The 62,754-nt window shown below is 44.0% G+C and overlaps 1 protein-coding gene across 1 annotated transcript; it reads right to left on the reverse strand.

Moving 5' to 3' along the window:
* Positions 1–32,163: 32,163 nt before the first annotated feature.
* On the reverse strand, positions 32,164–44,081 carry LOC121836469. The gene is made up of 5 exons (XM_042291371.1): positions 43,956–44,081; positions 41,609–41,763; positions 37,353–37,426; positions 37,008–37,085; positions 32,164–32,294 (listed from the first exon to the last, which is right to left on the reverse strand). The coding sequence occupies exons 1-5, from the start codon at positions 44,079–44,081 to the stop codon at positions 32,164–32,166; spliced, it is 564 nt and encodes a 187-aa protein (XP_042147305.1).
* Positions 44,082–62,754: the final 18,673 nt, after the last annotated feature.

Here is a 62,754-nt window from a genome sequence, read left to right on the forward strand (position 1 = left end):
AGTGCGTTTTGTGCAAATTGCGGCGCGGTGGTGGCGCTGTGGGCATTACGGCGCGCGCTTGCCCTACACGTGACACAAATCTAGTTCCTTGGCACGGAAAATATTCACAGCTGATGTGAGTAAAATTACTTGTTTCCCCGGTTTGAGAAGAGCGAATCGGTGATTGCCACGATTCTCTGCCTTTCATTAAACATACTTCCTGCCCATATGCCCGGTTTCATTATACGATCAGCATAGTCAGAAGGCCAGACATGTAGGAAATCACATTACTTTTTTATATTTTTTGAAATCAGGCTCATGTAGGTTTAGGTTTAACTTCGCTTGTTACTGGAGAAGGGGGCGGGGGGGGGGGGGGGGGGTTAAAAGTGGAGTTCAAATATCTTACAATGAGTTTTGAACAAGCAAATATTATGTTGTGTATAACGAAAGTAAACCGGAGCCTACATCCTGTTGTCGTTTCGAATGTTTCGATATCCTGCCCAAACTTTCCAAACGGCAGCAGCTGCTCCACACTAGTTGAGTCGGCCGCGTGTTGTTTCCGCTATTTGAAAACTTAATGTCGCTTTGCTGCAGCTCTCTTACAACCACCGCCACATCCAAGACATAGACCCAGGCAGCACACGGCGTTGGGTCAATATTGTAAGAGCACTGTCAAAAATAGCTCTAATTATGATCCACTTTAGCCAATTTGTTCCCAATATGGTCTATGTCAATATACATAATCTTTTGTGATGGCCGAACTTATACACGGGCAACCAATACTGGAAATGCATTGGCATAAAATGGGCAACCTTGGCCTGTCAGTTCCATTGGCTTGCGAATATTGGATGAACACTGGCATAAAATTGGCAATCTTGGCCTGACAGTTTCATTGGCTTGCGAATATTGGATGAATACTGGCATAAAACAGTTAATGTTTGGCCTTTCGGTATCATTGCTTTCTAAGGTTGGAAGAACACTAGAATACAATTATCAACGTTACTCTGTCAGTACCATCGGCATTCCAATACTTGATGGGTACTGGCATAAATAGACACGGCTGGCAGCTCTGTACCTTTGGCTTTCAAACGTTGGATAAACACGAGCTTATAATAGTCAATGTTGGCCTGTTAGTACCATTGGCTCATCGACAATGCAAGAACACAGTAGCATATAATGATCCATGTTATTCTGATAATAACGTGTGCTTAATATTGGAAGCATGTTGAAATAGGCTGGTTTAGGCGTGTTCGTTTTGTCGCGAGACTTTGAGGTCGCTCGAGTGGTTGTCTCTTTATTTAAGTTTGTCAACGCGCAATTCAGATGTTTTTTTTTTCTTTTTTAAAGTAAGAAATACAAAAAAAAGGTTATGTCGCTTACAGGCGATGTTTTGCTGCTTTGCTGTGCCTATTAAGACGTCGCCAGCGATATAGGCTCATCGGGACCGCCAACTGGGGCCGCCGATGTCCGCGTTTATGCCTCGCCGTTCCGTCGCGGCCAAATGGATGGGACCTTCTGCTTTACATTATTTTATTAACTCTATAATGGCGACAGAAAAGCTTTGTAACCAAACTAAGGGTCTGTGGACTGCCTTTTGTGTCAGGTAAGGAACCTATTTGCAATTCATTAGGACAAGAAAAAATTTTGAAATGTGGTTATTCAAAGACGGCTCTATAACTCTACGGCACTACTGCTGCCACAATAAGACGCCAAATGCCTTCAACATGGCGCCAAGGTACTGATACCAGACGAAAAGTGTCGATTTTTAGTCTAACCGGAAGTGACTTAAAGAGCAAAAAGCGTATACCTAAAAGCGAAAAAAAAAAATATCGAGTACGACGATCATTCCCAAGCTGAAAGTACCGGGGGAGCTATGCGCCCGCCGGAATGTCAATCGCCTCCTTTTCATGGAAGGAAGCGTTGTGACGCGATCAAAGATAGACGTACAATTGGTTCACCGAGCACCTTAGCTACCACTACACTCTCAGCTTCGGAGTTAAAGTTGCTGGTCCTCCCGGTGGTGCGGGAGGCAGGTTCCGCTTCGATGGTCTGGAGCCATCTGTTTCTCGCCGTCTGTTTTTCGAGATGTGAGGAATAACCTCCGGTATTCGTTGGTGGTCATCTTAAGCTCCCTGAGAATTTCTTCTTTCAATTCTGCATACGGCATTATCCGTCCGTCTGACTGATTCGTGCTGAAAGCCCTCATTCTTTCCGTTAGAAACGGAACAATGATGGCCCCCTGTGCTACCGCTGGTATGCTCAGGGATGCAAAAAGCGTGTCTACGTTTTTGAACCACGCTGGGACCATGGTCTCGGCATCTGGCATCTGAGCCAACACCGTGCGCAGCTCCTTTGCGTATGCCGACACCTTGCTTCTTTCACCCGCGTCTTTTTCACCGCAACACGCCTTCTCCTCTGCCTGCTTCGCGTTAATTTGTGCGAGCTGGAGTTGCAGTTTTAGAGCTTCAATTTTTAGCTTAAGCGCGTTCTCGCTCTTACTCCCTCCCCCCTCCGACACGTCGTCCAGCATGGCCGGGCTCTTATCGTCGCTCTCACTCATCGCTTCCTGAGCCCCCTTGGTCATCGACCGAGTCACCACTGACATGCGAAATCCGGAGGAAACAGAAGTGAGCCCCACCTGTGTCAGTGCGCTGCTCCTGAGGCAATGACTCTCCGGTGTCGCTGGACGTCACCCGCCGGAGTTGGTCTTGGGGTCGGGCTTGGCTGGTCCGTTCTTCGGGTCGCAACACCACGCAACCTCTCACGCAGACGATGCCGCGTTGTCGCTGTGCTTTGGACCGCAGCGCACGAAGCTTCTCGCGTAGATGTTGCTCCGTCCGCTCGTTCTCTTCGGGTCGTAACCCACAAGGCCTCTCACGAGGACGTCGCCTTGTTCTCTTCGGGTCGAAACCTATGAGGCCTCTCATGGGGATGTTGCCTCGTCCACGTCGGATCGAAACCCCCCAAGACCTCTCACGGGGATGTCGTCCTGGTCACTTCGGGCCGTAGCCCACGAGGCTTCTCGCGTGGATGTTGCCTCGTCCACCGTTGAAATCGGGTCGAAACCCCCAAGACCTCTCACGGGGATGCCGTCTTGGTCACTCCGGGCCGGAGCCCACGAGGCTTCTCACAGGGATGCTGCCTCGTCCGCCGTTGAGCCGAAGCTCACGTACATGCCCGCAGGTCGCCGCCACGTCGTCTCACCGGAAATCGCGCCACCATCTTGTCGACTGCGCCAGTTAAAGTTGTTGTTGTTGTTCCTCCCGGTGGTGTGGGAGGCAGGTTCCGCTTCGATGGTCTGGAGCCTGGTGGCACGAACGTCGCTGAGTGACGGGTCGACTCACTGCTTCAATAGAACTATGTGCATTTATTTACACTCTAGTTACAAGTCCCAACTTGGGAGACCATCCTGCCTCGTCTAAAAACCCCCGCAGGGGGCACCTGTGAAAGCAGGTGTTTGGAGAGCGGCGTCTCCACGGACCCCGAGCCATGCGGGTTCGCCCGCCCATGTCTGGCTGTGCGTGGCTTTCCCGTGTCTGGGGAAAAGGGCATCCTGGTGGTTGAGCCGAGACCGGGGTAGGTTTGGACCCTTCGGGGCACCCCGGGCGAGGCAATACACCACTTCGGCCCCTGCTTCTCATAGACGGGAGTCCTGGTAAGGCCCGGCCAGGATGATTCAGTCTAGTCGCCACTCCTTCTACTATCCCCTCCCTTCTTTCACCTTTGTCTTCTCCTTCTTTTCACTCTTCTCATTTCTCTTCTTTCCTTTTCAACTCCTTTGGCGGCAAGGGCTAACCTTGGGTGGCAATAGATTCTCTTGTCTTGAACCACACTTGATTATAGAGACTGGGCAGCACTAATAGAGTAACGTCTTCAGCCAAGCCCTTCTTGTTATGGAGCGTTACGTATTCCCTTGTTGGGCTCGGTGGTGGGCGGTGCACCACAGTTTCCGAAAACCCTCCCCCTTCATATGGGTTCCAAGCTTAAACCTTCTGATCGGGCCCCCAAAAGGGTCCGCACCGATGCATATCTACCACCTTTGGACAAGAACAACACTGACTACGTCACTAAGTTTTTCATTATACATTCCGAAGTTGAGACGAAACTGACGTCGAAACTCTCCCCTTTCCTTGTGGCTAAGGTCTTAAAAGACTTGGTAGGGGAAAAGTTTAATGCAAAAAAGACTTCTTCTGGAGACCTTTTGGTAGAAGTATTTGAGAAAAATCAGGCAGCAGCGTTGCTCTGCCTCAACCATATCCTTGACACGAAAGTAAGCGTCTCTGCACACCGTACGCTCAACACCATTCGTGGTGTTATATCTGAGGATGACCTGATGGAGAGTCAGGAGGAAGAGATTCTTGAAGGCATGCGCTGCCAGGGTGTTGTTGCTGTAAAGCGCATCACCATCCGTAGGGATGACAAAGAACTTCCTACGCGACACTTGGTCCTTACCTTTGAGCTCAACAGCCTGCCTTCTTCCGTGAAAGCGGGGTACTTGAATTGTAGGGTCCGGCCTTACATACCTTACCCTGTCCGTTGTTTCCGTTGTCAGTGCTTTGGGCACGGCTCGCGGTCATGCCGTGGCCGTGAGACATGAGCCAGGTGTGGTAGCTCCGAGCACAACGCTGACGACTGTCATGAAGACATGAAATGTGTAAATTGTAAAGGCAAGCACCCTGCGTATTCTAGGTCATGTGAACATTTCAAAAGAGAAAAGGAAATTCTGACGCTGAAGGTGAAGGAAAACATCTCTTATCCCGAAGCAAAACGTCGCCTCTTGGGTTTTCAGAGAGGCTCTTTTGCCGAGGTGGTGCGCCGGGGACCTGCACCGCCTATGGCGTCTGTGGGAACGCAAGTGTCTTATGGGGACCTTGCTCAACCACTTAAGTACTCTGGTCCCAAACTAAAGGTGAAACTCCCAGGGCGCGCTATCTCAGCTGCCCGGGCAGGTGCCCTCTCCAGCCGTGCGAAAGGTTCGGATTTATTATCCGAGCAGACGGAGACCACCCCGTCGCAGAAGAAAGGCACCTCTGAAGCAGTGCACACTGCTCTACCTCGAGATGACAGGGCGGATGCCGGTCCGTCGGGATCCACCCGAGCAAAGGGGTCTGCTTTCCCTGCACAGGGTTCTGCACCCCCTGCTTCTCCGTTCCAGCCACCACGAGATCGGGGACTTGGTCCCTCTGCCCCTGGTGGATCTCGGAAACCGGGGGAGCCGTCGAGGTTACAGGCCTCCAAGGAGGAGCCTCTTTTGGCTCCAGCTGAGCCAATGGACGAGAGTGGGTCAAGGCCCGACGGGGACAGACCCCACTCGACCTCCGAATCTCTACTTCCGGCCTCCGGTGGCACCACGGGCAGGCCGAATGACACCTCCAAAAAGAAAAATGCTCCGCGTGTAAAGATAGATTTTAAGTCGTAAAAAATTTGCTTACTCTTGACAGTTATTTTTAATTTTATTTTTTATTATAAACGTTACAATGGTCCACAATTTTAGCATTATGCAGTGGAATTGTCGCGGCCTTTTTCGTAACATTGATGACATACATTTTTTTCTTGATGAGCTCCGTCCTGTGGCCTTGTGCCTACGGAGACTTATCTGAGTGACACCCACACAAATGTGGTACATCGTCATCAGGTTTTCCGAAAGGACCGCATTTCATCAAACCCTTCGGGTGGTGTAGCAGTGGTAGTGCAGAGTGGAGTTGCCTGTGCTCCAGTCCCTCTACAGACTCCACTTGAGGCAGTTGCAGTTCGAATTCTTCTTGACCGCCTCATTACCCTTGTATCGCTCTACTTGCCACCCAACACTTTGCTGCATTTACAAGAACTTCAGGGACTCGTCGGCCAGCTGCCCGAGCCTTTTTTAATTCTTGGCGATTTTAATTCCCACCACCCCCTGTGGGGCAGTCCTCGACAGGACTCTCGTGGTGGAGTCATTGAGCGACTTTTATTATCGTCCGGGTTATGTCTTTTGAACCAAAAAGAAGCAACATTTTTTAGTGCCGCCCATAACACTTTTACAGCTATTGATTTGTCTTTATCGTCACCATCGTTACTTCCATGTTTTTCATGGCAAGTTTTAAACAATCCTTTTGGCAGCGATCATTTTCCAATTATTTTAGAAAGCGTTAAACCGATTCCATCGATTCCGACTCACCTTCCGAGGTGGAAGTTGGAGAATGCCGACTGGTCTATTTTTGAGTTAGAGGCTGTGATTGATCCATCTTTGCTTCGTACTATGAGCCCGACAATGCGACAGTTTATGTCACTGAACGTATAATTGGTGCGGCTTCGAATTCTATTCCTCAAACATCTGGACATCTTCCTAAGAGGTGCAAACCTTGGTGGACTAAGGAGTGCACAACCACTCGCAAGGACCAAAATAAAGCCTGGGGAGTTTTTCGTCGGTACCCTACCAATCAAAACCTAATTGCATTCAAGAAAGGTAGGGCTAAGGCGAATCGGACACGAAAACAGGCTAAAAGGGTCTCGTGGACCAAATATGCCTCTTCTATAAATAGCCTTGTTCCAGCGAAGGAAGTGTGGGACCGCCTGCGAAAAGTCCGAGGCGACTATCAACCTTTCCGAATCCCTCTTTTTCCCTTGCCTGCCGTATCTCTCAAAAATCAGGCAAATGTTCTTGGTATGCACTTCCAACCCATATCTAGTTCTTCCAACTTTAGTGTAAAGTTTAAGAAGTTTCAGTCTACTGCTGAAAAGCAATCAATCTCGATGTCAGGATATGACCGGGCAGCTTACAATAGACCGTTCAGTATGTGCGAACTGGAAGTGGCGCTGGGTGTAAAAAAGCAGTCTGCACCAGGTCCAGACAGGATTCATTACGAAATGCTGAGGCACTTGTCCCCAGCATCATTAAGACATTTGCTTATGTTTTTTAATCATCTATGGAAAGTAGCTGCTTTCCCTCGATGCTGGAAAAGCGCCCACATTATTCCTCTTCTGAAGCCTGGTAAAGACCCCTTTCTTCCAGCGAGTTACCGTCCCATTGCGCTCACTAGTTGTCTTGGGAAGACTTATGAAAGGCTCATCAACCGGCATCTGGTGTATTTTCTGGAGGAAGAAAATATTTTGGACATTAATCAGTGTGGATTTCGGGAAGGACGATCAACCACAGACCATTTGGTTCGTTTGGAGACTTTTATCCGTGAGGCATTTGTACATCGGCAGCATTGTGTCTCGGTATTCTTCGATCTGCAAAAGGCCTATGATACCACATGGAGGTATGGAATTCTTCGGGATCTGCACAACTATGGGGTACAAGGCCGCATGCTCCAGTGTATACAGACTTTTTTAAGCGACCGGACTTTTCAGGTCCGCTTGGGTTCTGCACTGTCCGATGTGTTCCCCCAGGAAAATGGAGTCCCTCAAGGAGGTGTTTTAAGTGTTACTCTGTTTGCTGTAAAAGTTAAGTCTCGCAAGTGTGATACCACCGTCTGTGTTTTACTCATTGTATGTGGATGATGTGCAGATCTCCGTTTCTTCTTGCAACCTCTCCAGCTGTGAACGACAACTACAACTTACAGCCAATAGGATGAGCAAATGGGCAGATGAAAACGGTTTCACTTTTTCTCCCGAAAAAACTGTCTGCGTCCCCTTTTCGCTCCGCCGGGGATCGTCCCTTGATCCCTCTTTGCATTTAAACCACATTGACATACCTGTTCGCCAGGAACACAAATTTCTGGGCATAATTCTTGACAAGAAGCTCACTTTTGTACCTCATTTGAAGGAATTGAAGCGCAAATGCTTAAAATCATCAAACATTCTCAAGGTGTTGTCCCACAACTCGTGGGGGTCCGACAGGCGCTGCCTCCTGCGACTCTACAATTCGTTAGTTCGGTCTCGCCTCGACTATGGTGCAATTGTGTATGGATCTGCACGTCCATCTACACTAAAGATGCTGGATCCGGTTCATCACCTGGGGCTCCGACTGGCTACAGGTGCTTTTCGCACATCACCTGTGTTGAGTTTGTATGCAGAAACCTTTCAGATGTCTCTCGAGAAGCGTAGACAGCACCTTAGCCTTTCTTATGCTTGCAGGGTCTATTCTGACCCGCAACATCCATCTTACACTACCATCCGTACCTGTCGATTCTCTCAACTTTTTGAAAACAAGCCACGTATCGTGCGTCCTATTAACTTCCGCATTCAAAGCCTTTGTGCCTCCCTCCAGTTTCCACTGAATGATGCTGTCATACTAAAGCACAAAGAAAAAGTTTCTCCGTGGGACGAATTGGCGATTTTCTGCGACTGGTCGCTCACAAAGTATGATAAACGGGCTATTTCCCCTCAAGCCCTGCAGCAGGAGTTTCAGTCGTTGCAGGAGACATATAGAGATTATACTGAATTCTATACTGATGGGTCGAAATCTTCATCTTTTGTTGGTTGTGCCGTATATTCTGGTTCCTTTGAGAAAGCTTTGCGAATGGATGGTATGGCAAGCATTTTCTCTGCAGAGCTTTATGGTGTCTCTCTAGCCGTTGAACATATCATGAGTAACAAAATATTAAAGGCTATCCTTTTTGTTGATTCACAAAGCGTGATACAGGCTGTCTCTTCTAGACTTCCCACAAAGAACCTTCTTGTACTACATATACGGTTCAAAATAAACCGGGCTCTCAAACTCGGACACACCATAATATTCTGCTGGGTGCCCAGTCATGTCGGAATTCCTGGGAATGAGCAAGCAGATAAACTGGCTGCAGGTGCAAAGGACTCGGCAACATCTCTTGGGTTACCCTATCAGGACCTTAGGCCCCTTTGGAAGAAATCACTTTTGAAAGCATGGCAGTCCGAGTGGGACGCGGAGTGTAACAATAAACTTTATGTCATTAGGCCCATCTTGGCTCTGTGGGAGAGCTCATTCCATAAGGAACGTCGACTGGAGGTTCTATTATGCCGCCTGAGGATTGGCCATTCACGTCTGACTCATCTACATCTTCTTTGTGGTGAAGACGAAAAGCTCTGTGCTCATTGTGGAGAAGTAATGACAGTTTTGCACATTTTATGGCATTGTAAATTTCATCACCAACATCGCCGACAAAGTTTTGCTGAACTTCTTAAAGATCACCTTCCATTTCATCCTATGTTTTTGCTTGGTGATCATTCTTTAGTGCCCTTTAACCGTGTTTTTGACTATCTTAAAAAGACCGGATATATACATCAGCTGTAACTTTTACCATGAAAACTTTAATATCTCTTTCATAGTATAGCCGTCTTAAGTAATTTTGTCTGGCGCAATATAGCCAAAGTCGCTCTTGCGCCATTAAACCCCAATCATCATCATCATCGTCTAAAGACTCGATCCCCGTCCCCCATTTCTCTCCATCAAATCCAAAGTCCGAATCTCTCAAAATCCTCTCTGCGCTCTTTTTGTAGGCCCGTAGGGGCCTCCTTTCCCCTCAGGAACCGACCAATCTCTACAAATTCCGCGACTCACACGTGGTACACTCTTCTCCAATGGTCGGCGAGCTGTCATCCTGGCGCTCCAACCGCGCGCTCCAACCGCCAGACCTAAATTCCTTGTAGAGTTGTTCTCTGCAATTTTCCCAGCCTGACTGGCGACGACCGCTAAATTATTGCATCGGGCAAAAAGGACAATTTTACACTAAGCGGCAAAACCCTTTGCATACACGCACATTCGGTTATAAGACACGAGCATCTTCCAGCGCGTGCTCTTTCGGTCCCGGTCTAAGCAGTCTCCCGAAACCCAAGACGCTTCTTAAAGGGGCGGTGCAACGATTTTATGATTAAAAGAATTTGCATCTCGTCATTTTTACGTTGTTTATCGTGTCCCAGAGGATAGAGAAAACACTTCCTTCATTTAAAATGTTGCGATTCCGCTGCATAATCGCAAAGCAAATGTCGAGCTTTTTCCCCCACCTGCAGCCCCAAGTGGCAGCCCAAGGAACTACGGCGGAAAGATTACGTGTCCTCGCTCGGCTCTAAGGCCCGCTTCAGACGGGGCAACTTTTCCAGCAATTTTGAGGTTGCTGGCGGGTTGTTCCCTAGCTTTCCCTAGATCGACGCGAATTGCTGAGATCGGGTCCGGCTCGAACAAGCGAGCAACTCCGAGCAATTCGAAGACGGTTGAAGCGGCTGCAGCCAATCAAAGACGCGATATTTTCACGTGACACCCCTGTGGTGGTGATGATGACAGCTAAAGACTTAGTTCTGGTTTCAAATGGATCGTTTTCGGAAATAAACAGTTTCAGAAAAATTAGTTAGTATTCTCAACGCCGTTCAAAGATATAAGAACGCGTTTTTAGCGTGTAGCTAGGCGTCTAAATAGTGAAAGAAAAATCAAATTTAATGATGGGTGATTCCACGTCAGTTCATGCAATGATGGTCCGGGTCATAATTTAGATATTTTTGTTAAAAATATATATGAAAGCCATGTTCTTGGGAGGAACATTCAGCTAGATATGAACGCCGTAACAATTTTTTTCGCTGAGATATAAAATAGAGAAGCTTGAGGCGTGGAAATTGAGAAGATTTCGCAATGCTACTTTGCACAGTCGTCATTTCCTTATCGAACCTTTCACGGCACCATAACTTTTTTAATAGGTTTTACAAAAGATATAAAACACATACATAAAAAATTAGAAATATCCATAAAATATTTCAATGCAAACAAAAATATCAAACATGGCACAAAAACGCGTTTTAGAGACATATTCACAATTTTTTTGCAAATAAACCATCTTTTATAATACTTCACAAAACATATCAAAATGTGCGTATTTAAATATTCTTTATGAATATATAAAGATAATATGCCCACCCTTAAACATATTTTTGTTATCAACGCGGAAATTCGGCTGATTTCTCAAAATGTGGCAAGATTGGGCGTCGATATTTAAAAAACTCCATCTTTTATTTTCTTTAAACTCCCCTTGGCACTTTGCAGTGACTTGAACTAACCTGCGATGGCAAAAGATTGAGTAACATATGACCTCCAAGCGGGAAAAGCTACGACAAACCTTCACTCGGAGCGAGCCGACGTCTTCGTCATAGCGGCTTTGCCGCACAGCACCAAACGTTTGGGCGTTAGTTATGGCATGTATTTTATATTATTAAAATTATTTTTTTATACGCGGTGAGTTTTAGTGACGTGGAAAGAACCTTTGATCTGGAATACCATTAATTAGCTTACAATTCACAGGAATAAAACGGCCCCACTCTGCAAATTCGCTACCTATGCATCATACATAAGCGCGCGAATGGCCATGTATACATCTGGCCTCTCGGCATATGATGACTTCCACAGATGAGATGCCTGGATTCCTTTGACAGGTTTTACTGTGGTCCACTTTGCTTGCTTCACCGCATGAAACTCTCGAACTCGAAGACAGTTGTGAGCACTGCGCAGAGTGGTTTGACGCGTTTTGCGAAGTGCTTAAGGCATGTAGTTCCCACCAGGAATGCAAGCGATTGTACGTGCTTCTGCCACCAATCATCCTGAAGAAAACAATATTGCGTCTGGTGTCGGGTGCGACTGCTTACATGAGTGATCAAACATGAAAACTGAAGCGCAAAGGTGGTGTTTGGGCAACCCCTGATCCCTACATGGGGAAAAAGGCGAACGCCGAAGACGTGGGGGTTGCAATTGAGTACTACATACGCGACGACCTCGCATGCTCTATTCAAAGCCCCGACAAAAAGGACGTCGTCAAAGCCATGATCAACGACATGTTCAAAGTCGTAAAAAGGTTTATGACCCGCTCTATTAAGGAAGCTTACCAGCTGTTTAGGAAGGACCATCCCCAACCCGAACTAGGCATCTCCAAATTTTATTCCCTACGACCAAAATGGGTAAAAAAAAAAGTCCCGAGCACGAGGTGTGCGCATGCATATATTGCGTCAATTTTCAGTTGCTTTTAACGGCAATAACAAATGCCCCAAAGAAGACATTTACTGAAGACGACCTCAAGCGCATCTACCTCTTCTGCGCTCCACAGCACGATTGCTTTCTGCGCCGTTGCGAAAAGTGCCCAAAAACGCAGAGCATCTCGCTGCAGTCGCTTCATCTCGACGAAGACGAGGAGATCTGTTTCGCGTTATGGGACGCTGGCGAACTCGTCAAAAAGGTTATGGACACTTCTGCCTTCCTGCGGCAATAGGAAAGCGAAAAGTATATGAGGCATTCTTACATCCTTGACCTTGAACGAAGCCTGATACATGACACAAGAACCGCCTTACCACCCAAGGCAGTGATGTTGCACTTCGATTTTGCGGAAAAATGGACAGTACTCTTTCCAACCGAAGTGCAGAGTTTTCATTGAAAAAAAAAACTCAAGTGTCTCTCTCCACAAGTGTGGTTACGTCCACGCAAGGCACGCAAAGCTTTGCCGTTGTCACCGATGGTACACGACACATGACACAGCTCACGCTCTTCTAGCCGCATAGGCCATAAAAGAGTATGTTAATGTTCATTTCCCAGTCTTTTTTTAAATAATTTTTGTATCAGACGGAGCGGCGGCGCATTTCAAGAATCGCTTCCAATTCCACGAATTGTCTCGGAAGCCGTACTCTTCGGCAAGATGGATCTTTTCAGCCACTGGACACGGAGAAAGCGCTTGTGATGAAGTAGGTGGAAGAACCAACGCTCATTAAGTTGAGATCTTCGCTCAACTCAACGATTGCCACCGCTAAAGACTTTGTGGAAGTGCTACGTAAAAAAGTAACAAATGTCTGCATGTTCCACCTGTCTGTGGAACGGGTTCAAAAGTTTCGTGCGGTAAAGCAAGCAGAGTGGACCACCATAAAACCTGTGAGAGGAATCCAGGCTTCTCATCTGTGGAAATCATCATATGCCGAGAGGCCGGATGTATACATGGCCACTCGCATAACTGAGAGTTTTAAACTTATCTCTGCATAGTTAGCGAATTCGCACAGTGGGGCCGTTTTGTTCCTGTGAATTGTAAGCTAATTAATGGTATTCCAGCTCAAAGTCCATTTTCGCGTCACTAATACTCAGCCCTTATGAAAAAAAGAATTTTAATAATATAAAATACATGCCATAACTAACGCTCAAAACGTTTGGTGCTGTGCGGCAAAGCCGCTATGACGAAGACGTCGGCTCGCTCCGAGTGAAGGTTTGTCGTAGCTTTTCCCGCTTGGAGGTCATATGTTACTCAATCTTTTGCCATCACAGGTTAGTTCAAGTCACTGCAAAGTGCCAAGGGGAGTTTAAAAAAAATAAAAGATGGAGTTTTTTTAAATATCGACGCCCAATCTTGCCACATTTTGAGAAATCAGCCGAATTTCCGCGTTGATAACAAAAATATGTTTAAGGGTGGGCATATTATCTTTATATATTCGTAAAGAGTATTTAAATACGCGCATTTTGATATGTTTTGTGAAGTATTATAACGATGGTTTATTTGCAAAAAAATTGTGAATATGTCTCTAAAACGCGTTTTTGTGCCATGTTTGATATTTTTGTTTGCATTGAAATATTTTATGGATATTTTTAATTTTTTATGTATGTGTTGTATAACCTTTGTAAAACCTATTAAAAAGGTTATGGTGCCGTGAAAGGTTCGATAAGGAAATGACGACTGTGCAAAGTAGCATTGTGAAATCTTCTCAAATTCCACGCCTCAAGCTTCTCTATTTTATATCTCAGCGAAAAAACTTGCTACGGCGTTCATATCTAGCTGAATGTTCCTCCCAAAAACATTGCTTTCATATATATTTTTAACAAAAATATCTAAAATATGACCCGGACCATCATTGCATGAATTGACGTGGAATCACTTTGATGATGATGGCAAGTCGGAGCAATTCGGTTGCTGCGTGTAAACGCGGACGGCCCGTGTTGCTGGTGTTGCGACGTCAAGTTGCTGGGTGAAATTGCTCTGTCTGAAGCGGGCCTAAGCTGCAGCATAGCGCCCGCTAATGTACGCAGAGAGACGGAGGGGAAGCGTCCTCCGAGATAGCAGACGGGAAGCTACACGGCACTCCGAATGACGTCACTGGGAGTGCGACCAGGTGTGACCCTGAAGGCTGGGAGTGAGTTGAGGGGTGCCCAAAATGCCAATTTTTATCTTTTTTTTACGCAACAACTAGGACACGCAGGCAAAAGCGGTTTTCTGTTCTTTACTTCAGAAGTGTCAGGGGGCAACTTCCAGAAATCTTTGACCGAAGTCCGAAAATCGTTGCACCACCCCTTTAACGACCGCGGGGGACGGCACCCGCATTGCGGCCGCTCTGGCCCCTCTGACAAAAACCATAGAAAGCTTAGAAAACAAATGCGGACTGAACTCTGGAAAGATAAGATTTCCTAACAAAAGAAAACACCTTAATTAATAAGCATGATTTCTATATACTTAACTCTAGGGGTGACGGAGTCCAGCCCGCGGAACACAGACACACACGCACACACACACACACACACGCACGCACGCACACAAAGTGGGGTCCCGTGAACCTGGGCCACATGACATGGTAGGGACAGGGAGACGGTGGGGACGGTCTCCTCAATAAACCTGTCGCCAAACGTGCTGCGCAACGACGGCAGTGGATTCTGAGAATCCTCGGTACATATCACGCGCTTTCTCGTTGCGCCTCCATGACTGCGGGTGCGTCGCGGCAGCAACTGCCAGCAGCCGTCGCGGCCATCCGCCATCCCGCCACTCCGCCGAAACGCCGTACGTCGTTGGTGGCGTACTGTATCTGCGGCAACGTAAATGCATCGCGGCAGGCGGAGATTCACTTATTTAAATAAGTTATTCGTCGTAACTTACCTTCACGTCTTGCAGTGTCCCCGAATCCACTAATTTTGCACCACCTCCATGGCACGATTTGACTTGGTTCGGCAATGCGTTGGTGCAACAAACGACAGAGCCGGTGCAAAAGAGAGGGATGAGAAGGGGGCAGCTTTGCAAGATAGCCAACATCGTCTTAATGAGCAGAACGTAAGAGCGCAAGTGAGCTGGTGTACATTAAACATTTTAGTGAAAAACCCGAGACTGAGAGGTAAAGACAGACGACGACAAGAAAGAGAAGGAGAACGCCTTGACGTGATCCTTCTCTTCCTTGTCGTCGTCTGTTTTACCTCAGTCTCGGTTTTTTTTTTCCACTAATATGTTTAACATCGTCTTGGCTATCTTGCGAGGCCACACGTGCATCGGGAGAGGGTATCGTACTCTCTCCCCCCTTCCCGTGCGCTCGTCGGTTCGTCGCTTGTCCGACTCGGTTCCTCGAACGTTTTCGCCTTGTTAACCTGCGCCTGCTTCGCATGTGTCACATGGTAACGGGAGGAGAGACGATGAGAGGGGGGGTCGTACCGAGGACTCCCATTATTCGCAGCGCGGCGCGCGCGGCTCATCCACGAACTGCAAACGGAAAGATGTGCTGATCACTTTATGCAAGTTTGTTTTCGACAGAAAGAGCTCTTTTCTGCCAGGGAAAAGTATGCTAATGATCAATATCCGTAATTCAGGACACCGTGCTGTTATCTGTTCTTGAGTTGTTTAAGCGCATTTTATTGCGTAGCGGATTCTTTCATTCCGGCGAAGCGGCTCAGCGTCTCCACCGTCCACGCTACTTCTACTGGAACCGGCAAGAACGGTGGTTCTAGAGTTCCAATCACAAGCAGCGCATGTTGTCTAAATGCCAAGTGCCATCTTCGCATGCCGATTTCCAAGACCAGGGATATTATGTTGGCAGCGCCTAAGCACCGGGGATCTTCCTTTGTTGTGGGCATGCATGTGACCATGACTTCGACGGACCAAAGACACGACGAACTGTCTTCTCTTCCATATGAGAGTGACAAGGAGAGGACCTCGTGACCATCGGAGACATGTGTTCTTGCTACGTAATGTACGTTTTGTCGTGATCTGATCAGTTTGGACCGTGTCGAGCTAAGGACCAGGAATCGCCGACGAGTCCAGCGTGTAATCCACAGAGAGTAGCCCAAAATGCCCCCTTCAGCGCTATTTGAAAGTTATTTTTATTCTCATAAACCGCAATAGACGTTATGATGTTTTGACTTTTTAAGTTATTTTTATTCAATTTTCCTGTTAAAGGGGCGGTGCAGCAATTTACAGACGTTGGCCAATTAACTGCGGAAATTAATCCATGTCACCCACAGAACGAAGAACAGAAAACCGCATGTTCCTGCGAGCGCTTGTTTTTTATGTAAATAATAAAATAAATCGAAGGTCAAAGTGCCTCTCAACACTCTACGTCGTTTTCCAGTGACGTACTCTGGGGGATCACGCAGCTTCTCCTTGGTTTCTCTCTTCAGAGACCCCAGCCTCTTCCTCCGCGATTATCAACTATAAAAGGATTACCATCGTCGAAGGTCAGGGCCAGCGATCGACACAAAAGTCTGTTCGCCACGGGGGTGACGGCGAGTGTAGCAGCGGAGAGGGACAGGTTTTGTTTACTTCCGCGTATCCCCCAAAGTACGTCCCACATCAGTTCCGTTAGCCACCACAAGCGGCGGCAGATCAGAAAATATTTCGTTTTCTTCTTTGAGAATACGCACAGGAATAGCAGTTTTTCGGGGCAAGGTGACGCATTTTCGGTCAATTGTGCTTGGATAAACAATATAAAAAATGCAAAGTGCCAATCCTTTCAACACTAAAAATGTTGCTGCCTGTTTAAAATATGGCTGTCGTCTCGGCGGGACATGTGTGCTGTAGTAAAGTTCTCCCAGTAGGTCCTAAGCCTAATACCAAAGAAGCGTTGAGTACTCGCTATTTGCCAAGATTCGGCTTGTTTGGTGGTAGTAGAATGTCAGTTTTACCACCGTGCTATGTGAGTGTATCTGCCAGTAATCTTTTGTGACCGAGAAGCTTTTTACGTGCGTGATTTATATTAAATTTTTGATTGATTCATGCGCTATGTTCTCTTCAACTGTCATGTTCCTTTTGTATAAAAAGTTATTTATTTGTCTGTAAATTCAGTAGTACATTTGACAATGGTGTGCTAAAAGAGAGGCCAGCTGTTTTATTTACAACCTGTGAATAATATGGAGGCAGTATGGGTTATTTATAACCTCATATTTTTGTGCCGCAAAAAACGCAGATCTGAAAACTTTTTTTTATTTAACGTAAAAATGTTGGTGTTAACGTAAATGCTGAGATTGTTTTTAACAAGTCTTAAAGGTATATTTTTTTATTCTTTTTCATCATTGTCCTGCAGCGCCATCAGGCATTATCGCAGGGGGCGAATAAACTCTGAAAAAAAACATTTCTGAATTCGCGGCACACACAATCGCACTGGGCAAGGCATTCCACTTCTTAATTGTTTCAACAAAAAAATAATTTTTGCCCAATTCCGTCCTGGTGCGGTATTCTCTAATCTTATGAATGAGGTCTTTTCTTTTTGAGATATAATTTGGTGGTAATAAGTAAAATGAGCTATTAATGCCAGTTTTATTGTTATAAATGTTGTATAAAAACTTCAAGCGCAAATGTCTTCGTCTTAATGCCAATGTAGACCATCCCAGTTCTTTTATCATGTCGGTTACACTCTCAAAGCGGCCGTACCGCACCAAAACGAAACGAGCGGCACAACTCTGAATTCTTTCTAAAGCAACAATGTGGTTTTGCTGAGAAGGATCCCAAACGGTGCAGGCGTACTCTAGCACTGGGCGCACATAAGATAGATAGGCGAGCTCTTTGATAGATTTAGTTGATTTTCTTAAATTTCGTTTTAAAAATCCAAGCGCTCTGCCGGCCCTCATAACAACGTCGTTAATGTGTGCGTTCCAGGTGCAGTCAGCTGACAGAGTGACGCCAAGATATTTAACTGTTTGCTGTTTTGTTACGGTTTCATTATTCAGTTGGTAACATGTTTCAACTTTTGTTTTGGTTTTGCGGGTAAAACTAACATGGGCACATTTTTTAACGTTTAACTCCATCTTCCACTTTTTACACCATTGCTCTATTCGATTCAGATCACACTGCAGCCGCGTGGAACTCCCCTCGTCTGTTATGCATGTATAAACAACACAATCATCGGCAAACAATCGTACCTGTGAATTAACACCGTCATTAATATCATTAACAAATATCAGAAACAACAATGGACCCAAAACGGACCCCTGCGGTACACCAGATGTTACCATAACAGTATTTGAAGTTTTACCATTTAAAACAACACGCTGAAGACGTGATGACAAATATGCTTCTATCCAATTTAGGATAGTCGTGTCAAAATTCATGCGCTCTAACTTGTATAATAATAGTTCGTGTGACACCGTATCGAACGCTTTTTTATAATCTAAGAAAACACAATCAATCTGTCCGCCTCCGTCAACCCCCGTCATTAAATCATGATAAAGCTCAGTTATTTGTGTAGTACATGAGTACGCCTTTCGGAACCCATGTTGCGAGTCAAAGAAAAAATTATGACAGTTTAAATGCTTCATAATGTGACAATATAAAACATGCTCCAGTAATTTACAACATATAGATGTCAGTGAGATCGGTCTGTAATTCGTAATTTCTTTTTTGGGCCCTTTTTTGTGCACAGGCACCACGTGTGCCACTTTCCAGTCGTCTGGCAATGAACCATCATTCAACGATTTGTTATATATTACAAAAAGGTATGGAGCGATCGCATCTGCACAACGTTTCAAAATTCTCGGAGATCCCATCTGGGCCTACTGCCTTAGCTTCATCTATATGCTTTAGAAGTTCCAACACACCTCCTATTGCAAGTTCAACTGGTGGCATTGCACTGAACGTGCCCTGGCATCTATCGTAGTCGATGCTCTCAGGAGGCAAGAAAACTGATTGAAAATATTGATTGAAGGCTTCGGCTTTTTGCCAGTCATCGGTAATTATTTCGTTGTTGACCATCACGTCTCCTATCCCAATCTGATCATTACCACAGCGCCTCATGTACTTCCAGAACTGTTTGTTGTTTGCTTTCATCCCGTCCTCCAGCCGTTGCAGATAATTTTCTTTGGCTTCCTTCGCCTTTTTTTTATACAATGACGTAAGTTCTTTTAGCTTATTTAGATTTCGCACCGAGCTCTTTTTTTTTATACCGTGCAAACACACGCTTGCGCCTCTTTATCAGCCGCAGTAGGCCACCGGTAATCCATGGTTTTCCTCTCTTTTAACTTCGACGAGTCTATACTTGGAACGTATTTTTCAGTTCAACTGATAATTCTTTGTTTAAAGACTACCCATATGTCATGAACACTCATCTCCTCAGCAAGGCATTCGAAGGAAAGGAAATTGTTCGAAAGTTCAGAACTGATCCCTTCATAGTCACCTTTTTCATATAACAGCACCTTTCTACCCGTACTCACTTTTTTGCGCGAAACCCGAAAGTCAAGAGTTGAGACAACAGCACTGTGGTCGCTGATACCGGGTATGACATCAGTTTGCTTAACAACGGTAGGGTAGTTGCAGAGAAACAAGTCAAGTGTGTTTTGATTCCGTGTAGGTACAAGAACATGTTGTTTAAGTGCTAAGCTGTCTACCATGCATTTGAGATCGAGATTCAACTGGCCCATGGTTCCACATGCACAAAGTTCCACGCCCCATATCATATCTGGTAGATTAAAATCGCCTCCAAGCACTACACAGTCATTCGAAACACTGGATACTAGGTCGTGAAGTACCTCTATGACAGCTGAGTCAGAGTTAGGGGGTCTATAGAACACTCCAGCAGTGAATTTCTTGTTATCAGGCAGCCCAACACTACACCACACTGATTCGACAGTATTGCCTGGCACGTCTAGTTGGCAGCTTTTCAAGGAATCATGAACCAGTATAAAGACGCCTCCCCCATGTGATGACCTATCTTTTCGATAAGCGTTAAATACGCTAGGGAACACCTCGTGATCTGATATAGAGCTATCTAACCAGGACTCTGTTCCCACGACTATATCGGCTTTTACAGAGCTAATCAATCCATACAAGTCTTCCACTTTATTTTTAACGCTTCTGCAATTCACCAGCAACATTATAACATTCCTTCGCGCAATTTTTCTAACAGCACTTGGACGTCATGCACGCTTCACGGCAACGACTTTTTCTATTTCAGCATTCCAAGTAAACATTTGACCGTTTATTATAAGTTTATCATAGGTTAATCTGACCTTATTGCTTGGATCACTCTTTTGAGCCTTCGCGTATGCCCAGAGATGACGACGCTTTTCCCTTACTTCAAAAGTGTAGTCTTCAGATAACGATAAGACAGAACCCTTAAGCTTGTATGCGTTTCTCATAACCTCAGCTTTTTCATTGCGTGAAGAAAATCTTATCATAACTGGCCGAATTTTCGTTTGATGTTGTTTCCCAAGCCGATGTATTTTTTCTGTAGAAGACACTTTCACCCCAAGTTTGTTTTCAAAAATATCCACTATCACCTTTTCTTTTAGCAGATCGTTTGTTTCTGACGTGTCCTCGTCGAGTCCATACACTATTAAGTCATTTTGTCTATTATAATTTTCCATTCCAGTGATCCTGTCACCTAATGTCAAGACTTGGTTACTGAGGTGATGAACGACCCTCTCGCACGCTTCAAGTTTGGGAACTGAATCCGAGGTAGCTTTAACTTGAGTTTCGATTTTTTCAACTTCTCTTTCAATAGATGAGAGCCTCTCATTAGTTTGCGTTATGTGCTGTTCTAGTCTCTCTTTGATCTAGTTCATACTACTGTTCAGGGCTTTTTGGCCATCAAGAATCGCCTTTAACTGCTCTTCAGTTAGCGGACCCGGGTTCTCCTCTACATCACCGCTGAGTAAAAGGACAAGAACGCAAAGCGAGTCAAAACAAGCAGTGACACATTCACACAACACTCCCGGGCGAGGCAGCACCTCAAGGCAAACATAGTTACTTTTTACTTTCGAGTAGGAAGGTTTTTTACCAACCTGGAATGCGAGCAAGAGCTTGTTAGCCTGTGACCGCATGCCTCGGGTGCTGTCTCGCCCACTAAGCGGGACCGCTGAAGGGGCGGCGCAGGCAGCTTCGGTCAGTGTCGATGACGATGGTATTTCGCGCAAAAGCGCCGGCCAAGCCAACGGGCACAGTCCAGCACTCCTCTTTGTCAGCGGCAGACCGGTGGCTTCAGCGCAGTTGGTGATAGGAACTGCGTTGTGAAGAAACTGCTGAGCCAGACTTGTCGTCACGTTGTCGCTTGCCGGCTGCACAATCCACGATGCAAAGATCTGGAATGCGAGCAAGAGCTTGTTAGCCTGTGACCGCATGCCTCGGGTCCTTATGACCACTCCTTATGACTCCTTATGGGACCTTATGATGTTGCAAGAGTGGGGCTAAGCAATTGGCGCATTAACCTTCCTACCATTTGGTTACTTTCCTTAATCACTATCCATATTTAAACTAGATCCGCTGGGTTCTGAGTTAGGACCACGGTGGAAGAAATACATTTAGGTGATGACTCTGGCCGCTCTTCCGGTGGGGAGCGAGCGACCAGATCGTGTTCGGTGCTAGCCTCGAACCAGGAGTATTTCGTTCCGCGCCGCCGCGGAGGGCGTTGAGCTATCAGCACCGTGGGTATGAGGTCCCTCCTCGGCGGCCGCGGTGTCGGCGGCGTAGCGTGCTCGCCTTTTTCGCGGTGTGGTGGTGGTGTGCGGCCAGTGGCGGGTCTCGTGTTTTGCTTTGGTGCTGTGTCGATCACAGGTGCCACCATCGTGCACGAAGGTCAGCCTTAACCCGAAGAAGAAGAAGCTATGCTATAAGGATGGGAAAGACGTGCTTCGTTCCCAACTGCAATTTGGGGTACCGGAACTGTGCAGAGCGAATGTCCTTTTTTAAAACTCCATTGAATGACGCTCGCCAGGAGCAGTGGCGTTGTGCAGTCCCGAGGGCCGATCGCAGTTATTACCTAGTGATCATGTTTGCGCCAAGCATTTCCCCGGCGAACTGATATCGAAATGGTATCATGCGGAGTTCGGTGGGAGAGTTCTCCTCTGTGCTGCAAGAAAAGGCCGTGCTTTCTGTACACGCTGTTCCAAGCATTTTCCCTGGCTGCCCGAAGTACCTTACACGTTACCTGCAAAACCTGTAAGACCTGTAAGACGGGGTGACATCAGATTGTAAGTGTATAGATGAAAATTGATTTATGTTCTATAACCGCTACTACTGTTTGACTTTCAGTCGCTGTGTCATCATTTCAGTCAGTATGTCATCATACTGTGTCATCATTTCAGTCACGATATCATCATAAATAAAAATGTTTTATGCTCACATGGTCTGTATGTATTACAGTACCAGTTGACATCGTATGTATAAACCATCTGTAATGCTATTTCTGCGCATGTAAAGAATTATTTTTGGCCCCACTATGTAACATAATTAGAATTTTTTTTTAAATAATAAGGCAGGAGCTGCTTGGGAAAGAAATCCCCCAACCTCCTATAAAGCCGCGCAACGTGTGAAAACAATTTACGGAACTGAGACCAAACATATTGTCGGACAAAACATGCGAGCACGACCCAGCTTTTTAACGGGATTATTTTAAATTACTCTAAATTATTGAAAGCCGAGTAGATTGTGTCCAGTTCACACAGAAATAATAAGAACACTGAAAATATACGAGGGACACACACACACCGTTTTTTGAAAGAGCAACTACGTTTAAGTGATGCCCATCACACTATGAAGAATTACTTTGGCCGGGAATTTTTGTATTTATACGAGTATTTTTGTCACATTAAGTCATCATCAGAATGTTCTCGTTTAAAAAACAGCAACCGCACTGGGGAAAAGGCAATCAGTGCCAATGCGCCAACATAAATTTATCATTTCACCACACAGTACGCAGGGACCGAGTAAAGAATGCATAATTGTTTTCACAAGCCCTCTACACAAGCTTTCACAAGCCCTTCTATACTTGGACGCCATCTATCCCCGTGCGAGTGAAGCGCTCGGTACGCCGAACATAATGTGGTCGCGGCGTTGGACAGAGAGTCATCACCTAAATGTATTTCTTCCTCTGTGGTTAGGGAAAATCGAGTGAACAAACCAACAGTAAACACCTGGGCCGGATGGCTAGAAACAGCGTCTCAGCGGAGACTGGGGGAAAAAAATCACTGCCGAAAGCAACCCAAGAGCTGAGCGGGACTCAAACCTCGCCTCTAGACGGTCGCGGCCCCCAGCCTATGCAATGAATTCTATCACTCAACTTCAAGTGAGACGCTGTTCTAAAGTGCTGGCTCAGGGCTGGCTTGCTAGAATGAGCATCTTAGCTTACACTGTCTGAAAGAAGGCCTGCCAAGCCTGGGGTGCGCGAGCGCTTGAGGCTCGGCTTCACGTGCCACTACGCTCGTGCCCTGGCTTCTGCAGTGCTTATTCCTCTACGGTCTCAGCCAAGACGCTGATTCTAGCAAGCCAGCGTTGGTGTCTTACCTGCGTATCTATTTATTTTAAAAGGCAGTACTGTTGACTTTTAGAGTACTCAGGTTCATTATATACTAAATAACGAAAAAAGATTCAGCTGGAAAATAATTTTTTCATTATGGAGAAGTAAACACAAAAACAGTCGGTAGGCATTTCTGAAATGTTATACTTGGAGATTAATTGAACCGAATAGTAGATTAGTTAATTAAGGGGTGACAAATAATATACCTACATTTTATTTTGATAATCATTATTGACAAGCGTAACAGAGGAGGTCTGAGAGTGACTGGAGCTAAAAAGTAAAGGAATATTTTAAGTTACAGTGGTATGAGGTGGTCTTGTGGGAACTCTGAAACTCTTCAACTGGATTTATGCCTTCACTTTTGTCTCTCTCAGAACCCTGTGCACAGCCCCCTGCATGGTATCTCGTGAAGTTTCTCCTCGGTTCATAGCTTGCAGCGATGGATCCTGGCACTCATTTTTTTTTCAAAGTTTTAGTAAGGTGTATTGACGGTACAATTTCCACTGCATTTTTTTATATATTTACCTTTATGTAATATTAACTTATGATTTCCCACAGTGAATGGGGCTTGTCCACTGCAGCTTTATTTTCAGATGTGTATAGTATAAATACATCTGAAATGATAACTGCATCCCCGCTAAATTGCCCGCTAAAATGGCTGCCCAAAATAGTACAGCCCTCGGTTACACCCGAATGCCGAAATCGAAATATCCCAAGAATAAGGTTGGGAGCAAATATTGAATAAGCCGATGATTAAACATGACTGCCAATATTGGTCGTAAGATCCAAAACCAAACAGTTGTCCAATGAGAGCTTGCGTATCGGTTAAATTGTGGCTCGTTGTTGTCTTAAATGCGAGCTAAAATGCAACGATGGCATGAATGTAGGTCCGATATCAGTTTAAATATTGGTTGAAATTGTAGTACAATATTGGCACTAGTGTATGGTCCATAATGGGGTCGAGTTGCGCGTTCGAAAAAAAAAACGATGTTAGGCCAATATTCGAGGCAATGTTTGCCAGTGGCGGGACGATGTTGGTCTAATAATGGTGGGCTTTTCGGGGAGTATTACTTGTGTAAACAAGGTTTATTCTCATTATTGTTATCATTTAATCCGAGTCGCTAATAAACAATAATACTAACGACTCGCTAAGATTAGAAGAGATTACACAAAGTACTGTTATACCGTATTCTGGGTCTGCGCACTAGTAGAAAAGTTTGCTATGTCCCTTTCCCCCTACACATTCAGTGGTAATTCAGCGCTTTGTCCAGCTTTTCTCTTCCTTTGTCTTCGCTTCTACTAACACTGGATTTACCGCAAACACTCACAAACCTGCTCAAATTGTAAATGTTCGTTCTCGTTAGAAATCTATTTATTCACATATGTGCCTTATACATGTCTATAGAATCATCCCTGTTTCCAAGAATGCAACTTATTAGCATTGTGTTATTAGAACGCAGCTCATGGGCGCGCGTTTCCGGCTCGAGCGGTGTCGCCGTCGCCGTCGGCGTAACCGCGCGTCGCATCATGGGAAACGCCCACAAAAACGCGCGGGTCTCACTTGTTACACGCACGTTGCATTATGGGACGTTTCCCATAATGACGCCACATGTGACGTCACGAAGGTCACTCGTGAAGGTCACAACGAAGGTCACGACTTTCACTTGTGAAGGTCACAAGCTTCGCGAGTGACGTCACGAGGGGGAGGGAAAGAGGGAGAGCAAGAGGGGGAGGAGAATGAGAGAAGGAGGAGGGAGGAGAAGGATGGACGAGGGGAGAGGGAGGAGGAGAAGCAGGGAGGAGGGCGAGAGGAGGACAGGGTACGGAGGAGGTGGAGAGGCATACCTCTCCATACCTTCCCCTCCTCCTCCTCAAGAGATGCGATCTAATTAGGCATTACAGGCAGTTGTAAACGTCTTTAATTTCTTTATCAAGCTTTTTCAGCAGCTTTTAATGCTGCCAAGTTTATTAATGTATGCAAGTATGTGACTAGAGGGGGTCTAGGGAATTTCGTTGTAGGGTTTTTTGGTGTAGGACGTTTTGGTGGCGACTGTTCGTTGCATGGACTTTTCAGTTTACGGGCTTTTTGGTGCATGGACTTTTTGGTGTATAGTGCTTTGAAATCCTAGTTATCTTACGATTGTATTGCACACCGCGCATATTGTATTTCTTTTATTTACATTTTATTCACGCACTGCTGTGATGGCCTCTATCTATTTATTTATTTATACATACTGCGACCTCATATGATATCAATGCAGGAGTGGAAAATGCAAATAAATAAACAAAATGACACAAAAAATGTCCATCGTCATCATCATCTTCTCTTTTTTTTTTACCCATAAACGACCAGATGTCTCTAATGTGGCACTGGTATGTAAAAGTTAAGAAAATAATCATGCACAAATTCAACAGTCAAAATATGCAAACATGAATTCACATGAAGAACCGAAATTCATTTGAGCAACTTATATGCATCACTAAAAATAAAATAGCATATTGTGGAAATGCCTTGAGAATTCAACAAAAGTTATTAAAATATCTAAGCTTTCACTTCCAAAATTATTGACAGATGGCTGCATTCTAGGTATAGGCGATCACATTAGATTGTTCTGAGTGCAAAAAGTAAAAGCACTCCTATTAAAACGAGCCGGAACATTAAAACTAATTAAGCTTAAGGAAGAAAACGAGAAAAGACGGACAACCACAAACTTCCAAAGTTTGTGGTTTTCCGTTTTTTCTCGTTTTCTTCCTCAAGTTTAATTATCCCTACCGACCCGGTCGTTCTGTCCTTACTTCATTAAAACTAACTGCGTAGGAAAGCTGGGAGTCTACATTATTATGAATTACTCTGTACAAAAATACTATATCACGTGTCAGCCTTCTGGCGGATGAAACTTGAAGTCCTAATTTAGCCGAGGAGAGGTTCATAATTATAAAAAAGTATTTTGCCAAAATGTCTTTCATAAGCTATGTGTACCAGGCTTCTTTCAGACTCTCTTTGTGCTTCATCATGTGCACTAAGAGAATTCCCCACTATCGAACCAAATTCTAATCTAGACCTGATAAGTGAACAAAAAAAGCGGAGCAAGCAAGCATGACCCACAATATGCCGAGTTATGCGAGTTATCATTCCCAGTTATATTACTGTGGTGCAAAACAATCTGGCTGACGTGGTAGCTGTACGAAAGCGGACTATCAGTATGCACGCCGAGATCACGAATCTAAGCGCAATTCGACGCAATCTAAAACTCAAGCCGTCATCAATAACACAACTAGCTTACACTACACGTGTGAGGTCCCAGCTCGAATACGCGTCATCCATTTGGTCTCCTTGGCAACATTCATTTCTAACTAACATAGTGGCAGCTCAAAATCGCGAAATCAGATTCACATTTTCAGGCTCTTCACGAGACATCGGTATCGCTTCACTAAGGCTAAACTCTAACTTATGTCTACTTTCATCCAGAACATCAACACGCCGGTTCCTTTTTCACAAGATCTACTATAGTAACAGTGTTATCAAAATTTCATTGCTGTTTCCACCCAATAGCACATTTCCTCGCATTGATAACGCGAGTAAGGTACCCCCGAACTTTGCTTCTTCTGTCTTGTTTACGAACTCCACTTTGCCTTTAAAGGGGCACTGACACCCCAAAGGTCGTATTTATTTTTATTGTCTAAAACGATGCAAGTTGCAGTCATAGACACGCAAAAAAACCCGCGTCGCGAAAAAAAATTTTCCCGCGCGCGCGCGCGCCTTTTTATTTTTGGCGTTTGATTTTCCCGCCTCTCGCCTCCTCGCTTCTTTTGATCGGTGACGTCAAAAATCAGGAAATTTAGAAGCTTTGTAGGCGACATCTCTATAACATTTAATTACGGCAATCGTAAAACATGTTTTTTAACGCAATTGCGAACGTACTACGGCCCTTCTTTTTGAAATACCAAAGATCGGGAGTTCGTTGTGGTGCCGTCTCCTGGATTTGTATCCTCCAACGGAAAACAGGCGACACCGCTCAAAACCGGTCCGCCGTAACGCCCCCGCTCACTCCTTTCCTCCTCGCTTTGGGTCGCCATGGCAACAGCACGGAGTGGTGAAAGAAAGTCGACTCTCAGGTCGCCGCGATTTTTGACGTCAAGGCACCGGCGCCGATCGCGCGGGAACTTCGAATTCGGCATTTGGAAATTGTTTTTTTACTTCACAAATACTGAACTCCCAAATTTGAAATTTTGAGGGTAATGTCCCGGCATCGTTTTCAATCGTTTCGGATAATAAAAAAAAATATGATTTTGATGTGTCAGTGCCCCTTTAACAGTAGCGGGCTGGAATGGCCTGCCTAACAGTATTGTGACCCAGACAAACTGTGCCGCATTCATATCGCAGCTAAGTAAGAATTTACAACTGCACTAATAGCTTTTGATTTTATTGTCTATAGGCATCTTTGAGTGTAGATTTCTGTTCACATATGCCTTTATTTAACAATGTTTCAGTGCACCCAACCTATTGTGTAATGCGCGTAAGGGCCCTCAATGTTTAATAATTTATGAGGATGATTTTGTCGATAAAACGTTTTTAACGCTACCCCCAATCCAAACTTTTGTCCGTTCGTTCGTGCGTCCGTTCGTGCATCCGTCCGTGCATTTACCGCTAAATTTTAGGGGTGAAGCGGCGTCACGTGACGTCACCTGTCGCCACATGAGCTAAACACCTTTTGGAAGCTGACGGCACGTGACCTATACATCAACCCAGTCTCCCCGCTGAAATTAGCGCGGAAAATTTATGTCTTGCGGCCAATGCATATATTCTTTTTCCTTAATAAATTGAGCGGGGGAAATCGACTTCACGTGACCTCACGTCTCATGACATATAGAAGCATTTTATTTCTTTGCTGAATTTCACGCGAAATATGTCACGTGACTCACCAATTTCCTCTCCAATCGTCTCGTCTATTCCCTGACCTATTCCTCGTAATGCATTTCATGCGCATTAGAGGACTTTGAAGCTAAACGTCGCTGCCAATTATTTTTATTTGCTATCTTTATTATTCAGATGACAGAGAGATTAGCTACGGTTTTCTTGTTGCTGCTCACCACTATGATGCCTGAATAGTTGATTTTTCTTATTATTATTCCAGCGTTTCGCTTATATATAATCGATAGATTAGCCGCACAGTCGGCCCTAAAACTGATGAACATAAGTGATGCTTGGCCGGCGAGGGGAAACCGCCAGACCCCGAGGGGAAACCGCCAGACGCGGCGCTGAATTTCGCGTTAACACGGGGAGCGAGAGTGACCAGGGCATTCCCACTTTTGGATCGCAGGGGTGCTTAGAGACCGTTATCGTTTGTAGTAATCTTTTTTTTTAATTTTTTTTTTACAAGGTGTTTATTGCTGAAGGTGAGATACAAAAGCGAGAGCACAGGCGACCTTTAGTAGTTGGGCGTGACGGTACATAGTTCAAATAATAGCAAACCGTGCATTTATAAGCACATGGATAAAAAGAAAGACTGACACACCACGCTGACTCCCGGCAAGAAGCAAAAGAAGAGGAATGTCATGCGTGAGACAACGCTTCTTTATTATCTCTCATTCGCCAGCATGTTCAGCGTCAATACATCGTATATGACGGTAAAACACAGATAAAAAAGAAGGCGCTTCTCTCAAAGAGAGAGCGAAAACCGAACACATGTGCACAGTGACGCTGTGTCGTTCGCAAAGCACGCTTTGGGAACGACTTTGGTGTACCGAAGTCCCCCGTGCATCCAAGAGTGGACTAATTCGGTAATTGCGGCCCCAGCCTGCTTAAAGGGATACTGAACCGAAATTCGGATTTCACAAAGTAAGCCTGCAGAAGTGTTGAACGGGGCGCTACGAACCCCAAAACATCACTCGTACATCGATATCTCAAACGAATGACCGTATTTTTGGAAAAGAAGGGCGCGATCAAGCGAATTCTTTGACGTAAGCGTCCTCCGGGAGAATTTGAGAATGAGGAGAAACGGCCTCGGCTTCTCTCCTTTTCGCATCGGTTCACCAGCTTGACGGGACGTAGCAAGGAGGAGAGAGGGAATGGGAATCGTGACGTGCCTTGTCTCGTCGGCCTCGTAGGCCGGGTTCAATCGCGCACTTCTTTTCCAAAAAATACGGCGATCCGTTAGATATATCGCAGTATGAGTGATATTTTTTTGGTTTTGCAGCTTCCCGCCTATCTGCCCGGCCTTGTTTAGTGAGCTCGAAATTTTGGTTCAGTATCTCTTTAAGCAACCGTAGCGCCCCTTGTCGCCTTATCGCCGGCCGGGCCATCGCTCCCTTGTGTTCTTTCTTAGGACAGTCTGTACCTCTTTAAAATGTTAAAGTTTGTCTCCTGATCGATCCACGCCTCTCGCTAAGAACTCACGTGGCATTTCTGCAAATTGTATCAATTGGTCTAACCTGTCATGCGGACTTAATTCGCAACTATTTAGGTATTCGGATGTATATCCGTGCACCAAAACGACGTCGAATTTATTATTGTTGGTTCTGGCGATTTAATTACTTTTATCTGTGGAAGTCTATATTCTTTATCTTTTTTTATAATAAACTAAAGCAGACACAGCTAATTAAGAGCAGTCTGGTATTCAGGTGTTCCTGGGTTACTAATACTGTAGTAAACAAAATACTACAAAACGGCGCAAATAAGCGCCAGGACAATGAGGGCACAGACACGGCACTGATTCACGACATACGTCTTCGTTTGCTTCTTGTCGTGAGTCAGCGTGGTGTGTCTGTCTGTCGTTTTATCCATATGTTTATTGATGGACGGTTTTCTAATATTTGAACAATGCACCGTCACGCCCAGCTACTAACGTTGCCAACTTAAACCAGGTCACCTATGCTCAAGCTTTAATATCTCAACATATCCTGCATCTTTCATGCATGGACATATTAAAATATGCGTCTGTATGTAGTTCCTGCTGCACGGTCAACTTCTCCATTTCCAGACACATATTAACATCGAAATGTCCGTGGGCCAAAAAGTCCGTGCACCGAAAAAGACTTGATCGAACAATCCCACATCAAAACGTCCTAAACCGAAGTGTCCGGATCCCTTACTCGAGACGGGCATCTTTGAAATATATGTTTATTGCACAACGAAAAATGCCCCGACTAGGCGTGGGAACAAAGGCCTTCGAGGGACTCTGCCTGCAGGGGCCGCGCAGACGCACCATGCAAAAGAAAAACGGGAAGAAAGGGGTTCCGATCGCTGAAGATGCGTGAGTTCCCGGGACACCGGCTAAAGGGTCCCGTTAAAGACGCGCTTCATGACTGTGGTGCGGGTGTTTGTTACGTTACCTGTATATCTTGATACCTCTGACGACGTGTCAGGTTTCCCTTCGAGAACTTCTCCTATCTAAGAGTACTACCTCCTCTTGTGAGTGGTACATATACAATTCTTGATGTCGACCTATATGTTGCGCAAAATATCACGTCAGCCCTAGTAAAGTTATACGTATGCTAAAGGCTGCATTATGTGTGGCGCACGTTGAGCTCCTTATTACTGTGATTTGGTGAATAATAAACGTGTGCGCAGTCAAGTCAAAGTCAAAAGTCTTTATTTTCTCTCCGTTTGGAGAGGGGAGGCAGAGAAAAAAGCAACTCAGTGTTGCTTGACGAGCCTCTGCCCCCCTCCCTACAGCAGCAGAGAAAAATATATATACACGTACACAAACTGATACAAATTCACAATCTCTACACCAGTAAAAAGAAAATAAGTGAGCTAAATCCCCTCCCTACCGCAGCAGAGAAAAAAATATATACACGTACACAAACTCATACAAATTCACAATCTCTACACCAATAAAAAGAAAATAAGTGAGCTAAATCGTACAATCGATTCATACTTTAACTATTCCGGAACGTATTTAAGAAAATCATTAACAAATACAGAAAGCACGTCCTTCCGAGTTCCACTTAAAATATTTATATCCAATTCACTGCAACAATTTAAAAGGCGCGGTAGTGCATATCTCAGCATCTGATCGCCGTAATTGGTCCTGGAATGCGGTACTGCCCACGCATCTTCAGAACGAGTGTTGTAGAGCGTTTCCCTGAACTGAAGATTTGAGATCGGTAAAAGTAAACGGTTGGTACAAAGCGACTTTTTATAGGCAAGGGCTAATTTGTAACTATAGTGACTGGTAATTTTCACAATATTAAATGTTTAAACAATGGTTTCATATGACTGTCATAGCTAGTATGACATATCATACGAATCACTCTCTTCTGAAGAATATGCATTTGATTTATATTAGTCAAGGTCGTATTTCCCCATACCAAAAAGGACGATAGGACGATAGGACGTAGGAACGAAATGAGCGTCCAGTAGAAGCACACCCTGGACACCTAGACGCTCAAACAACAAGCAACTATTGCGTAGAAACAGCTCTTAGGGCTAAGACAGGGCCATCGAAAAAATAATTTATATCCAAAGTATGCGAACGTCACGCATCATGTTGTAAATAAACAATAAAGCAGTAGACAGCTCAATTCCATTTGCGTTGCACCGCCTTTACCTTTAGCCTTAAACATCTAAAGTGTGTGTTAAGTAAAGATGTTCAACACATCCTTATCCTCATTTTATATAAAACCAAGTTTAAAGGCATGATATTTTACGGTCATTTAAACGCAATGATTACAAGTACGATTAGGCAGCTAAGAATTCATTTTTTTCTCATTACCGTGACACATTTCCCTAAAACCACATCCATCGCTGTTCTAAATTAGGTATCGGAACTGCCTTCTCGATCTAGCTGGCCTCAGACTGATACTTCAATCTGGGCAACTGTCGTCATAGGTGTAAAACTTCTGCTTTGTGCCGCAGAGGAGATCGAAGATGAAATCGCAGCACGTCGCGTTCTTTTCCAGGCCGCTCGCAGGGAGGAGGAGAGTGCACGCCTCATCTGCAACGTTGATAAAATAATTATTGCTATTTTTTTTACGTATGCAAGGTGAGTCAAATGAACCAATGGCTGTTTGACGGGACCGCATAAACCAGTTTCTGAACGTATCGAGCTAAGATTTTACACAGGTGTGACCAAAACGTGTGCACGAAGGGTATACAAATTTCACTGAACAAACTAACCTCAAAAAAGAAAGTTAGAATTGAAAAACCTAAAATGTCTACCTATTGTGGCCGTCTGCTAATTAAAGGCGCCTGACTGGCACAATAGCCGACTGGTGGTGATACGTATGATCGCAGGCGGCCACGACGGGTAATCTCCTCGACCTAGGCAATAGCAGACAACGTTTCTGAGCTAGAAGCGATGCGCTCTTTTTCTACACGAGTTGTCATCGCATGAATATTTGATTCTAGCGATAAAACACTTAAAAACTTTAAAAAAACCAGAACAAAACAGGTGTGTTACCTTGTTTTGTTCTTTTACGATTATTCTTGGCTACATGTTGTCGCCTGCTTCGCATTCACTGGTTGTTACAGCGTGTCTTCTTTGCTACTTTCATTTGTGCTGTTTTGTTGTGCAAGTCATCTTTATGGTGCGGTTAGCTCCGAACGAGCGAGTGAAGGTTACTCTCTGGTATGGGAAGTGCCGGAGGACGAATCGGTGGCAAACTCTGTGCTGGGTGAGGCGCGTCAACGTGGAGGGAAACATCTAAACTAAGGCCCCTTTATACGGATAAGTCGCGACATTCTTTGAGGATGCGACATCCAGTGCGTCTAGTATGGAGTCTGAGACCTCCTGCTAGTTGTGCGAGCATACGCCCAGCAGCCTCTGGCATCTTCTACTATTTCACCTCCGTCTATCGTCGTCTGAAATGCCTCTAACCCTTTACTTGAAAGCGGCTCGTCGGCGTCCGTTTTCGCCTATGTCAGTCTGCTATTGCGCCCCCGTCTAAAATATTATACAACGTTCGCAAGACTCGACCATGAAAGAGTCGTTCGAACGTTCCGTCATGCGCGAACGACGTTCCAATAAAAGTGTCTGTCACTGCCTGCTCATGTGACGCAAAAAAAAAAAAGCGAACGAGAGGACCAAAAAATGCAACAAGATGAATATGCAGTCATTTCAACTGTTATGTTCTTGTTTTTTTGTTGTTTTTTTCCGCTTGGATCTGCAAACAAGGTGAGTGAGCGTCATGACACACAATTTAAACGTGACCTAAAATATTTGCTTTGGCAGACCAGGTGCACGCAGAACTTGAGATACTTGGCTTTCCAAGCAAAATTATGGGAACAAACCTGGACTAACTTGATGCGAGCCGAACGCCCGATTGCCTCCAGCCAAATGACTCGCGAATGCTTGCTTATGTAGGCATATTCTCGGTATTGAAACCATGATTAAAATCATAATGGTTGCACGATTCACAGAGCAGCGGAGCCGCTTTTGCGGGTACCGACGTCTTTATTCAGCATCAAGACTCGCAAACGAACAAATTAAGCCAGGTTGGGCAACATAGTTGATGTCGAACGCTAGGCTTACGCGAGTCCCGTTACGAAGACAAGCATCTGCGTAACGCTTCCGAAGGCCCGTACTAGGGACAGTTGTTTTTATCACACTACGTCGGTTGAGGGGATCTTCCTCTAAACACTTCAGTGGACGCAAAACCCCATGCACTCGTCAAAATAAAAAAGCTCGACGAGCTGCTCTCTTTAAGCACGCCGGCAGCCATGTTTGTAAATCGTTTCACATCAGTGCGGAAAGGGCAATCTTGGGATACTTATGAAAGCAGAAATTACTCCATCTAGATTCTTTGCTTATTAGTAGGGCTCCATGTTTTCGAATAAATCCGAAAAACTCCGAAAAACACCCGTCGGTAAAATTCTGGTCAATTCGGTTTCATCCGATAAATTCCGAATGTTTATGTGCCAAACCCCCCCCCCCCCCCCCCCCCCAGCAAAAAATAAAAACTAGTTTTTTTTTGTTTTTTTTTTAATTTCATCAGCACGGAGTTAATGGTCCTGGGAAAGTGGCACCATAAGTATCTTTCAAATCTCAGCCCGTTGTCAAAAGGGGTCTTGCCGCTTGTCTCGTCGAAGTTGATTCAGGGCAACAGGTCATTGTACATTCGGGTCACAACAAAAGCCACTCTTTTGGTTTCCAGTCTGAGCCATGCGATTTGTAATATAGAGAAAGGAGAAGGTGTGTTTTTGTAACAGTGAAAGCTATGAACCATAGAGATTGTATTAAATAGAGAAAAGACAGTTGAAACTGTCTATTACATCCTTAAACACTCCACCTCGCGCGGCCGCGGGCTAGATTGATGGAATAGGATGGGATGAGTACGAGCTTCGTAGCTACTGCCCCCGGGAGTTTATTGATTTTAAGGTATCGACGTTTATGGAAGCAAAACTTTTGTGCGACTCTTGTCGTGGGACAAATGAATATTGCAAATGGCAATGGCACGAACGTCAAATTCAACTGAAGAAATTTTAACCGATACAAGCGCGTTTTATTTGTTATCTGGCATATATTTACATCCGGTTATTATTTACATATTTATTTTCAATAGGAAACACTGCGTAATTAAACTCCGAATTTCGGAGAATTGGGAATCAAACAAATATGAACTCCAATGACTCTGAACTGTCGGCAAAAAATAAACTCCGAAAAACACCCTCTGAATTTGACGAAAAATAAACTCCGAAAACACGGAGCCATAGCTATGGACCATAGAGGTTGTATAAATTAGGGAAGAGGGGCAGTTGAAACTTCTCTATTACATCCTTAACCGCTCCACCTCGCGCAGCCGCGGGATAGACTGATGGGATGACTACGAGCTTCCTTGCGGCTACCTACGGCAGTTTTTTTTTTTTTGTTTGAAGGTATCGACGTTTATCGAAGCCGCACTTGTGTGCGACTTTTGCCGTGGGACAAATTAGTATTGCCAATGACACCAACGCCAAATTCAACTGAAGAAATCTTAATTGATACAAGTGGGTTTTATTTTTTATCTGGCATACGTTTGCATCCAGTTATTATTTATTATTTTTAATAGGGAACACTGCGAAATTAATCTTCAATTTTTGAAGAATTGGGGATTTACGAAAAATAAACTCCGGTAAACACCGAATTTTTGCTAAAAAATAAATTTCGAAAAACACCCTCCGAATTGCACGAAAAATGAACTCCGAAAACATGGAGCCCTAGTCATACTCCAGTGCCATATCACTATTTAAGAAATGTTTACCTCTCGTACGTAAAAGTAAGCGTTCGAATATACCGAGGTTAACCAGAATTCTAAATGACAAAGATGCGTAAAACAGCGTAATAAATTCTACCTGAGTGAATCCCCTCACACACACATATATACATTGTAGTAAAGAGATATACCAGGATCACAACGCATAGCACTCAAGCCATCCTATCAGTTATATTAAAATCGCTTTGTTACTACCTTTTTCATATGAGCGTCAAGGCGGAGGGCGACGTGTAATAAGTGCCTTGGTTCTTTGGCTAAGAGACTAACTAACCTGTGGTTTGGTGACGCTTTTTTTAGGTAATGTAAGCCATCAGTTCAAAGATTATATGCGCTATTTTCAAGAATATCGGTAACAGTTCTAACACCCCACCATGGAGCAGTTGGGAAGTCAGTCAACGCTATTATTTGTAGTGGTATGAAAAAGAGGAGCAACTCTATCGCAATAATTGAAGATTTTGTTGGTAACAATAACTGGCAACAGAAAGAATAAAACAAACTCGTCGTTCCTTGTCCCCAGTTTGCTTTATTCTTTTTCTTGCCATTCATATCGCGCCTGCCAATACATTATGTCAACATATTATCTGAAACAAAAACAGTGACTGCTTCGACTACGAACAATTACTGGCTTCCGAACAGAATCTCCGTCACTAGGTAAAACTGTTGGAGCATTATCAAGGAGTGCATAGATTTTTTTTTTTTTAGGCTGACATTTACTAAGCCACGGACTATGATAACTGAGACGAGTGCTCATTGAGGTTATTGGAATGTTGAGGTGTTGATGTAACCCGTAAGAGCGGTCGGAATCACATTTTGATATAACTCCTTCTTACAAAATATTGATCCCACTAATTGCAAATGAACTCGTTTTGACCGTCCAATTGTTCGAACACATTTTCAATATACACTTTTTTTCTGCAAATAACTCTGCAGGTTCCATAGCGCAGGCATTTTCAGATGTAACATATTGCCAATCTCCTTTGTTCACTATGGGGAACCATAAAAGCATATAATGTAAAGGCAATTTTCGCGAAGACCTAATTTTCGCGAATTTCGCGAATCACATACAATTCGCGAAAAACAGGTCCCGCGAACAATTCCGGTAAAATGTAAAGAGATTGGAATCTATACTGAAATCCTAAAACGTCGCGGAAATTAAAACCCGCGAATTATTCCAAAACTTCAGCTTTGACCTAAATCGCAAAAAATAAGATATTTACAGTATATAACATATTGGTTTATTAGAGCAATTTCAATCTCGACTGCGCTTGGGGAGTACTTGTATAGTTTGCGAAAAGAAAAACATGTACGGTATAGTCTAACCGTTAAAAGCAATAAGTTCTAAGGCGTTAAGTAGTCCTCGCAAGAATGTTAGGGGAAATGTTACACTATATCTCAGCAGGTTTTTCAGCAGAAAAATACCACTTTTAGAAGCTTACGACTTCACGCAAAATACTTACCATTGATGTAGCTGTTTCTGAACACAATACACTGCTGACAGTCTACGTAGGCAACGTACACAAGCAGTGAAACATTTTCTGAAAAAACAAAAGCAAAAAGGGTTTTGGTGCCCAGAGCATATGTTCCGAAGTGTGGCTTTAGTGGGTACTGAAATTATATCTTTTAAATTTTATACTTTTGGGTGAAGCCTCAAACCCCAGTGATGCATGTTGGCATTAGCTTCCTATCTCACAAAAGGGGCTGCGAAGACGAGCAAAACGTTACGTATAATATCCATGTAATATCTGAACATTACTTGTCTTGATTTTATCGTGCTGGATACCATTGTATGAGAGCGTGCTCACCGCCAACGGCTTGAAAGTATTTCAGATTTTGCACGTCGTATCCGTCAGATGCCGCTGGGGTTGATAATACTTTGCTGTAAAGATGCAAGACAAAAATATCCTTATTTTGAATATATATTACTCAGTTCGAAAATATATCTGAAGAAATTATATATAGATATATTTCATGAGCTCGTCTTCTAAAAAGCCTACGTGCGACATGGATAGTCGCCGTGTTGGTCTCGCTGCCGTCATGGGGTGGCTCTTAGCCTTGAGCACAAAGCAGTATTTTAAAGGAAATAGTTTGTATTTATCTCTGGGACGACAAGACAAATATGAACGTTTGAATGATGTATTGAATAGGCTGAACATGAGACTGTAAACCTTGTGGAAACTATAGGAGGCGCCACTGTGCCTAGGTGGCGACACTGTACCTACAAGGCACCACTGTGCCTATGGAGCACGGGGCCCTTACCCCGGCCAAGGTGAAACAATAAAGGGCAGTGGCGACACCCACCCCGGGAGAGAAAAGAGGGGCCTGTCGTAGAAGGTACAGGCTGCGGAGGTGTCAGCTGGTGACCTTAGATAAATACACACTTTCGGTTCGCTCCTTAATAATAAATATAATTTCATGTTTTCCGAAATCTTTGGTCCGTGCTGTTCCTCTGCGTTGGGCATCAGCAAGGCGACTTTTCAACAGCCTGAATCAGGCACTTTGCATGATCGGAATCCTATCTTTAGAATTCCGATCTTTAGGCGTTGTTTTAGAGCGCAGCTCTTAGGGGCCCGTTCCCGGCTTGAGCGGCGTCGCCGTCGCCGTCGCCGTCGCCGTCGCCGTCGCCGTCGGCGTCGCCGTCGGCGTAACCGCGCGGTGCATTATGGGTAAATTTCCCCGCTAAATCTAGCGGAAAAAATTTCCCCGCTAAATCTAGCGGAAAAATTTCCCCGCTAAATCTAGCGGAAAAAATTTTCCCGCTAAATCTAGCGGAAAAAATTTCCCCGCTAAATCTAGCGGAAAAATTTCCCCGTCAAATCTAGCGGAAAAAATTTTCCCGCTAAATCTAGCGGAAAACTTTCCCCGCTAAATCTAGCGGAAAAAATTTCCCCGCTAAATCTAGCGGAAAAATTTCCCCGCTAAATCTAGCGGGAAAATTTCCCCGTCAAATCTAGCGGAAAAAATTTTCCCGCTAAATCTAGCGGAAAACTTTCCCCGCTAAATCCTAGCGGAAAAAATTTCCCCGCTAAATGTAGCGGAAAAAATTTCCCCGCTAAATCTAGCGGAAAACTTTCCCCGCTAAATCTGGCGGAAAAAATTTCCCCGCTATATCTAGCGGGAAAATTTCCCCGCTAAATCTAGCGGAAAAAATTTCCCCGCTAAATCTAGCGGAAAAAATTTCCCCGCTAAATCTAGCGGAAAACTTTCCCCGCTAAATCTAGCGGAAAAAATTTACCCGCTAAATCTAGCGGAAAAATTTTGGTCACGTGACCCGGGGGTCACGTGACCTGGGGAGTCACGTGACCCCCTCCCGAGGTCACGTGACCTCTGAGGGGGCACGTGACCCCCGAGGTCACGTGACCCCCCCCCCCCCCCCGAGAACACGTGGCCCTCAGTACCCTCCCCTCCTCCTCCTCAAGAGCTGCGCTCCAATTCGGCGTTACAGGGAGTGGTAAACGGCTTTCACTTTTTTTATCGCTGTACTCACAGAGAGCTTAACAAACGCAGAATGTGGCCAGATCCGTGGACCTTGATATTGGTTCGCAGCCAATGAGAATATGGCACTAGCCGATAACAGAGCTGAAGAACCAATTGCGAAGCAGGACTACTTAAAATATTAAGCCATGCTGTGCGTTTTACTTTCTGCCGGTAACTATATCATTGCTTGTCAGTGTCGTCGGTTCCCCACGTCGCCGTTCGTCCTTGTCGTTCTTTTTTGTCGTCGTCTTTTTTTTTTGACGCGTCTGTCGCCGCCAAATGTCATCGAAGCCTGTCGTTGTAGTCTTTCCTTGCCGTCTGTCGTCGTGCTCGTTATCGCTGTTCGTCGTCGTAGTTTCTCTTCGCAGTTATAAGATAATAAAACTGGGGCTGGCGACGCTCAACACTTCCACCATAATGAAAGCAAAAAATTTATGTTGATTGCTTTAGTGGAATACAAAATATTTTTCTTTTCGGAAAACTACGATCTACGAACTAAATAAAACCTAGAGGTTTTAGTTCGTAGACCGTGTCGGCGCAGGCAGGGCGGCTGACCCGAGCCTTACAGACACTGCTTCCAATAAACGAGTTACACTTTCAAAAAAATTTCGACAACTAAATAAAATTTTCTTAACAAAACAGCCGATAACTTCCGAGATTTTACTAGAAAGTTGTTGAAGAGTGCGTACGTAAAATGAGAAGATCCCCGCGTAGCGCATGAGTGGATGCCGCACTGACAACTCGAATGCCGCACTGACAACTCGGAATTGCACACCGCTTCTGGTTTATTTTCTTTTACAAAAGCCACGCATGCGTGCAGCAACATTACATGCCCATGCCGATATAGGCAATTTGATTGTTTTCCAAGTTTTAAAAATGTTACGCTATAGAATTTGACCGTTTGCTAGCTTTTAAGTTTATCAGCTGATAAATTCGACAATCCTCAAACTTTCGAGTCAGCTAAGTTAAGAAGATCGACGACCACCGAAGATCTGAGCAAACTTCGACAAAGCTCGAACCAAGCTTCCCCCCCCCCCCCCCCCCTCCCTCCCTCTTAGGTTCGAGGGAACGAGTATAAATAACGCAAGATGTCAATGTATGATGTGGAGTGAAAATTTTACTGGACGTTTACTTGGTTGATTCCGCCCGAAACCACTCGCGCTTAGAGCGCTTAATTATCCCTTTCGGGTGGCCTCGGCCTTGAACCTCGCACTTTTCTCTTTCGACTTTCGCACATGGCCTCTCGCGACCACAATTCCGTAGGTTGACCCTTGGTAACCTGCGGGCCAAAATATCTGATATGCAGGCTTGAAATTCAACCGAGGCGCTTCGCTGAAGGCGTCCTTCAGATTTGTTCTTGAACGAAAGTTCCTCGCACGCGGAACGAGTCACCGATGCGCCACAACGAACGCTGGGCCTGCGCTTACTTCATTATCATAAGTAAGCACCCGGTTACTAACGAAGAAGAAAAGTTACAGGCAGCGACAGTGTGGTTAGCCCTATGACAACCAACCGGTTGTGACCAGAGCAGCTGTATTTTTCTGGGGGAAGGAGGGGGACGGGGGGGGGAGGGGGGGGGGGGGGTCCCCTAATTTTGCCTGGTTTCCCTCTAGTCAATGTCGACTTGTGTCGGGTGCTGTGGTTGTTTCCAGAGTTTTCGCCATCCCAGGGGTCATCCAACCGAAAAGAAACGCCCAGACTAATACATGGAAGCCTGGTTGTTTTCATGTGTCTGCGTTGTCCTGTGTATTTAGTTGTCATACGCCAGCATCGCATCTGAACGATGTTTGATCGCATTGATACTTGTTTGCAAGTAGGTAGGAAGTACGTTCATCTGACCGCCTCTGGGCTTTTCAATGAACTGTGCAACCGGTTCAGCCCTTGTTCTATAATTTGCGACAAAAAACAGAAATGCACAACGTTTTCAGTAAAATTCGTAGGTCATTTCGGGATTTCATCTTTATGAATGCATAAAAAAACCTAATTAGAAACTGCGGAATTTGATTTCTGTCCATGAAATTCAGACTTCAAACTCAAAATTGAAGTTTTCGAAGTTTTTGAACCTGTACCTCAAATAAAATTGAAATGTTCGATTTTTGGAACTTGAATCCTAAAGAAATTGAAATGTTCAAATTTTACTAATATTCGTAAACAAGAAAAAAAAGGAAACCATTAAATTTAAATTTTCAGAAACGTTGACATTTTCAATTTTTCGACTCCGAACATCAAGGGGGTTCTGAAGTTGCGAACTTTTCGAGTTCGAACCCTGGCGGGGCTCGAAATTTTCGAAACATTTTAAACTCGACCTTTTCGAGGCTTGCGACATCCGTATGTTTTATCTACCCTTTTGAAATTCTGAAAAGTGAGTTTTTCAAGTTAGTTCCTATCGCAGCTAGTAAACTGCTTATTATTACTTGCAATGCGATGGATCGTGCAACTCCTGAATTTAATTGTTTTTTTGTTTTTTTTTCATTGCATTTGTTTTCTAATTTTTTAGAGCAAAACACTTGTGTAAGTAAAAGAAGCTATCAATGTTTATCCACATTTCGGAAGGCCTATTTGAAGTTGCCTAAGTTATACTCACACTGAACTCTGCCCATATTGGATTAACATTGGAAAGGATCCGTTTTCTCCAGGACCAAGGCTAGTAAATCGGCCACATTTTTCGGTACCTCCAAATGCTGGATCATTCTCGTAGTTTCTGTAGATCGTGTACCACGTCTCTTGAATTGGTAAACACTGCATTGAAAGATGAACAAAACAAAACTCAAAACAAAACAAAATAAATATAATGATCAACCCCTTCCACAAAACCCCTATTCATCTTGATTAGCGTTTTTTTTTTCTACATGCTCTCCTCCTCTCCATCATTTACTCCTCTACTGCGAAAATAGTGGGGGGCCTTTCAAGTGGAGCTTAATATGCTATTCATAACCTTCAACAAAATATAATTTCTATTAAAATAGATACGCGTGGAAGGACAGTGATTAAAGGACACATGCAAAGGAAAAAAACATTTTTTTTTAGACAGCTTAGATGGAAAAAGGATGTCATAAAACGATTTCACAACGAAGAAAATAAATTTTTAGAGCTATATTTACGGCGCTATACGAATTTGTAGTTGGCGCTCGCGGGAGCCGCCGCTGGTCACGTGGTAGGCCCGCGCGCCGCCGCGCTGCGTCGCCGCCGCATGCTCAGCGTTGTGCGAACGCCGCTTCAACGCGTTTCTCCACGCCGCCGTCGCCGCCGCCGCACAAGGTCGTCTGCTTCGGGGCGCCGCCGCCGCCGTCTGACCGGCGCACAGGTCTATCACGTCTGCTTGCGCTTTTTCAGGAGTTTCCTTTGGGCTCTAAAAGTTACTTATTCATCTTAGTTTTTTGTTATACCTCAAACAAAGATGAATAAGTTACTTTTAGAGGCCATAGGAAGCTTCTGAAAGAACGCAAGCACCACATGATAAATAAGGACCAGTCACGTGATAAATACGGACCACTTTTCCGCGGTGCCCGCGGGCGCCAACTACAAATTCGTTTTGCGCCGTAAATATAGCTCTAAAAAATGTTTTTCTTCGTTGTAAAATCGTTTTATGGCGTCCTTTTTCCATCTAAGCCGTTTTAAAAAAAAAATGTTTTTTTTCCTTTGCATGTGTCCTTTAAAGCATGACATGGTACGTCACGCGTGGAACGACAGTGATTAGAGCATGATATGTAATGCGAATTAAAGGCTGCCGCATGTCTCATATCAATTCACTTCTTAGAGTAATTCATCTACCTTAAAGAAAAACATCCGCAGAACTTTAGGCGGAAGCGGGATCCGAAGTTCCGAACCCACGACCCTTTGGTTGCGAGCCAGACGCTGCCGGCTATGCCACGCCGACACACTTGCCCATCTTGGGACCTGCGGGGACTTGTATTAAGCTGTCGCATTCCACTCTTGAAGGCGAAGCTTTAGCGTATTTGTGTAATTTTGTTTAGGTTGGGTGCTCGGTTGCGAAGTTTGATTAATTGTTTACTTTAGCGCAATGGATAAGAATAGTTGTTACACTACTTCGTTTCCTTTTTTTTTTTCCTGATGACCTCCACCAAAGTCCTTCTTGAGCAAATGGCGTAAAATAATCTGCAACACAGCCCCATATTTTGAAGGACGTGTTCTCCATCAATTCAAATTACACTAAATTCACAGGCAACTTCAGAAACGTAAGGCATGGCGAGTAACAGGCACCTTATTTTTTTCTTGGCAGCCAATTTGTTTGCAGCACTAGGCGATAAAACGGCAAAGAACGAATCAAGAGACGTGAAATATAAACCTAATAAATACCTTTCTTAAACTATCCGTAATTAAAGGTAACACCGCTGAAATTATGAAGTATTCAGCGGCCTTATTGTTTCACCGAGTATATTTTTTCGCTTAAAAAATAAACATATTTACACTAAATGCGTTGCGCTTTTTACCTAAGAGCTTGTCAACTTAAGGTGATTACGCGAAACCTCTAATTTTCTCCATCTAAAAATAATTTGCCACTTTTTTTTTTTTTTGCAATGCATGAGTATAGAAATTGCGACGTAATTCAACCTAATTGTGGTCGATCTTTTTAAATGCACCCTATAAGAATTCCGAAATGTAAAACGGTTAGCGACATCTTCCAAACAACAATATTTCGCTTTCCCTTAATTATTCATGTCATAAGATATGGCCGGTTGGTGTTGTGCTCCCATCGTCGTGCAGCCTCAGTGGAAAAAAAACGATGTCCAATCGTGTTTGCAAGTAATGCTGCATGGCTCACAGAACTTGACACCAAGCGCTCCACTGAGTGATCTAAGGTTTCAAGGGTAGACCTGCTACTGCGACCCAACCTCATAATCGTACACCAGATATGCAGTAGTATACGAGATATTAGGTATCGGTGAGACATATCATTGAACCAGACGTACTTTCGTGGCGTCCTGGTACTTGCTCAGGGCTGGGTTCAGTTCTGGATACGGTGGACTAGCGCCACGGCACCAGGGAAGCAGCAGAGCGGTGGCAGCGATAGTAGAGATCAAGAGCGCTCTTGCCATGGTGGAGTCTCTCCAGAAAAGCAGGCTTCGATGCTTTTCCTAAGAATGCCGCAACCAGCTTACCGTTGGGTTCGATAGCTAAACTGTTACCTTTACTTTATTTTCTACAGACTCTACACTATTCGTCTGTCTGACGGTCTTCATCGTATAGTCAACAAAATCGAAATTCCTAAAAATACTAAACACATAACAAAACATTTATTTGAAAATTTTTCTATTGTCGCTTTTTAGTTGTTGTTTTTTTATTTTGCTACAGGGGTTTGCAGAACCGAGTTGAAAATAACATCCTGAAATAAGCTCACGCAAAATAATTATATGTGGATGCGATCCGTTTTACGACGACCTAAACTCTATACAGTTGGTTTCGAGAGCTGAGCAATGACTTTGTTGGGATTTAGCGGCTAGGAATTTTACCTTTCGAAACCAGCGTAGAGAGGCAATAGGTAACGTTCATTTATGACAAGTCGCGCCTTCCGCGGGAACGTGCGAAGGGCATGCGGCCCCACAAGTTGTGTGAAAGTCCTTCCTAAGGAAGCGGTAAGCCGTAGCGAAGCGGCAACTATGAAGTGCTTCTGGGACTTCGAAGAAACACCGCGACCAATGACCGAACTTGCGGACTCATCTTGATTATAAAAGGTTACCTGGTGTTGCACGATGTTTATTCGGTGATGTTGCTTTGGCATATAAGAGCGAGCAGTTCCCTACACTGGGACAAGTACATTTGCCTAGTTCACTACACCATGGCAATATAACCAATGTTACAGGCAGGGATGGGCAGTATTTCAAATACAAGTATTTGAAATACGTATTTCAAATACTTTGTGTATTTTGCATCCGTATTTAAGTACAAATTGGGTAATGTATTTGACGTGTGTATTTAAATACTAAAATGTGGGTATTTCAAATACAATTGTAATTTAATACTATTTTGTGGGCGAAAATACATCCCTCAAATTTATTGTCACTGTCCACACACCCGTTCTCGGCCCTTTCGCCTCCCTTATCCTTGCCGCCGTGCCCGGCCTTCCCCCCTCTTTCGGCCTCGACACCCCTCCCGGCCCTTTCGCAGTCGTCGGCAGAGCCCCCGCACTCGGCAGTTCCGGCTCACTCGGCCCTAATCCACGCTTGGCCCTTCCGCGAGGGCCGGCCGAACTGGTAGTGACCCGAAGGAAACTACGTTCTGCACCGAATGCAGTGTCTCTCAATCAAGCACAAGCATTTGGTGACTTTGTGATTACAGTGCTAGTCCAGGGAAAGAATAGAAACGAAATCGACGTTCACAGGCCGACTGGCTAAATAAGTGCCTGCGACAACTTGTGATGCTTTCCAGCCTGATTTCCATCCATATTTTTGCCTGGAACATTCTAAATGCGCGGGTCGTCCAGATTTTCGTAACTGGTGCGAGTGGCAACAATAAAAAATTATCTAGCTAGTGCTGCGCGTCTTGGTCGTCTCGGTTCTTTGTTGGTCTAAACCAAAATGTAATCGACAAAAAAAGATGCTTGAAGCTGTGCACTTTTTCACCTATTACGCCCAAGCTGATTACATTTTTTGTGAATATATTTCTATTACGTTACTAGAGCCTCGCACATCAACTCCCGAGTGCGCGATGCCAAATTAAAATGAGATACCCAGAAACCCGTTGTAGGTGCCCTGAAGTCGCTGACGCAAATTTTGAGGAATGTATTCGGAAAAGTATTTGGAGGGAGACCAAATACATTTGGTTGTATTTGTATCTTGTACTTAAATGCTTTTTTGGAAATGTAATTAGATTTGTAATTAAATACATTTTTGACGAAGTATTTTGTATTTGTGTTTCGATACATATTTGCATGTATTTTGCCCATCCCTGGTTACAGGCTTGACTAAATTCGACGATTTCGACTGTGTACCGGCATAATGGCCCTTGAATCAGAGCTACAAGGAGTCGTAATAAAACTGCCGGTGAGTGAGAAATAACACTTCAGAGGTACCCCAAAATACCAGTGCCGGAATATTCTTCAAAAACTGCGAAAGTTTCCCTGAGGCGTTTTTGAGATTGCCGTAAATGCGGTTGAAAAAAATCGCAAGCTCGCTTCATAAACACCTTAACTGAAAGCGAAAGTTTGTAACAACTTTAACACTGTGAATTTGTTTGGTATTTTTAATAAACAAAACTTTCTTGGTTTTTCTGGGGACTTGCTTTGAACCCTCAAGATGCTCTGGGCATTTAGTGCACCGTGATTCATTCTGAGGGGCATGCCAGACAAAGAGGGATAATACCTAACGACAAAAACACCAACCTGCTATCGCATATCTGAAACTATTTTAGCAAAAATGAATCATCCCAAAAACAAAAGTATTCTAACTTCGAAATGTGCTAATAACCCATATCATATTGTTAAAAAAACCTATCTATAGGCGGTCTGATGCCATTTGGCTTGAAACATAATTGTGATGGGCACATAATTATTAAAACGTTTAGCACATTCCTATCTTTCCATATATTACAAACAAAATTCAATCTATTATAGCGTACGGTAATTCGAGACTGAATACATACTTGACAATCGTAAATGCTCCTCACACCGCTTGCTTTCGGTTCATCTGCTCCACGAAGCACAACAGCTGCAGCATTAAACACTAAGGTCGGCCACGTTCTGTAAAATAAATGTATAAATACATTTATATGTATGATTATATTTTATATGCTTATATGTTATATATGTTTAATGTTTATGTGTTTATATTAAAAATCTTTAAAGATGTAGTTGTGCGTATGCATTAATATATGACTTTACGTGCGTGTGCGTCCGTATAAATGCACAGGTACATCCATGCGCATCCACCTGTATTTCGATGCACGTGTGCGTAGACGGGGAGGATGGCGAATTCAAGGGAAATGCTGTGATTTTCCGTATACTGGCGAGGAAATCAGACTGTTGGGCATCAGAATAAACAGGCACACCTCCACCGGTTCACTTCAACTACATAAACAGCAAACACGATTTTCCACAAAGGAAGAAAAACTACATGTTTGAGGTGAAACCCTCTATTCGGCTACATGTCCCACTGACTGGTTCAAGTCAAAGGACAGTCCTTTGGAGGCATAGAAACTCCACCTTAGATAGGCAAAGTCCTCAACCTTGGTCCGAAGTTCTGCACGCCGCCTAATCTCCAGCCTCCTCAGCTTCCGAAGTTATCTCGATGTGTGTCCAACAGATTGGATGAAAACTTTAGACCTCGGTGTGTTTCGGAATGAGTAGATGCTCTTTGCAGCATGCCAGCCCGTACCACACGTCTTCATGATCCCCGTCCAGTAGTCAGATTTGCATCGGACAATCAGGTACGCATACTACAAGCACACAAGGAAGGATCCTTTGTGCTCATCTCATAGGGAATGTCCTAAGGCAGAGCTAATGCGGCCGTGAGCAAGAGCTTTCGTGCAGAGCATGTTTCCTTCAAAGAGGCCAAACGTAGGGCAGTGGACCTCTGTTCTACGATATCGTTGCCCAAACTGGCCGCCAACACCAAGAAAGCGGAGGGGTTGCACCTCCAGGTGTTCTCTGCCAAGGCAGATAAAGAGGACTGCCGATTCCGGGTCGTTGTCACGGAGCGAGGTACAGTACCTGGCAGCGCCAAGTCGCTGCCTACCTCCAGAAGCACCTCTCCAGTTTAAACCTCTCGGATCCAATTCTGGTCCGCAATTCTGAGGCAGTAGTGCAGTCACTGCGGTTTGATAAATACCGTCATCATTAGATTTTTAATGTGGATGTTCAAGAACTTTTTCATTCCATCCCCTATTCTCCTCTGCTTGCCGTTGGTCAATCGTGTATTGAAAGCAACGGCGAGCTCGCATTTCAAAATGCCACCGGCATCTCCATCGAGGACTTTCTAGCGATTTTAATTTACTACCTTAAGTATACGTATATCGGGTGCAAGGACGACCTTTACTTACAAAAGTCCGGTGTATGTATTGGGTCGTGCGTTTCCCCTGTTCTCAGCGACATCTTCATGTCCAGGGTTGATGAAAGTATCCATGATTCCTTCAGTTCCCTGCCTGTACGAAAAGTGTTTCGATACGTTGATGACGTTTTGATTGTGTACGAGAAAGGAGTGGATGGTCATGGTGTACATCAGGTAGTCGAAACCTTCGTTAAGTGCGGTTCGTGAATAAGGTTCACATTCGAGGAACCTAAGAATGGGACCCTGCAATTTTTATATCTATTGCTATCGGCCCCGGCCAATATCCTATGCTGATCCTACTCTTTCCGGTCTAAAATAGATATTCTGCCCTGCACATCCTCCCACTCTAAGATTGTGAAAAGGGGCTTACCCTTGTCCATTCTAGGCTCGGCCTTGGAAAAATTGTTTTCATACCGTGAAGGCCAGTTGTCGATCTTAACTTGAACTCCTTAAGACATCCGGTTACCCTCACGCAGTTCTAACAGAGGTGATGGGATCTTTGTTAAAGAAGGTTAAAGGGGGTAGTAGCAGCAGACAAAATATACAAAAGAAGCGCCCGGTCGTAGTCCCATCCCTCCATAAATAGTCTCACAATTTAAGACAAATCGCTAACAGGTATGATGTCCCCGTGGTATTTTCGGCCCCCTAAAGGTTAGCAAAGATCCGTGCAAATGTGGGCTCCGTCCTTGACAGTCGTTCACGAGCCGCATGTCACAAGAAGTACAAGAACAAGTTCGTTACCTGCACGGAGGGTGTGGTCTCCGAGCTCCCTCTGACGTGTGGTCGATGCTATATGGGACAGACTGAACGATACGTCAACGACCGGCTTAGAGAACATTTCTATACACTTCCAAGCAACGGTAAGCGGGCGCCTGCCTACACACTGTCGCTCCTGCCAGTGCACACCGACTTTTGGTGAAACAACTGTTCTTGGAAGATTTCAAGCTCGGACTACTCGAGAGGTCTACGAGGACTTTCAAATTCAGAAAATAGGACACCAATGCGTCAGCCATCCGTTCCGGTTGCCGAGTGCTAAGGATGTGTCTTTTTTGGCCAACGCCTATGCGCAGTAACTTTGGCAGGCCAGGAGTGAAAGTGCCGCTTTCTTTTTGCTTTTATTTGTCTTTTTTCTGCTTTTTTTCCTTTTTTAATTTTTTTCCTTCTTTCTTCCTTTTTATTTTTTATTTTTCTCATTTTTTCTCTTCCTTTATATTTCTTTAATTTTAAAATTTTCCTTCTCTGGAGCCCTACAGACTTCTTTCTCCTTTCCCCTCTTCACTTAAATCTAACAATCGAGTCTGCACATATTTTCTTCCCTTTACTTTTCTTTTTTCTTTATTTTTTGTTCACTTCACGTGGGGTTGCATTTTCGTGGCTTCTATTAGGATTTAGGATAAAATTTAGGATTTCTATAATCTACTTAATCTTAACTTTTAGCGCTGCAAATAGCTAGTTGCAACACAAGCACAAACGTGCAAAACCCTGTATAAAAAGCTACCGTGTTTAAACACTTTCAGTCGTGCTCCTTTCGTCGAGGAATGTGGTACAACACTCCTTATTCTCTTAATACTTTTCAGAAGCTGAAATTATCTCCGACTACTGTCAGTGTGATTTGCATAAATGTACACTCAGGAGCTCGATTCATACAGACAGAAGCCTAGGTATCCTTCAAGTAGTGATCATACCACCTCAACTAATGGTCTTGAACTTCAGAATACCGACACGGTTGGTGTTCACGAAGACAATAAAGAACACGGTTTGATGATTGTTGTATTGAACGTAATTTGTAGAAGCGTTGGAATTTTTTTAATCCTTTCTTTGCTGAAGGAAACGTGAACGTTCTCCGATAATATTCGTAAAAATAGAAAAACGTAGCAGTTTTTTTTTTATAGAAAGTATTCCATTACATATCAATGACATCGCGCAGACTGCTTATAATAAATAGGTCAACTTTTCTGCTTCAAAATATCAACCTTCAGTATTGTCATTTCCTGTGGCGAGTATTCCCAGATGATACGTATGGCACTACGAAGGACATCATTTTCATTTAATGGCCAAGTATGCTTTGCTCGTAACCACTACCTTTTCAACAAAAGCGTGCGGTTAAAAACAATCTGAGAGAAAAAGAGAACATCAATTTTGGTTGGGGGGAGCTTGGCAGCTGTGCAAACGGTAACAATACTTTAAAAACAAGCTAGCTGGTGGTGATTCATGGTAATAAAACCCGAGACTCAAAAACACAGAAGGGGACGAACACAACACAGCGTGCACCTGTAAAATCTATATGAAAAAAAAAAAAAACTATTTGTGGTACGAAATTATCAGCGCACACATTTTAGAGAACCACACATGCCGCTGTTTAATTTATTGGCTTTGTTAAGTCCTGGTATATAGAGAAAGTAATTTTATTGATACATGAATGAGCATTTTGTGACCACCCACTAAGAGGTCAAAATTAACTTAACACACTTAAATACATTTCGAAATAAGTTTCACAATCTTAGACACCAATTTACACAAGGGTGTGGCTAGGTGGTGCATTTGTCATGAATACGTTAATCAAAAGTTTTAATAAAAAAAATCAAAAGTGGAAGTCGTTTCAAACTCCGCGTAACGCTGAATTAGAGCGCAGCTCTTGAGGAGGAGGACGGAAGGGTACTGAGGGGAGGGTTGTGGCAGGGAGGAGGGGCAACCCTACCACAGGGTATACCCCTCCTCCCTCCTTATCCTCCTCCCCCCTCAATCTGTAATCTCCCCTGGGGGGTGGGTTACGTGACCTCGGGGGGAGGGGGTCACGGGACCTCGGGGGGGGGGGGGGGTGGAGTCACCTGACCTGGGGAGGGGGTAACTTGACCTCAGGGGGGGGGGAGTCACGTGACCTCGAAGGTGAGGTTACGTAACCCTTCCAGGTCACGTTACCCGGGGGGGGGGGGGGGGAGGGCTCGCACGGTGCATTTTGGGACATTTCCCATAATACACCGCGCGGTTACGCCGACGGGGACGGCGACGCCGCTCAAGCCGGAAACGGACGCCTAAGAGCTGCGCCCCAAAAAGGAGGCAGAGGATAACAACAGAGCGTCGCGGGCGTTGAAGTCGGCGTAAGATCAGGGTCGAACGCTGCGGCGAGACTGATCCGGGACCGCCACGCGGAGCACCTTTTGTACCCTCGTGGGTTTCTGGAATACTCCGCGTAGAACGTTCGGAGCGTAGAAAATTTGTTACTCGACCAAACGAGAAGGCTCTCGAGCTTACGAGAATGTCGAATTGAAAGAATAAATCAAAGAGGAGTCCGCTCACTGGAATCGAACCCGGAGCCTCCGCGCGATAGCCAAGCGCGGAAACTATTCGGCTACGCGTTCGCTCGGCAAAACGCGCGGCAATATGGCGTGTCAATAATACCTCAGAACTTAATCTTCTCATACGCTTTTTTTTTTCACGGGCTAGAAAAGAAGAAGCCGTCAAGTATATCACTGCGTTATGTTATGGCGTGACAAGTTATAATTATATCCTTTTTTTGCTAAACCAAACGAGGTAACATTATTTTTCAGTATTATTCTATTCTCACGCCTTTTAAGATGGCAGGTAACAAACACACAACCGCAGACAATTATTTTTTTGTTTCGCGGCGGGCTGCATTAGCATGGTGCGGTTATCATTCCGAAGAGTATGTGCGACTACAGGATCAAACAATTTTTCACCCGAGCCATCAGCACGCACATTCCGGTAATTGCGAGTTCACAAATCTTTTATCTACTTCACTATATGGTCACCAAGAGCTTAAAAAGACGCAGAGCCGGGGTGAGTCCCGACAATCTACTTATCGCTCCGCAGCAAAATGAGACTGCGGCATTGGACAATAAGAAAGCCGCAGAGCGAATAGTGAAGCAAGATGTGGGAGCATTTTATGCACCGCTCGGCCCTTCTCTAAACTTTAGTGACTATAGTATCTTCCAGACTTGGGAATTAATCCGGTACAAGTACCAGATTCCTTGTAAGCCGTTACTTTTTAAAGTAATTTCATTATTTTAATGAAATTAAATTATTTTAATTTAAATTAAAATAATTGATTTAAAATTTAATTTATTTAATTTAAATTTAATTTAATAAATAGAATTCATTAACTTTGATTTCATTAAAAGTAATCGGTATCGGATTACTTTAATTACTCGTTACTTTTTTTTTAATATGAGCATAAAACAGTAACTGGAGCAATACGAGCAGAACATTCAAACGCATAAAGAGAGCAAGTTCACCAAATAGAAAACATCAAGAAGGGGAGAATAGCCGTAAAGACGACACGATTTTTTGTATGACTGGCCACTAGAACCACTAGAAAAACGGGCAAGGCATGTACAAATATACGAAAGACAAATATCAGGTAAGACAACGCCGAGTAGGCTCTCCGTCGCCTTCCATCGTGTTTTCTTCTCCGGGGAAGGAGAAAGCTCTTCGTATTTATTTGATTTTGTCTTTTGCACCGTTTCACCCTTTCCAACTTCTTGGACGTCTCCCACCACCTGCACATACATCAAACTCGGGTCCGTACCCCCCATTCCCGGGTTCACAACTCGCGACCCAGACGATGTAGCCTGGCGCGAGAGAGTCGAATTATCGTTTTCTTTGATGTGCGCTTCTGTATTCTAGCACGCTCTTGAGGCACGGCTGAAAAGCGCCTTGCGTGAGGCTAAGAGTATCGTCTTCGAGGGTATGAACGATACTTATTTTGGTTTACTTGTCTGAGCATGGTAGTCGAGTCCACTCCTCACTTTACAGTCAGCTGTCAACATCACGGGGTGGGGGTTAGGCCATCTAAGGTGTGCTGACAAAGAGAGGAAAGGCGTAAAAGTGGTGCGATCCTCTATTGTTTTGTGAGACCGATGGCTACCGCTTCTCTCGCTCTCTATGCCCTCCCCTCCCTTGGCCTCCAGGAATCCACGAATATTAGAATGAAAGTGAGAACTGATGAACGATCGATAACTCGTAACCGCCACTTTTTCTCTGACTGGTCGAGTTTTCAGTCATGGAGTGTCCGTCGTCTCCATGGCCATCTCTTAATGAGATGTTCAAAATTCAGGGCATTAGGAGAACGGAAACCTAGAGTTTCAGTGCATACTTTGCTTGCCAAGAAACCCATGGACACATTGTCATCAACAAGAACAACAAACTCTAATCTACGGAAACACACCAAGCTAAGCTGGGACACCTGCATTCTGCATTGGCTATACATTGTATCGTTTGAACCAAGTTTTTCTTTTCTTGCGAATAACAAGCGAAACAACCGAGTCAAAATGGAGTATTCGTACATCGTTTCTTTAGCTCCGAATCTCGTAGCGGAGGAAGACGCTGTAGCTGAGCATGCGCACCGCTAGCTGCACAATTTCAGGGATCGTTTCCGGAGGCCGTAAGCTAGCAGGATGGGGGGTGTGGTTGCAGCTTTCGGTGCCTTGTCAGCTTACGGGTGAACCGAGTGCACCTACACTCTTTCTATTAAATATAATACTTTATTTTTACAAGGACTATATACCATAATACGGGAGTTTGAGGAATGAAAAGTAATGTTGCAGAACATTTTTTGAAAAATATCAAAATTGTTTCTATTATTTTCTGGACAAGTTTACGAAAAAAGTAGTGTGAAAGTGATTTGTAACGTAACGAGTAATGTAATCCGTTACTTTTTAGCGAAAGCAATTTGTAACCGTAATCTATTATATTTGAGGCTCGATAATTTGTAGTTGTAATCCATCACATTCTTCAGATAACAAGCGCAAGTCTGGTATCTTCCAAAATTAGGGCTTTATGGGAAGCCCCGCTTACAAAAGAGAATGACATCTTGTTTGTTCAATCCACCAGATCCACTAGATCAATCCACAGAGTTCGTACCAAATGGATCAGACAAAAAGCCGCTTAAGATTCAGGTCAGACGAAAGAAGCACTCCATTTTTGGATTTCACGAATCGACTGACAGCTGTCATCATCATTGCTTCCCTAACGGGGGTGGCTAGTTCTATTTTATTTAAAAGAAATGTGGTTTATTTATGTTATAATTTCTAACAAAAAATAACTGTTTTGAAGCTCTGAATAAGCTTAACAATTGCCAATAAAAATCATATATATATATATTTTAGTTACTCTTTTTCTCTTTGCTTTCTGAATCATTGTGTGCCGTGGCACCAACTCCATTTGAACTGATGCGCGCGGGCGGGCAGTTTGGTTGTTTTTCTGCCGCAGGAGAAAGCGCCTCGTGATCGTCCTGTGCCTCAGTGGTTTGGTGTCCAAAGGAAACTTGTTTATGTTTGGAAGAGCTTTTTAAAAACAAATACTTTTCGTCACCAGACCGCCTGCGGTGCCAAGGGGAAACGGTAATTCTTGGCAATGTGCGCTCAACTTTTGGATACCCGAACGAAAGGTAAAGTTGGTTTCCTTTATGTTAAAAGGCATTAAAAAGATAGAATGACAAAGGGCCTTCATTGCCCCAGGGAATTAAAAGCAGCTCATTATTTGAACAAAATATATAATACTGTCATGTCAAAAATAAATATTTATGCACCTTTACGCTTTTCTGTACATCGACAATTTTAAGATTTAAACAAATTTTCACAGTGACGGTATTGCGAGACATTTCTTTTTATTGAATACTGAGCGAGTAAACTTAGCGTTATTGTTGACTCGTCGCAATATGAGATGTTAATTCGGTTCTATTTCCAAATTTCCTCCGCTCTGTTTTGCATAGCCATGCCTGTTTGAGCAGTAGAAAACGTACGAAAGCCTTGAAAACCTCGCTTTCCACACTAATTGTTTGATTTCTTAATGTTTCTTGTTGTACCTTGTAAGACGCGTGACACTTTCTGCAGTGATTACTGCTGTCAGCCATGAAATTATTTTACCTGCTAGAAGTTATCGATGCGAAGGCGTGGGACACAGAAAGTTCACTACCTTTGTCAGCTGCTCATTTATTAGCTAAGGGAGACTTGCGATGACTGACGATCATGATTTCGTTTTTCCTTTTATGTCGGCAGTATTTAACGTAAAAAGTCAAATGTCATTTTTTTTTGATTGAATTAGAATCTAATGTCGGTTCGTCTCTGCAAAACTTAAGATAATTTAGATTGGTTAGCTGGCTGATATAGACTCAATTTGCAGGTTCCCCCCGAACTCCCATCAGATGAACCTAGGTGATTTGCTTCCCTGGCATGTCTGTGAAGGCAGCGATTGCTCAACCAAGACTGTGAAGACAGCGGCTCCACTCAGACAAACTCAACACATTGCAGAAGAATGGACCACGCTAAACATAACATAGAAGATTTTTGAGAGTCACTGTGCCAACATCCTGTCTAATAAACGAAGCCCAAAAGAACAACGATCGTGCCTCTCGTGCGTGCGAAGAAACGAAGAGTGAAACTGAATGAGCCTGGAAAACCCAGCAACGAGCAGAACCGGGGTAAAGGGGGGATTAAAAGCATCCCGTTCAATATGGCGGCGCCCTACCTACTGGACCCGTTGCAGGCCCAAACAAGATGGCGCCGCCCTATGGTTTCAGTGGGCCGCCATTTTGATTTTAGTGCCGCCACCAAACTTCAGGGGATTCAGATGGTGCTGCGGAAGGCCATTTTGTGACCCACAGGCCGTATAAAAAGATGCACTTCTCTGTTCAGGTCGTGTACGCGGCACGCGCAAGCCACTCGACCTTGTCATGCCGGTCACGTAGGTTCCGGTGCGGTCCGACATCGTGACGTCATAGGGCGGACCCTTGGTACTTTTTTTTTTTTTTATTTCGCAAATTGGGGGGTTTGGTAATGCCTATTATTGTCCAGGGTCCAAATTTGCACATGGTCACCGTCCTAGATTTGCGGGTGGAGCCACATACGTGTCAGGTGGTCTTTTGGTACTAAATTTTCGAGTGGGCAGCAAGCTAGGGGTGCCTATAGATGGTGGGTGCCCACATGGCCATTTGACGTCTGGCTACGTGATGTGCACTTCCTTGTAGACATAAGTGGCGGTACATCGGTTGCAAATCAAACAAGGGACGTTGAGATCAGAGGGAAGCAACTTTGCAACATGCAAACGGCACGCTGGTCCCGTAGCCACTATACGTGTGACCTGAATCCTGTGGGTTGCTGAGCATTTCTGTTGCTATGGGTGGCGTCTCGCCTTGCCATCTGTGGGCGCGAGCGTTACGCCATCCGTTGGTAAATAGTTCAAATATGCGCCCAAGGTTGTCTTTTTTTTTTTGTCAGTTGGCTAAAAAGGATAAACGTAGAGTTTACGTGTGAGAAAGGCTCGCAGGTACGGAGCGGTGATGCATCCACACGCTAGATACTCATATAAAAACAAAAATAAAAATATATTTTTATTTTTTTTTCTAGATAGTTTTATGCAATATCACTCTTAATCCTTGTAAACCAAAGATGTTTCATTTCCAAAATAATTAACTACATCTTACCTAATTCTGGCGAAGAGCGAGGTGACTACAGAAGATTTCACCCTTTCCTTTTGCAGCAAAAAAAAACTATCACCCTTTTCCATCTGGTGAAGAAGGAAGAGCAGCGAAGCTGTACTATGGTGGGAATAAAGTAATGGCTGGCCGCAAATTGGCAAGCCAGAAGAGTCAGGCTGGAAAAGTTGCCGCCGTCGCTCATAGATGGCGGTAGCTGTCCAGAGTTTTTTGTCGGCATTTGTTTGACCCCGAATACGATACTAGGAAAACTAGCCCTTAACAGCTCCAATTGCAACAAATTGGCGTTGGCTTCAGGACCACCGAGCAACCCATATAACTTCAGTGCATGCTAGGAGCGGGTTGGAATACAAGCTTTATGTTCCGGAATAATTTCTCTTACATCTTGAAACTGTAGAGGTGCATACACAGTTTTCCCAATGTGAGAAGATAAAAGAAGAAAAACGTGACCTATGATAGTCCTTCCTACCCTTCTCTTGGTGTCCACCAGAAATAAAAAGGCAAATAATAATAATATTTAGTCTTCAACATTTTTTCAGCAAAGAAGACTGTAGGGCCTTTTAAAAAAATACTTTTCCCATACTGATTGGGAATCGAGCTATGGTATCACTGATTGGAATCTTAGGCTAAAATAATTGTGGCTTTGAATGGAGCATGTGTCTATGAATAAAGGTAATATTATAATACAGCATTGTTCCCTAGAACTGGCACACAGTTTAAGGTAATTTCAACGCTTAGCTTAGGTGCCAGGGATGGGCAGTATTTCAAATACAAGTATTTGAAATACGTATTTCAAATACTTTGTGTATATTGCATTTGTATTTAATTACTAATTGAGTATAATGCATTTGTTGTGTGTATTTATATACTAAAACGTGGGTATTTCCAATACAATTGTAATTAAATACAATTCTGTGGGCGAAAATATCCCTCAAATTTATTGCCACTGTCCAGAGGAGGAAGAAAACTATCTCCTGCACCGAATGCAAAGTCTCTCAATCAAGCACAAGCGTTTAGTGACTTTGTGATTACGGTGCTAGTCTAGGGCGAGAATAGTGACGAAATCTACGTTCACAGGCAGATTGGCTAAATAAGGGACTGTGACAACTTGTGATGCTTTCCAGCCTTATTTCCATCCATATTTTTGCTTGGAACATTCTAAATGTGCGGGTCATCCATATTTCCGTAACTGGTGCAATTTGCAACAGTAAAACATTCTCTAGCTAGTGCTGCGCGTCATGGTCGTCTCGGTTTGTTGGTCTATACCAAAATGTAATTGATAAAAAAAGCTGCTTGAAGCTCTGCACTTTTTTCACCTATTACTTCCAAGCTGATTACATTTTTTGTGACTATATTTCTATTACGTTACTAGAGCCTCGCACACTAACTCCTGAGTGTGCGATGCAAAATTAAAATGGGACACCCAGAAACCCGTTGCAGGTGCCCTGAAGTCGCTTCTTTATTTATTTTGATAGTTTGTTTAACTTTTTATCTGCATTTATAAATGCAATAAAATTTATTTGACATATATGGTCTCGTAATATTATGCAGGGCCTTTGAAAATAATACATATTTATACCATTCTAAGATTATATCTATTTTATTTCGTTTTTCACTTAAATATGAGTTTCGATCATTTTCATAGTTTTTATTAATCCTGTTTTCTACACACAGGAATTTCTGCACCGAATCAGAAAAACACACATTCCTAACTGTCCGGGATGTGGTTGTGTGGAAACTATATCTCATTTTTTATGTGAATGTGTACTTTACGATGCAGAAAGAGAACTCCTAAAGAGCCTTATTTCGTATCTAGACGACCTCCCTATTACTACGTCCAAAATACTAGGGGCGTGGGACTCACCGCTTAAAGAGGAGAATGCCGCAAACGCCCTTCTGAGATTTTTATCAGAAACTCGCCTCGAGTTTTGTTTGTAAAAAGTTATCTACTGTTCATTATTTGTTGTCGAATGGAGGACTATTCGTTTTTTATTCCTGTAAGGGTACATGTGCGCAATTCAACTTCGCGCTGGCGCGTACAAAAGCTCGAGTGTTTTGGGTAAACATTGGCGACAATCCCGCACGCACTTTCAGTCTCTTAGTTTTAGTGCCATATTGGAAACTGTGGCATTCTCTTAATTATTGATTTTTCCCTCACAGTGTTAACGTGAGTGCTAGTATGTTACCCCTATGTCCTCTAATTTTTCTTTCCTCCTTCCTTTATCCCCTTATCCCCTTCCCCAACCCAGAGTGGCCAGCCGAGGCAGGCCGCCTTGGTTAACCTCTCTGTTTCCTCCTCCTGCCCTTATCTTCTCCTTTGAAACTAAGACATATTTATAGCTGCATTCTAAGACAATATCTCTTTTATTTCGTTTTTCACTTAAATATTAGTTAGTTTAGAACATTATTATAGTTTTTATTAATCTTTGTGTCGAGGCACTGTTCGGCAAAACTTATACACATCGAGAGTATTTATAGTATAATAGGGTAAAGTGTTCTTCCGCACGTTCTGTTTGCTTACTTAGTAAACTACAAAACTCAAAACTGTCTTAAATAATGTTTTATCATTGTCAGATGAGATTAACAAACATATATAGGATGTTTAGATTGTTTTCCATGTCATAATAGAGCAATTGTGGGGGAAAATCTTTTAAAGCGACGGCCCGCCCAGCACGCCAATAAGCGTGCATAAACTTTTTTTCTTCAAACAACCTTCTTTACACGATAGCTAAGCTAGGCTTGTTAAATCCTCGAAATCTCCGTCTTTACTACTGGCACTTCTAAGTTCTATGTTTGTGAAACCAAACCTACAGTACGTTCCAAAGCTCGTAGAATTATATGAGATGAAACTATCAGTTCAGATAGCATCGCGCCGCTTCGGCGCTTGCCTTCGCATTTCAGGCAATTTGCGTGTCTTTCTTATTGTCGCCTTTTTAAGTTTTTTTTTTCTTGTTAAGATAAAAGTAACTTCAAGGTTATCGTACGCTGCATCGGTTATTTTTCTTCGACGGAAAGTGGGAACCAAAAAGCAATCCAGGAGCCGAGGGGGACATAGACATGCTTAGTAAAATAGCGTGTTGGTTTAAGTCATGGATGAAGAAAGAATAAACAATTAAAACAGGGCCGGACAACACAACTACATGAAAAATGTAGTTGTGTTGTCCGGCCCTGTTTTAATTGTTTATTCTTTCTTCATCCATGACATAGACATGCCGCCAACCTTTAAAAGTCTCTGAGTGTCGCAGCACCTTTTTAGGTAGCTGACGTGGTTCTTTAATTAATACAGACAAGGTAACTATAAACATTAGACACGACTACCATATGAAGATCCGTGAAGGTGATAGAAAGGAACAAGCTATACACAATTTGCGGTTCCCTGGAGGCGCTACCAGAACTAAAGCTCATGTGCCGCCGCCGTCGAAAGCGGCAGCTTTCCCATTTCCTTTTGCTTCGCTGGCAGGTTTTATGGTGTCCATATATCTGGTATATCATCTTTTTTTTTTGTTAGCTATAGTAACCAAAACCGATTTAGGGAGCGACTACTCTTTGCCTGGGAGCAATATTAAACGTGGGTGACCAATAAATAATTCACATGTGAAGACATTAAGAGACTTTGCTTATGTGCTAACCAAACTAAGTAGTGCGTTTTGTTGACCTCTAAGGTGTGTCAAAAAGGGACGCTTTAACCCCGGAATCGTTGCCAATAAGAAAAACGAATAAATCGAAGTATCTTTGTGAGAATCTAGCGAGCTGCTAAAGAAACAAGTGGGAAGTAACGCATTTTGCAATGAAGTCTGAAAGTTGCTTAATAAAGTACTTCCTCTATTTATTCATTCGACATGCTCAGCACCATGCTATATGCTAAAAAAGTGGCATCTCAAGGCTCGTATTATCGTATTGCATTTGATTTTGCGAAAAACTGAAGCGTCGTTCTTCCGCGAGCGGTACAATGCTTTCATTTGAAGAACCAGTTGGTGTCTATCTTCACGTGTGTTGCTAGAACGGAGCGCAAGATCTACAGCTTCGGAGTTGCCAGCGACCGACATCGTGCACAATACAGCACTCTCACTGTTCACTCTGCACGGAGTTGAAAAGTAGCTGGAGGAAAACATTTCGACGTTTACAAAACGTGTACGCATCTCTGACGGAGAGGCGAGTGAGTTCAAAAATATGTTTCAACTGTACGAGGTGGCGAAGAGACAAGTGATGACCTAATTTTTTTTAGGCTACGGGACACGGCAAAAGTGCGTGTTATACGGTGGGGAGAGTCCTCGAGCACCAAAGCCTCCTTGCAAAATCTCAGGTAGTCAAAACTGGAAACCACTGGAAGTGCTGATGATTTTTCCCGCGTATTGACCCCGAAAGTCCGTGGAATTTTAGTCCTCCAAAGTGAAGCAGTACGCCTCTTCCAACACTAAAAAAATAATGATTTTTTTTTCGCCTTTTGTGAAAAACATTAAATCCGGCCGCTTGTAGATTAAAGTTCATAATAACGGGTCTTTCAGGGTTGTGATAAAAAATTAAAAAGTGAATCCTTAAGAGTCGTGTTAAGCTCAATTAAAATCACTTTTCTTTTAACACCATAAACCTTACTGTGAACTTATAATACTAAAAATGCTATGTATTGCTATTTATTTCCCCCGTTTTTCTGTAGGATTTTTTTATAGCCTCACATAAAAAGAAAGTCAAGAAGTCTTGAACAAGCCTCGCCAGTATACGTGACGCAAAATTTCGCACTCTCCCGGCCACGTTTTTGAAAATAATTTATCACGCCCTTTCATTGTCCCTTCCTTGATACGTTGTTGATGAATAAATGAGTTTTGATGTCTCAATGTGTTTTCCCCCCAAATATAGCGGGTAAACTGAATTGTACATAGTTTACGTGACCTAAAGTGTTCCGTAAATTCAGCGGTGAACCTGATTTTCTCTGTAGGTCCCGTGACGTCAGAGAACGTTACCTTATTTTCCCGCCATATTTAGCGGGAAAACGTTTCGTTTGCACTCACGCCCTCGCGATACCAGGGGAATGGCAACTAACATCTCCCGCGGTAGAAATGTTGTACAATGCTCAAGTTATGCCTCACCAAGCTTCTTTCCATCTCGTATGGGTGCAACTACAATGCAAAGCAAACTTAACCTTCTTCGTACAAAAAAAAAAAAAAATTAGAATATAGCTACTCTCAAATGGAACGAAAGCATAGCAAACTATTTTTGGCGGTTACGCATCCTAATTATACTTTTTCCTGTACAAATTCAAACTCACCTGCCTTTACAGATCTGCTCTACTCACAAGCAACATATTTTGGTACTTACAATTCGGAATCTGAACAAGTATTGCACGCTTCATAATACACGACATACAGAAACATGGTTTGTCCCGACATCTCGCACAACGTATGGAGATACATCAATAAAACTCAATTTACCTGAATGAACAAACGAATAGATCTCACTAAGCGTTCCACGCATGCGTGACATCGCCATGACTTGAGTTCACAAGAGGCAGGCGGCCGTGCACTAGACGGCTGGTGCCGTCTCGTGTTCTGCACGCGCAAGGCTTCAAAGGGGTTGTCCCGCGTGCAGAGAGACCGAAGTTCCCTCGATGCAGTGCGGCAGCGGCGGCGTAGAGGAAAGTCGCTGGTGGGATTGGTCTATTGGTAAAATATCATGTCATACATGAAGCTGTCTAAAGTGACGAATCATTTGAAACGGAGGAGGGAGAGAGGGAAGGCGGAGAGAGGAGAGGGGTGAAAGGAAGAGATGGATAAAGAGAGAGGGATAGAGGGCGGAGGGAGAGAAGGAGAGAGGGAGAAATATAGGAAGGAAGAAAGAGAAAGGGAAGAGAGAAAGGAAAGGAGGGGGAAGGAAGGGGGATTGGTGGAGCGGGGGGTCAGAGACGGGAGAGGAAAGAAAGAGGAAGGAGTGAGAGGGAGGAAAGGGGATAGGGGGAGAGGGAAAGAGGAGAGAGAGCCCAACCACGCTCGAGGCTGCGTTATCAAGGGCTGTAGTAAAGAGTAGCTCGGTAAGCGCCTCACGCATAAGCGCATGACAAGCACTCTCCCATCAGCTTGTAAGCGCCGGTTGTGTAAGTGACGGTTGGTTACGCTCCGTTCGCCTAAGTGTCGGTCGCGTAAACTCGTAAGTGCTGGTAGTTGAAGCTGACATGATACGACGCCCTTGACGTCTTCCTTGACTTCGTCCTAGAGGTCGACCTAGACGCCGTCCTGGACGTCTTGCTCGATATGTACACGGCATATTACAAACATTTCATCATCG

The sequence above is a fragment of the Ixodes scapularis genome, unplaced genomic scaffold (genome assembly GCF_016920785.2).
Source record: "Ixodes scapularis isolate PalLabHiFi unplaced genomic scaffold, ASM1692078v2 PGA_scaffold2__306_contigs__length_199485367, whole genome shotgun sequence".
In the NCBI taxonomy this organism is placed as follows: Eukaryota; Metazoa; Arthropoda; class Arachnida; order Ixodida; family Ixodidae; genus Ixodes; species Ixodes scapularis.

Coding starts and splice junctions, on each gene's coding strand:
- LOC121836469 (XM_042291371.1), bottom strand. CDS start 44,081: ATGGCAAGAGCGCTCTTGATCTCTACTATCGCTGCCACCGCTCTGCTG. Junction 41,764..43,955: donor AGTACCAGGACGCCACGAAA/GTACGTCTGGTT, acceptor CTTTCAATGCAG/TGTTTACCAATTCAAGAGAC. Junction 37,086..37,352: donor ATACTTTCAAGCCGTTGGCG/GTGAGCACGCTC, acceptor TTGTTTTTTCAG/AAAATGTTTCACTGCTTGTG.